This window comes from Cetorhinus maximus, chromosome 22, assembly GCF_964194155.1.
Source record: "Cetorhinus maximus chromosome 22, sCetMax3.hap1.1, whole genome shotgun sequence".
NCBI lineage: Eukaryota > Metazoa > Chordata > Chondrichthyes > Lamniformes > Cetorhinidae > Cetorhinus > Cetorhinus maximus.
In genome coordinates, this window is record NC_135900.1 from 63,132,752 (window position 1) to 63,192,797 (window position 60,046).

At 46.2% G+C, this 60,046-nt stretch overlaps 2 protein-coding genes across 2 annotated transcripts; both read right to left on the bottom strand.

Annotated features, from left to right (window-relative positions):
• Positions 1-4,451: 4,451 nt before the first annotated feature.
• Positions 4,452-47,056, bottom strand: LOC144696751 (aldo-keto reductase family 1 member D1-like). Its single transcript, XM_078568434.1, has 9 exons — positions 46,622-47,056; positions 41,142-41,309; positions 38,712-38,828; positions 35,980-36,057; positions 26,663-26,785; positions 20,015-20,124; positions 14,908-15,073; positions 5,054-5,136; positions 4,452-4,611 (listed from the first exon to the last, which is right to left on the bottom strand). The coding sequence occupies exons 1-9, from the start codon at positions 46,712-46,714 to the stop codon at positions 4,569-4,571; spliced, it is 981 nt and encodes a 326-aa protein (XP_078424560.1). The 5' UTR covers positions 46,715-47,056; the 3' UTR covers positions 4,452-4,568.
• On the bottom strand, positions 9,882-12,705 carry LOC144696753 (uncharacterized). The gene is made up of 3 exons (XM_078568436.1): positions 11,680-12,705; positions 11,228-11,405; positions 9,882-11,036 (listed from the first exon to the last, which is right to left on the bottom strand). Exons 1-3 carry the CDS (start codon positions 12,079-12,081, stop codon positions 11,002-11,004), a joined length of 615 nt encoding a protein of 204 aa, XP_078424562.1. The 5' UTR covers positions 12,082-12,705; the 3' UTR covers positions 9,882-11,001.
• Positions 47,057-60,046: the final 12,990 nt, after the last annotated feature.

The window sequence follows — 60,046 nt, forward strand, 5'->3', positions numbered from 1 at the left end:
TCTCTCTCTCCCAAATCTACCCCGGCAGTGACTCTCTCTCTCTCCCATATGGACCCCGGCAGTGACTCTCTCTCTCCCCCCCATGGACACCGGCAGTGACTCTCTCTCTCTCCCCCATGGACCCCGGCAGTGACTCTCTCTCTCCCCCCCATGGACACCGGCAGTGACTCTCTCTCTCTCCCCATTGAACCCCGGCAGTGACTCTCTCTCTCTCCCCGTGAACCCCGACAGTGACTCTCTCTCTCTCCCCCATGGACCCCGACAGTGACTCTCTCTCTCTCTTGTCCACAGACCAGGGCAGTGACTCTCTCTCTCTCCCCCATGGACCCCGGCAGTGACGCTCTCTCTCACCCATATGGACCCCGGCAGTGACTCTCTCTCTCTCTCCCCCATTGTCCCCGGCAGTGACTCTCTCTCTGCACCAATGACCCCGGTAGTTTCTCTCTCTCTCCCCCAAAGACACCGGCAATGACTCTCTCTCCCATATGGACTCGGGTAGTGACTCTCTCTCTTTCCCCCATGCACCCCGCCAGTGACTCTCTCTCTCTCCCCGTGAACCCCGGCAGTGACTCTCTCTCTCTCCCCGTGAACCCCGACAGTGACTCTCTCTCTCCCCCACATGGACCCCGGCAGTGACTCTCTCACCCTCTCCCCCACAGACCCCGGCAGTGACTCTCTCTCTCTCCCCCATGGACTCCGGCAGTCACTCTCTCTCTCTCTCCCACATCTACCCCGGCAGTGACTCTCTCTCTCTCTCCCCCATGGACCCCGACAGTGACCCTCTCTCTCTCCCCGTGAACCCCGGCAGTGACTCTCTCTCTCTCTCTCCCACAGACCCCGGCAGTGACTCTCTCTCTCCCCCATGGACCCCGGCAGTGACTCTCTCTCTCTCCCCCTTGGACCCCGGCTGTGACTCTCTCTCTCTCTCTCCCCCCACGGACCCCGCCAGTGACTCTCTCTCTCTCTCTGCCTCATGGACCCCGACAGTGACTTTCTCTCTCTCCCCCATTGTCCCCGGCAGTGACTCTCTCTCTGCACCAATGACCCCGGTAGTTTCTCTCTCTCTCCCCCATGGACACCGGTTGTTTCTCTCTCTCTCCCCCATGGACACCGGTTGTTTCTCTCTCTCCCCCAAGACACCGGCAGTGACTCTCTCTCACCCCCACATGGACCCCGGCATTGACTCTCTCTACCTCTCCCACATGGACCCCGGCAGTGACTCTCTCTCTCTCCCCCATGGACCCCGACAGTGACTCTCTCTCTCTTTCACCCACAGACACCGGCAGTGACTCTCTCTCTCTCCCATATGGACCCCGTCAGTGACTCTCTCTCTCTCCCATATGGACCCCGGCAGTGACTCTCTCTCTCCCCCCCATGGACACCGGCAGTGACTCTCTCTCTCTCCCCCATGGACCCCAGGAGTGTCTCTCTCTCTCTCTCTCCCCCCACAGACCCCGACAGTGACTCTCTCTCTCTCCCCCCCATGGACCCCGCCAGTGAATCTCTCTCTATCTCCCCACACAGATCCCGGCAGTTTCTCTCTCTCTCTCCCCCATGGACCCCGGCAGTGACTCTCTCTCTCTCCCCCATGGACCCGGGCAGCAACTCTCTCTCACCCTACACCCCAGCACTCTCTTTCTTTCTCCAACCCTCCCTCCTGAAATGTTCTCCTTTTCCCTCCACATACTCACAGGTGCCAGTGTTTGCTGCTCATCCAATCCCCGACTGTTTCTCTCCCACCCTTGCTGCTGATTGGCTCAAACCCGGCATTTTGAACATTGACTCCGAGGGCCACAACTGACCCATGGCCCTCTGGCTGGACGAGTCTGATCTAGATCTCGGTGTACAGGGTACAATTTCAAAGTTTGTGGATGATGTGAAACTTGGAAGCATGGTGAGCAGTGGCGGGGACAGTGTAGAACATCAATGGGACATTGGCAAGTTGGTGGATTGGGCTAATAGGTGGCAGGTGAAGTGGTTGTGAGGTGATTCATTTTAGTAGGAAAAACATGGAGACACAGTATAAAATAATGGGTACAACTCTAAAGGGTATGCATGAGCAGAGGGTCCTGGGTGTATAAGTACATAATTGAAGGTGTCAGGACAGGTTGAGGGAGCGGTTAATAAAGCATTAATATTAATAGGGGCATAGAGTATAGAGCAAGGAGATTATGTTGCACTTGCATAAGTCACTAGATCAGCTCAGCTGGAGTACTGCACTTAGTGCAGAATGTGAAAGCATTAGAGAGAGAGTGCAAAAAAGATTCATGGGAATGGTTCCAGGGATGAGGAACTTTAGTTATGAAGATAGATTGGAAAAGTTGGGACTGTTATCATGGAGAAAAGAAGGCTGAGAAAGGCAGAGTATTATTTAAATAGTGATACATTGGGAAATGTTGATGTACAAAGGGACCTGGGTGTCCTTGTACACCAATCACTGAAAGCAAGCACGCAGGTGCAGCAAGCAGTTAAGAAGGCAAATGGTATGTTCGACTTCATTGCGAGAGGACTTAGTACAAGAGCAAGGATGTCTTACTGCAGCTTTACAGGGCCTTGGTGAGACCACAGCTGGAGTATTGTGTGCAGTTTTGGTCTCCTTACCAAAGAAAGAATATACTTGCCATAGAGGGAGTGCAGCAAAGATTCACCAGGCTGATTCCTGGCATGGCAGAATTGTCATATGAGGAGGGAATTAGCCAGCTAGGTCTGTATTCACTGGAGTTTAGAAGAATGAGAGGGGATCTCATTGAAACATATAAAATTCTGACAGGGAGGGACAGACTGGATGCAAAGATGATGTTGCCTCTGGCTGGGGGGTCTAGAACAAGGGGTCACAGTCTCAGTATATGGGGTAGACCATTTAGGACTGAGATGAGGAGAAGTTTCTTCACTCAGAGAGTGGTGAACCTGTGGAATTCTCTACCACAGGAGGCTGTGGAGACAAAGTCACTGACTATAGTTAAGGAGGAAATAGATAAATTTCTAGACTCTAAAAGGCATCAAGGGATATAGGGAGAGTGCGGGAGTATGGTTGAGTTGAAATAGAGGATCAGCCATGATCATCTTGAATGACAGAGGGCTTGAAGGGCTGAATGACCTACTCCTGCTCTTATTTTCTATGTTTCTATTTGATAAAGATATTCAAAGTCATGACGGGTCTGGTCAGAGTACATAGGGGAAACTGTTCCTACTCATGAAAGGATTGAGAATGAAAGGATGCAGATTTAAAGAGATTGTCAAAAGAAGAAAAATTGATAGGAGAAACGTTTTTACACTGCAATTAGTTAGGGTCAGAAATGCCAGAGTGTGTGGTGGGCAGGTTCAATCAAAGCATTCAAAAGGGAATTAGACTGTTATCTGAAAAGGAAGAGCAGGGTTACAGGGAGAAGGTGGGAGAATGGACACAGTGACCAAATGGCTTCTTCTGCACCATAACAATTCTGTGTGAATTTGTGACTCAGGTGTCTTTCACTGGAGTGCTGGTCTTCGGGAAAAAAACAAGTCAAACTAGTTGGCTTCAACTGGTCTCAACTAAAACAATTCACATGTCAACTGGTTCCAGTTCAAATGACATTCATGCCAACTGGTTCCAGTTACTTCCAAACTGGTGCCAACTGGACAACTAGAAATCCCAACTGGATTGCTGATGGTCCCAATTAGAATTCCAGATAATAAAAAAAATGCTGGAAAAATCTCAGCAGCATCTTTGTAAAGAAACAGGATTAACATTTCATGTTGATGACCAGTGTCAGAAATCAGTTTGTTTGATTCCCATTGAAACCAGCTGACAACAGTTGAAATTTCCAACTGATTTTCATTGATTTTTCACCCTTCAGAGAGTACAACCGACAATGACTTTCAGATTGTTACAGACTGGAACATTGACCTGTTAGACTCATGATGCTTGATTTTTCTGGGCCCAAGCATTATCTGTCCTGTGACGTGTGTGCAGTTATAAGGAAAAGGTTACAGCCAGTGGCGCCAGTGTCTCATTGTAGGGTGTTGCAGTTGCTAACCCATGATTTGTGCCTCAGTACCTTTTTGGCCGATGTGAAAAGCTTCAGCCCCTATTTCAATAGCAGCTGCCTCCCCTCTAAGGTACAGTAGTGCTCATGTCACAACATCTTTGACAGTTCAAAACTGTGCCACTTGGTGATGCTCAACAGGACGAAGAAGTAATGCACACTTTCTCAAGCTTTGCAACTCAGAAGCGGCCAATAATCAGGAACTAAACTAAACCCAGAAATAACTCCCCCCGTGGGTGACAGAAATGTGCTTTCCCTCCAAAACCAATTTGCAACAAGTATAGAAAAATAGTCTATCCAATCAGAAAAGGGCTTTTGCAATGAATTCTCCAAAGAGTTATTGCACTCTATCTGTCAAATGCTCTCGGTTCCAGATGCGATCAAGCAGGACAAAAATAATGCAATAGATTTTCTTTATTATTTCCAATCATTTGTCCCTGTTGAGAGTTTGCACGCTGTCTGTAGTACCAGCCCCAATTTAGTTCCATCCTGCTTCAGTCAGGGATCTTCCATCCTTACACCTCTCACCGCAGACAGCGCGATTCAGTATTCTTCATTGAAAGGATATTCTGGATGATCCTTCCACCTACAGCAATGGAACAGGAAGTGATGGGTTAGGCTAAGGCAATAATATACACCCATGGCCAGACCAGGCTCTGCCAAGTGTGGCTGAGCCACACAGTCCCATAATGCCCTGATTTGCTGAGTTTGTCAGTCTCAGCTGAATGGCAAGGAAACTGGACTCTGTGCCAATGGAGAAGGTTGATGGCACCTTAATTTACGGCTAGTGGTTTCCAGTGACTGCTAATGGAAAGTGTTGTTAGGGGAGAGAGTTTAGGACTGGGATTGGATGAAATCCGCCTGGTCTGTATCGACCAGCATCACAGCCAATGGAGCATCTCTTCCCTGAGCCATCAGCAATGGGTGGGGTTGAACAGTAACAATTATTTTGTTTTTTGAACAGTTGGAGGCTGTATTCAATATGACAGTAAGGTTCTTGACAGTGGTTTCACAGATGGGAAACTTACATTAAAAGTTCCACATATCGCTGATTCTTGTTGAGAGCATTGATCTGTTTCATTTCTTCACTCGTCAAAGAAAAGTCAAAAATCTAAGAAATGACAGAAAAAAGGAAGAAATTCAAATTTATATTGGTTAAAAGTTACCGAATCTGTGACCTCTCAAATTATTAATTACCTTGAGTTTTCAACCTGAGCTCACTGTGGATCTCACTCCCTAACCAACTGAAACTGATGGGTGACCTGATAGAGGTGTTTAAGATAAAAGAGTGTATCATGTCCAAAAGACATGAAAGAGATCATAAACTGTTTAAATCAAACCTCACTTTCTGCTTATTTAAAAATGGACTTTGCTGGACCAAAAATTAGCTGCTACAGGTCACATGATTCACAAGCTGCTACAGTTCTGGAAACTCCCAACAGTAAATACAGGCAAAGCTCAACCCTCATCCTCATGGAATCTCACGCCTATTATTATGTGGATCCATTATGATAAATGAAACATAGGAGCAGAAAAGGTCTGTCACCCCAGCCTGGGCTTACAACAAAAAGAGAGCCATCAAAACTTGTTATATCTGTGGAGGCTCTGATAGCCACCATCTATCTCCTCTGTGTCCTCCTCTCTATCTCTATGAGCAGAGGCATAGAAACTGATTGTTACCCTGAAACTGACACATCAATGGGCAACACCACATGACCTAAGCTCCTTTCACCTTTGGAAAGTTTTATTATATTCCTGGTCTCCCAGGGCAGTCTGCTGTTAAACATCCAGCCTGTCAACGCCAAAGCCAGGCTCCAGGCTGACAACAAAGCCTGGCTTAAGTCTAAATCTCCTCAAAGCCTGGTTCCCTGGAAGATTCCTGCCATTGCCTGTAGCATGGACCACGTCTCTGTGTACCAACGTCATGTCGCTGCTTCATCACCAACTTTGAAGCAATTTGGCAACTCCTGCTTTCAGCTAGCTGAACCTGCCTAAACTTTAACTCCCATGTGAAAGAACCCTCACTGAATTCTGACATTCCCATGAATTTATATCCAGGGCCAGGATTTTACAGCCCCGCTGTGGCATGAATCCACCCCGGGATGCGGCGAGCCATTTAAATCTCCATTCAGTTCAGCAGGATACATAATAGCCCACTTGGCGGGAGGGGCCGTAAAATCCCGGCCCATATCTTCCATTCTTTTTTAAATTTATTCCTAGATGTAAAACTTTTTCTATCCTATTTCCTTCGTGTGTACTTGCACATATGTAGTTACGACGACCATCCCCCAGGTTTGAATGTGTGAATAAATAATACTTCCGATTTAACCCTAAAGAGAGTTTGCTGCGAGTCACTTTAAAATTGGCTTCACAGACAGAGGGTTTGGGGAAACATGCCACAGCCTGCTTCAAAAATTAAAACACCTCTGCTCATGGACAGACGGTGAGAAAAAATAAAGGAGTTCAGTTTTCCTCTCTCCCCTGTCTGTCACAAGTGATAGCACAGAGTGGGGGTGGGGGGCAGAGGAAGAGTGCAACATTAACAGAGTGAGAAAGTCAGTGAGAATTTGGTGAAAGTGGGGATGTGGTGCAGAGGGGGGAAAGAAGGTGTTGCTTTTTTACCTCCAATACTTGTAGTAGACATGCATGGAGCCAAAGAGATAACAAGCAACATAAAAATAAAAGAAAAGGCATAACAAATGCAAAACAAAACAAAAATCCTCCAGATAATAAGAGCTACAGAAATGGGGCAGGAGAAGAAATTTGAAAGAGATATCAGAACATTTTTATTATTGCAGTCAGGAAAAAAATTGTAGTCAGGAGCAAGGCGGGTCTCCTGAGAACTGATAACCAGGATGTTGTCCGTGCAAATTAGGCAGATGTTAAATAATTGCTTTGCATCGGTATGTACAGTGGAGGAAGTGTCAGCATGTCAGACATCCCAAGGAAACTATCATTGAATCAGGGACAGGCACTCACCAAAATTAATATAAGCAAAATAACAGTGATAAAGAAAAACAATGATATTGAAGAGGTACAAACCCCCAAGACCAGGTGGTTTCCATCCCAGGGTTTTAATGTAAATAGGCAAGAACATTGCAGATGCTCAAATATAATCTCCCAAAGTTCTCTCAGTTCAGAACTGTCCTGTTCAATTAGAAAACTGTGCCTGTCAGTCAAGAGAAAGGAGAGAGGGAAACCAGGGACTTATAGGCCAATAGCCTAACATTTGTTATTGGGAAATTCCTGGAATTTATAAGGAAGGCTTGAGTGGCTCGACACCTCGGAAAAGTTTCAGCATAACAGAGGGAGACAAGTTGGATTTATAAAGGGTAGGTGATGCCTGGTGAACCTGATAAAATGTTTTGAAGGGGTGACTAAAGTAGTGAACAGGGGAGTGTCCACACCATATAAGAAGGTATTTGATAAAGTTCCTCATAAAAGACTGTTAGCTAAAATTGAAGCTCATGAAATTTGACGGCAAATTATTGATCTGGTTAGAAAATTGGCTGGATGGCAGGAGATAGAGCAGGGACAATGGGCAGGTACTTAAATTGGCAGATGTGACTAGTGACTAGAAATTTGCAACAATTCACTATATTAATAACTTAGATGGTGGGATGGAAAGCCATATATCCAAATTTATTGATAGATTAAGTGAATGGGTAAAATGGTGGCAAATGGATCTTAATGTAGGCAAGTGTGATGTCATTCACTTTGGAGCTGAAAAAGGATAAAGCAGAGTATTCTTAAAATGCTGAAAATCTAAAAACAGAGGAGGTCCAAAGTGACTTGAGAGCCCAGGAACAGAGAGCATTAAAATATCATGAACAGGCAGAGAAAATAATCAAAAAGGCGACTGGAATGCTGGTCTCTGTATCTAGCGGACAATACAAGGGGGTAGGAGTCATGCCTCTGCCATACAAACCCTTGGTCCAACCACACTTGCAATACTGTGAGCAGTTCTGGGTGTGGTGCCTGAGGAAGGATATACTGGCCTCGGAGGGAATACCGCATAGATTTACCAGAAACCTGGGGCTGAATTTTCCGCTCAATGGATGGGCGCCCGACCCGACCTGAATGAGTATAAAATGACGCGCGATGACATCGGGTGAGCATCCTAACGTCATCGCGTACTCACGCTATATTTCGTCGGCGGGCACGTGTGGGAATCGAAGCCGCACCCACCAATAAGGGGACAGTTAAAGCCCTTGACAACTCAACTGACGGCGATTTAACGCTTGCCCGTACAATTTTTCGCTTGTCACACGGGCAAAACAGGCAGGCGAGCAGCCTACAATTTGCAAAAACCTCATTCACGGGCAGGATAAAAAGGGTCAGCAGCTTTGCCAGTGTCAGTAGTGAGGAGTTTGGAGATAGTCTGTTGCTGGTAGCTTATTGTACTTGGCAGCTTCATCTCTGTTCAGGGCTTCATTCTTTCCATGCATCATTTCAGGACTCATTGGTGTCCCCAAGGCCCCCTGAGGATTCAGACTGTGTGGACCCTTCCAGGTATCAGACAGCGTTCCCTTACCCTGGGAATGGGGATTGTGGTCTCTGCTGGAAGCACCTCCTCTGGAGGAGGAAGAGAGGGGCAGAAGGGAGAGGAGGCCACGTGTCGCAATGCAGCTTCCAGGGGACGGACCTGTGGCAGGAGAGGCGCAGGCACAAGGGGCACAGGGCCAGCAGGTAGTCCAAGGCAGAAGGGGCCGCAGAAGACACCACTATCCCGCTGCCAGGGTTTACAGGTGGCAATGCAGCTACTGCAATATGTCCGAGGTGCAATGCCGGAGGAGGCTCCACCTCTCCAGGGAGAGCGTCACCTCCATCTGTCAGATGATTGGGCCTGAGATCAGCTCTGACTGTGTGGGTGGACACCCCATGCCAATGGCTCTGAAGGTCACAGTGGCCCTCAACCTCTCCGTATCCAGCTCTTTCCAGGGATCAGTGGGGGATCTGAGTGGAGTCTCCCAATCAGCTGTTCACAGTTGGGTCAAGCTGGTGACTGATGCTCTGTTCAAGCGGGTATTAACTTTCCTTCATTTCTGTATGGACAAGGCCAGTCAGGCACAGCGAGCCAGAGGCTTCGCGGCCATTGCTGGCTTCCCCCGCGTCCAGGGTGCTATAGACTGTACACATGTGGCCATCAAGGCGCCAGCAGGTGAGCCCGGTGCCTTCGTCAACAGGAATGGCTTCCACTCCATGAACGTGCAGATAGTGTGTGACCACAGGATGCTGATTCTACAAGTCTGTGCAAGGTACCCAGGCAGCTCCCACGACGCCTACATCCTCAGACACTCCCAGGTGCCGGGGCTCTTCAGTGCTCCAGCCTGGCTGGATGGTTGGCTGCTGGGTGACAAGGGCTATCCCCTCAGAAGGCGGCTCATGACACCTCTCCGCCATCCAAGAACAGAGGCAGAGCAGTGTTATAATAAGAGTCATGCCTCCACAAGGGCGGTGATGGAGAGAACCATAGGTCTTCTGAAGATGCGCTTCCGATACCTGGACCATTCAGGGGGAGCACTACAATACCCCCCAGAGCAGGTGTCACTGATAGTGGTCACATGCTGCGCCCTGCACAATCTGGCACTGGCAACAGGGGACCCACTGGAGGAAGAGGATCTTGACACAGCTCCACAGGCCCCAGAGGATGAATCCAGTAGTGAGTCAGAAGAGGAACACGGTGAGAGGAACGCTGAGGGCATGGAGGCAGGCCTCAGTAACCTCCAGAGAGGCCGGGACACCAGGGATGCCTTGATCCAACGCTCCTTCAGCTAGGCTGCCAATTAAGAATGACCACCTCATGCCAGGGCTGCCACTTCCACCCTGGATCTCAGAAATGACTCTTACCTTTGCCCCCAAGATACACTCAGTGCCTGCGCAATAAAGTTTCAAGCCACCCACATCCAGCATTACATACTGGCATACCCTGCACCTAAAGAACAAATGAAGCATACTCAGGCCAATAACATAAAAGCAAATGTAATATAACATTGGCACTCACAGATTATGAGCAGAACAATATCAGAAGTTGATGATCACACTTTTTAAAAAAAGGGAGAACAAAAGATCACCCATGACCAGTCCCTCTTGTGATTAATGTGCTTTAAGCTTAGGTTTAAAGGTGCTACATCTAGGTGCTCTCCTCTTGCTGGCACCGGCATTGGAGACAGCCTGCTCACTCTGCTGTCCTGTTGGCCTTGATGACCTTGGCAGTCATCCTCTGGCCGGTGGGGCCTGTGCTGGCCCCGCCTGGGTCGGAGCAGCCAGTGCCTCAGCTGGCATCTCCCCAGTCACCACAGCCTCATCGGAACCCACGGTCACTGGCAGAGGGATGGAGGAGCTGCTGCCGTCATCCTGAGCGCCTTGAGAGGATCCCACAGAGACAACAGGCTCGTGCGCCAACGTGAGGTCGCTCTGGGCCTCCCTGCTCACCATTGATGGACCGCCTGAGGTCAGTGCCTGTGTGAGGGTTTGCAGGTCCAAGCACAACTCCAGGAAGCCTTGATTCTGTCCCTGGAGCTGCCTCTCCATGAGAGTCGCCACTCTCTCAATGGAGGAGGCAGTGCACTCGGCCATGAGGGTCAACACAGTGCTTACGCTCCACAGGGACTTCTTTACAATGGGGACCATGGCACGCTTACCCTCCTGGATCTCCGCCAGATCCTCTCGCACACCCCACTGGACATCCAGCATCTGCTGCCTAATAGACGACTCCAGAGGCTCATCATCAGCCTTTGACCGAGCATGTTTCTGCTCCCCAGCAGTCCTCCGACTGCCGGCGCTCTGGACGCTCTCTGCCTCCACCTGCACCTCAAGCCAGTGTGAAGTGCCCTCACCAATGTGCTCCGAGATACTAACCGCTGAAGTAATGCCCCACCGAGGTGCTGGTATCTACACTGGTGCCTGCTTCAGAGTGTGGGTGTGACACAGGTGCTTCTGGAGCCTGGTGGTCCTCCAGTGTCAGAGGTGGCTTCTAGAGGTCCTGACATTGGCTGCTTGGTGGCAGATCTAAGGGAGAAGAATAACATGTCATTAGTTAAAGTCATCGCACTCACTGTGCATGCCAGTCACCCTGGTGAGACAATGGAGATCTGTATCATGGTGCCCTCGTCTTTCAATGATCAATGGGGAATCCAGTTTTGAGGCTCCCATCAATAATGAGACTGTACAAGAGTGTTTGCATCATCCAAAACTCTCACCTCTGTGCACCGCACTCATCTTCACCTGACACCCCAGCCCCTCCACGGTCAGTTGACTGAGGTACATGGCGCCTCTCGAGCTCCAAGATCTCCTGCTTGTACCTGGAGAGGATGAGGAGGTTTGGGGGGGTCCTCTGCCATTTCGCGACCTCTCAATATTGTCACAGGATGTCTTCTCCTGAAAGGACAGAGGAGCATTGATTAGTCCACTCTGTACCTGCAGCGCCACTGCAGCCTGACCAGCCCCAGCTGAGGGAGCACCTTGCAGGGCACATCCGGATTGTGGCCCTCCAGCCACAAGGCACTCAGTCCAAGCAGCCAAGACTCACCCCCTTGGCCAGCTTCGGCATCATTGCCAGTTGGCACTCAGACTCTAACACCCCTGAGCTCCAATGGGGGATGGTCAGCCCAAAACACGTCATCACACTGATCTATGCCAACACGATACTCACCCTGCCTGAGGGCAGCAGGTCATTAAACCACTTCCGGCACTGCACCCAGGCGCACCGCTCCACGTCGTGGCTGCTCACACGGGCTGCCACCTCCTTCCATACCCTCTCTGTAAGGCGCATTGGCCGCCTCTTCCCAACTTTGGAGACAAGGGCATCTCTTCTGGCAGCCACCTCCTCCAGGAGGGCAGCGAGACACTCGTCCGATAAACGGGGGGCCGAGTGCCCACCCGACCTGCCCTCCCGCCTGGCGTCTACATCCTCATTTGCAGCCATGTCGTTGCAGCAACTCCGATGCGGGCAGCCTCCCTGGCACTGCCCGCGCCATTTTTGAACCAGCCGCTGGGTCGTCATTATACCCGGCAGCCAACAGGCCCCCGCCCACGGCCGCCCCTTCTCGAACATTCTGCAGCCAACGTTCACACCGGGTGGGCCTTATTTGTCCCGCCAGCGCAAAATCACGGTCGTGGCCCAATCGCGAGTGACAGTCTGTTTTGTGGCCACTCCAGCTCACCCCCGCCAAGCCCACCCAACGATGGTAAAATTCTGCCCCGGACTCCAAGGATTAAGTTATATGGGAAGATTAAATGAATTAGGGTTATATTTGATCAAAGTTTTCATGTTACTGTGGGCAATTTATAAATTAGATAGGGAGAAACTATTTTCATTGGCTGGGGAGTCTAGGACTAGAGTAGGAAGTGAAAAACGTAGCATTAAAACCTTTGAGAGTGAACTTAGGAAACGCTATTCACACAAAGGGTGGAAGAGGTTTGGAACTCTCTTTTGTAAATGGTAACCGATGCTAGGCCAATTGTTCAAATTAAAACTGACATTGATAACTTTTTTGAACAGAAGATTAAGGAATATGGGGAAAAGTTATGAAGTTAGGTTGCAAATCAGCTATGATCTCATTCAATAAAGTAACAGGCTTGAGGGGCAAAATGGCCTACACTTTTTCCTATGCTCCTGTAATGAAAGATTTTGATAGGGTGGATGTAGAGAAGATACCTTGTAGACAAGATTTCAAACCTAGGGGCCATAAAAATAAGATAGTTACTAATAGTCATTTGCTAGTACAAAACTTCAGTATTGCTGAAAAAAAACTTTTCGTCTTGCACACATTCGCAAGAATACCAAATGTAAAGGGAACAGCAATTTATACTTCATGACAAGAGAGTGCTGATTGGTTGGCACTGAGGATGATTTTCCAATCTTCACTAGATACAGGGGAGGTACCGGAGGACTGGAGAAATGCAAACGTAGTTTCATTGTTTAAAAAGGGATCAAAGGAAATGCCAAACAATTATAGGCCAGTTAGTCTTACATCGGTGGTGAGCAAATTAGTAGAATCAATCCTGAGAGATAGGATTAACTGTCATGTGGAAAGGCATGGACTAGTCAGGGATGGCCAGCATGGATTTGTTAAAGGAAGGTCTTGCCTCACAAATTTGAATGAATTATTTGAGGAAGTGATAGGAAGGGTTGATGAAGGTAGTGCAGTGGATGTTGTGTACATGGATTTTAGGAAGGCGTTTGACAAGGTCCCACATGGCAGATTGGTCAGGAAAGTAAAAGCCCATGGGATTCAGGGTAATGTGGCAAACTGGATGAAAGGTTAGCTTTGTAATAGGAAACAAAGGATAATGATTGATGGATGCCCTTGCGAATGGAAAGTTGTCTCAAGTGGTGTTCCACAGGGCTCAGTGTTTGGACCCTTGCTGTTTGTGTTATATATTAACGATTTGGACGTGAACGTGGGGGGCACGATTGGGAAATTTGCAGATGACACAAAGATTGGCCGAGTAGTGGATAGTGTAGAGTTTAGCCATAATCTCCAAAACGATATAGATGGATTGGTGGAGTGGGCGGTAAAGTGGCAGATGGATTTTAACATAGAGAAGTGTGAGGTTAAACATTTAGGGAGGTCAAACAGTTACAGGGATTACGAAATAAATGGGAATATACTAAGAGGGGTAGATGAAGTGAGAGATCTTGGCGTACAAGTACACAGGTCCCTGAAGCCAGCTGTTCAAGTAGACAAGGTTGTAAAGAAGGCATATGAATCCTTCATTGGCAGAGGTATAGAATATAAAAGTAAGGATATAATGTTGGAATTGTATAAAACACTGGTGAGGCCACAACTGGAGTATTGTGTGCAGTTCTAGTCACCACATTACAGGAGGGACGCAGTAGCTCTGGAGAGAGTGCAAAGGAGGTTTACAAGAATGTTGCCAGGGTTAGGAAAGTGTAGCTACGAGGAGAGATTGGATAGGTTGGGGTTATTTTCCTTAGAACAAAGGCGGCTGAAAGGTGACTTGATTGAGATGTACAAAATTATGAGGGGAGTAGATAGAGTGGACAGGATAAAATTGTTTCCCTTGATGGAGAATTCTAGAACCAGGGGACATAGATTCAAGATAAGTGGCAGAAGGTGTAGGGGGGACACGAGGGAGAACTTTTTTACGCAGAGGGTAGTGGGTGTTTGGAATTCGCTGCCCAAGTTGGTGGTAGAGGCAGAAACTCTAAACTGTTTTAAAAACTACCTGGATCTGCACCTAAAGTTCTGTAAACTGCAGGGCTATGGGCCGGGTGCAGGAAGGTGGGATTAGAAAGGGCACCTGGGTATCCTCAGGCTGGCATGGACAAGATGAGCCAAATGGCCTCTTTCTGTGCTGTAACTTTTCTATGGTTCTATGGCAAGGGGACCCTGATTGGTAGAGGCATTGCCATGGAGAATGCACCAGGTAACTGATAACTGACAGTTAACTGCCAAGCTTTGTTTAAATTGAAACCAGGCAGGCTGACTCTGGTCAAGGCATTGCACAAGGGAATGAACAAGGGGATGACTGCCACCTGTTTTGTTCAGTTGAAAAAGACGCAATGAGTGTAATGCTTTGGCAACAAGTGTCTTTTTTCTGTAGTATTTACTAATAATAATGTTTTATAATAAACAATGCAGAAAAGTCTTCTTGCCAGTTTAGTTATAAATGGGGAACCTGGAAGAAATAGTTGAGGTGATTAGCACAGACACACTTTAAGAGAAAGTTGGACAAGCAGATGAGGAAGAAAGGGATAAAGGTACTTTGAAAGGTTTAGATGAGGAAGGCTGGGAGAAGGCTCAATCTGAAGCAGAAATAGCAATATGGACCAGTGTGCTGTAGCTACATCTCAATGTAAAATACGCTGAAATAAATCTATAGCTCAATATAAAAGAATTAAGCAAAACCATACCTCAAAGTTCTGTTTAATGCGCTGTGGGTTAAAACTTTTTGGAATGGCGACTACGTTCCGCTGAGCCAGGAAACGCAGGGCAACCTGGGCGCTGGTCTTCTTGTGCCTGGCTGCCACAGAGTTTAGGACAGGATCATCCAACAAAGAGGGAATCTTGATATTCACCCTGCAGGCACAGACAATGCTGGTGGTAAAAAAAAATCCCCCTCCGATTCCCCGATATCCCCGAGAGTGCCACTTTGTTGGGTACAGTTCCCTAGCTAGCGGCCGCCCCTCTGCTACCTCACCCCATTATCATTCTTCAGTCTGTGAGCCAAGACAGTGACTGTGGCCAGTTAACCCAGGACAAAGTGTGTTTTCCTGGGCGTGTACAGCTCAGCAGTGTACTAGAAAGTGACACCTATTTATTCAAGGCACTGTGTTTGGAGCCCAAATACAAATATGACTGTGAGTGTGATAAAAAGAAAGACGTTTATATATTTGACAATCTGAGAATGTTAATGCTTCACAGCCAATTAAATATCTTTGAAGCGTTGTGATGTCATAGTTGTGATGTGAGAAACACAGCAGACAATTCGTACACAGTAAGATCCCCCAAACGCCAATTAGATAAACAAACAGGTTTTTTCATTCATTCACGGGATATGGGCTTCACTGGCTGGGCCAGCATTTATTGCCCATCCCTAATTGCCCTCGAGAAGGTGGTGGTGAGCTGCCTTCTTGTTCTAGGGGAGATAAATGTAGGGCCAGGCCCAGGGGAGAAATCCCATTTTCAACTTCATATTCCTGCTATGGGATCTTTAGTGCTTGCTTGAGGGGGCAGTGGGGCCTCAGCTTAACATCTCACCTGAAACATGATGTCTCTGACAGTGCAGCACTCCCTCAGTACTGCACTGGAGTGTCAGCCTAGATGATGTGCTAAAGTCTCTGGAGTGGCATTTGAAGCCACAGCCTTCTGTCACAAAGGAATGAGTGCTATTCATTGAGCACTAGCTGACACCTGACGACCTTGAAGACAGGGGGATCTGTGCTCTTACAAGTCGACTCAGTGTTGCTGGTTACTGAAGGAGAATGATCAGTCAGGATTCTGGCCCCAGGTTATCTTGTGTTTGCTGTTGCAAACTGTACATGTGTGGAATCATGTAGGGCAGGTTTATGGAGGTAAGGTGCTATCAGGGAGAGAGAGATATTGCCCAGTCCCAAAGCTGTAGCCATTTTCATCGGGTGGGATCTTGTGCTCTCCCCTATGGGAAGTTTGCTGGCAGGGAGGGCATTTAATCAGCTGGGAGGGTGGCTGCTGGGAACCTGACCACCTTCCCACCTCCACCCCAATTCTGTCTGGGCGGAAAGGCTTGTGGGCAGTCTTCCCGCCCCACTGCCATTTGTGGTCCTTCAATGGGCAATTAATATCCATTTAAGGGCCTCATCCCACCACCGGCATTATTAACCCAATGATGATCCTAGGCCTCAGGTGAATGTCATATCAGCAGCAGCCACCAGATTCCTGATGGCGCTGCTGAGTAAAGAAGGCTGGTCAGCCTCTTATTGGCTGACAGTTCTCAGTGAGCAGGATTTGTGCTCCCAGGGTCCTTGATCTCAGTGAAAGGCCCACCACTGGCCTGTTAAGTGCCTGAGTGGCACAAGATGTGCCAGGCCTTCCCCAAAGAGCGAACGGAGGGCTCTCAAATGGCTCTCCTGCCGACGGCTGAGACCCCATCACCTCCACCAGAATCCACCATAGTGCCCTTAGGAGCAAGGTTTGAACTTGGCTGAAATGTGACCCTGTGAGTAGTGCAAAGGTTGGGAGATAGAATGTTAACCTCGCTAATGAGGGTTTAGAGTACCTGAAATGGGGATGGACTTGTGGTTATCTAACTGATTATTTTTTATTTATTTGTTCACGGGATGTGGGCATCACTGGCTCAGCCAGCATTTATTGCCCATCCCTAGTTGCCCTTGAGAAGGTGGTGGTGAGCTGCCTTCTTGAACCGCTGCAGTCCACATGGTGTAGGTACACCCACAGTGCTGTTAGGGAGGGAGTTCCAGGATTTTGACCCAGCGACAGTGAAGGAACAGCGATATATTTCCAAGTCAGGATGGTGTATGGCTTGGAGGGGAACTTCCAGGTGGTGGTGTTCCCATGTATCTGCTGCCCTTCTCCTTCTAGATGGTAGTGGTCATGGGTTTGGAAGGTGCTGTCTAAGGAGCCTTGGTGAATTCCTGCAGTGTACCTTGTAGATGGTACACACTGAGGTCACATTTGGCCAAATGCGGCTTTGATGTTAAGGATAGTCCCTCTCACCTCACCTCTGGAGTTCAGCTCTTATGTCCATGTTTAAACCAAGGCTGTAATGAGGTCAGGAGCTGAGTGACCCTGGCGGAACCCAAATTAAGCATCAGTGTGTAGGTTATTGTTAAGTAAGTGAGGGACCGCTTTGCAAAACACCTGCGGTCTGTCCGCAAGAAAGACCCAAACCTCCCTGTCACTTGCCATTTTAACACTCCACCCTGTTCTCTTGCCCACATGTCTGTCCTTGGCTTGCTGCATTGTTCCAGTGAAGCCCAACGCAAACTGGAGGAACAGCACCTCATCTTCCGACTAGGCACTTTACAGCCTTCCGGGCTGAATATTGACAACAACTTTAGATCTTAAACTCCCCCTCCCCTCATCCCCACCCCGTTTCTCCCCCCTCCCTTTTTTTTCAATAATTTATATAGATTCTTCTTTTCCCACCTATTTCCATTATTTTTAAATCTAAAACTAAAACTTTGTTAGTCTTTCCACCCCACCCCCACTAGAGCTGTACCTTGAGTATCCTGCCTTCCATTCTTAATTAACTTTTCTTAGACAATATCACCACCTTCAACACCTCTTTGATCCTTTTGTCTGTGCCATCTTTTGATTATCTGCTCCTATCACTGCTTGCTTATCTCCACAATCATCCCACCCTCAACTTCTCTCTCCCCCCGCCCCTCCACCTTAGACCAGCTTATATTTCACCTTTCTCCTAACTATACTCAGTTCTGCCGAAGGGTCATGAAGACTCGAAACGTTAACTGATTTCTTCTCCACCGATGCTGCCAGACCTGCTGAGTTTTTCCAGGTAATTCTGTTTTTGCTATCTATATCCCTTGCAGATTCCTTATGTCCTCATTACAACATGCCCTCCCACCTATTTTTGTATCATCAGCAAATTTGGATACATTACACTCTGCCCCCTCCTCCGAGTCATCAATATAGATAGTAAATAATTGAGGGCCTAGGACTGATCCTTGTGGGATTCCACTAGTTATGTCTTTCCAACCTGAAAAAGACCCATTTAATCCCAACTCTGTCTTGTGTGTGTTAACCAATCCTCAATTTATGCTAATACATTACCCCCAATACCATGAGCTCCTATCTTGTGCAATAACCTTTTTTGTGGTACCTTAACGAATGCCTTCTGGAAATCCAAATACATTACATCTATCGGTTCCCCTTTATCAACTCTGCTTGTTATATCCTCAAAATAGCTCTAGCAAATTTGTCAAACATGATTTCCCTTTCACAAAGCCATGTTGACTTTGTTTGATTACGTTAAGCTTTTATAAATGTCCTGCTATTTCTTCCTTAATAATGGACTCTAGCATTTTCCCAATGACAGATGTTAGGCTGACTGGACTATAGTTTCCTGCTTTTTGCCTCCCTCCCTTCTTGAACAGGGGCTTCACATTAGCAATTTTCCAATCCGCTGGGACCTTCCCGGAATCCAGAGAGTTCTGGAATATTTCGACCAACGTGTCCACTATCTCTGCAGCCACTTCCTTTAAAATCCTTGGATGCAGACCATCAGACCTTGGTGACTTGTCTGCCTTTCGTCCTATTAGTTTGTCAAATACTTTGTTCCTCATGATAGAGACTGTTACAAGATCTTTCCTCCCATTAGCTCCTTGCTTATCTGATTTGGGATGTTTATAGTGTCCTCCACCATGAAGACCGAAGCAAAATATTGGTTTAAATTATCTGCCATTTCCCTGTTCCCCGTTATCAATTCTCCAGTTGCATCCTCCAAGAGTCCCACACTCACTTTAGCCAATCTCTTTCTTTTTATATACCCATAGAAGCTCTTACTGTTTGTTTTTATATTTCTTGCTAATTTACTTTCATAATCAATTTTCTCCCTCTTTATTAGCTTTTTAGTCATCCACTGCTCACTCCAAAAAAATTCCTAGTCCTCTGGTCTACCGCTAGTTTTTGCCGCTTTGTATGCCTTAGTTTTTGATTGGATACTCTCTTTGACCGTCTCTATTAACCACGGGTGGTTCATCCTTCTCATCGAGTCCTTCTTTTTGACCGGGATAAATTTTTGCTGAGCGTTATGACTGCTACTGACTTTCCCCTTAGTCTATTTCTCCAGCCCGCCTTGGACAACTCTTTCTTCATATCTCTGTAATTGCCCTTACTTAAGTTGAGGACATTGGTTTGAGACCCGAGTTGCTCGCCCTCAAACTGAATTTGAAATTCTACCATGTTGTGCTCACTACCCCTTAGAGGATCCTTAACTACGAGATCTCTTATTAATCCCATGCCAGAATGCCCCAGTTGACAGACAGCCCACCTGCTGCTGGTAAAATGTCATCAGCAGTGGGAGGAGGTCTTTAATTGATCATTTAAACGGCAAAATTGACATCTGGGCAGAATGGCTATCACCACCTTCCTGTTGCTGGCAAAAAGCCATGGCAGCAGGAAGGCAATGGGCACGACACCACCGTCTTCCTGATTTGTTGGCAACCACCACCCCCCGCAATCTCCCTCCACTACCTCCCAGCACGCCTCCCAACCCCTCCAATCTCCCTCCACTACCTCCCAGCGCGCCTCCCAACCCCTCCAATCTCCCTCCACTACCTCCAAGCACGCCTCCCAACCCCTTCAATCTCCCTCCATTACCTCCCAGCGCGCCTCCCAACCCCTCCAATCTCCCTCCATTACCTCCCAGCGCGCCTCCCAACACCCCCCCCCTCAACTGTCTCACGTCACACACACAGAATGGTCAACTGGCTGGATCCGCAACCCAGCAGGGAGTTGGTATCTCAGAGTTGGGGGAGGGAAAACAAGGAGGCTGCTTACCAGAGAGAGTCCCGACAAGTTCCCAGGGGGCTGTAGCCCACGATGACAATTCCATGGGAGTCGCAAAACTCCTTCAACTGGGGCTGAGGAAAGTATGGGTGACATTCGACCTGAGTAGAAAGACAAAAAAGGGAAGTCCACTGTAATTTTGACCAGTAGTTTTGCATTCTTCAGTGTAAATCCCAGTAAATAGGGTGTCTCAGTCTGGCCACAGTGGATAGCACTCTCTCCCTAGAATCATCAGGTTACGAATTCAGTCCTAGACTAATCAGAATTGGGGGATGGGGGCATTTGAGACTTGGGATGCTGGCACTGGAGGGAGTCAGGGAATCAGGAATTCCTGCCAGGAGAGTTTGGATAGGGTGGAAATTTGCAAGGACAGAGAGATGAAGAGTGCGAGATGTGATGCCAGCTGATTTTAAGGGGAAGTGGTCAGAACCTTAGGAGAGGAAACCATTAACCATACACCAGCTATGGGGGCCAGGATGGGAAATTGCGTGGTTTGGTTTGGTTAAAATAGGGGGGCAAGGGAGCAGAAGGTGAACCTCATAGGCAAGGTGAGCTGGGTTTGATCTAATATCCATTACAGAGACATGATTATATGGTAAGAACTGAATATTCCAGGGTACTTGACATCTTGAAAAGACAGACAGAATTGAAAAGGAGGAGTAGCCCTGATAATAAAGGACGGAGTAAGGACAGTAGTGAGAAAGGGTCTTGGATCACAAGATCAAGAAGTGGAATTAGTATAGATGGAGTTAAGAAATAACAATGGGCAGTAAGCACTGCTGCTTTTAGGTCCCCAAACATTGGCTATACTTCTGGACTAAGTATTAATAAAGAAGTAATTGGAGCTGGTAACAGAGGTAATACAATAATCATGGAGACTTTAATCATTATACCAAATGAACAAATCAAATTGGCAAAAGTAGTTTGCATAACAAGTTTGCAAACTGCATTCAAGACACTAGAACATTACATTATTGAATCAACCAGGGATGAGACCATTTTAGATTTAGTTTTATGTAATGGGACAGAGGTAATCTCACAGTAAGGGATCCTCTGGGAAAGAGTGATTATAATAAAATAGAACTTTATATAGAGTTTGAGGAGGAAGCACGCAAGTACAAAACTAATGTATTTAACTTCAATAAAGCCAATTACACAGGCATGAGGGACAAATTGGCTAAAATCATTTAGGAAATTAGTTTAAAAGGGTATGACAGTAGAGGAGCAATGGCAAACATTTAAAGAACTATTTCATAATTCTCAACAAACCTACATTTCATTGAAGAAAAACTCTACTGGAAAAGTGATGCATTCATGGCTAACTAGGGAAAATAACAATAGTATTAGATTAAAGGTTGAGGCTTATGTTATTGCCCAATAAAGCAGTAAATCTGAGGTTGGTAAAGTTTTAGATCCCAATAAAGGATGACTATAAGACTGATAAAGAGAGAAAATTAGAATATGAGAATGAACTAGTCAGAAGTAGAACAACATATTGTAAGAGCTACAAGTATGCAGAAAGGAAGAGAGTAATGAAAGTAAATGTGGGTGCACTAGAGGCTGAGACTGGTGAAATTATAATGGGGAATAAGGAAATGGCAAAGATATTAAACAAATACCTTGGCTGGAATTTTCCAGCTCTCCCGCCCCCACTTTGGTGTCGGGCATTATGGCTGGTGCGGTGGGTGACAATATAGTGAGAAGGCCAAAAATTGGTTTCACGCCGTTGTCAAACCAGTTTGTGATCTTCCGCTCCACTCGTCAATGGCGGGCTGCGTTTCCTGCTACCACATATCGAGAACCTAATTTCAATACTTTAGCATCTCGGCGCAGACTGGAAATTAACATGCGGTTTATGGGGCAGCAGAACAATTGCCCAACTAGGCAAATTGTAGAATCCCCTTGTGAAAGGTGGTCGTGGCGCAGTCACTGGTGGAGGTGCTCAGAGCCCCTTGCAGTGTCTTTATTAAGGTTTGGGCCAGTATCCCTCATGGTGCAAGCTAACAGTGCAGCCTTGCAGTGCAGACTAGGAGAATTCCTGTACCTGAGCTGAGAGCACAGCCTGCAGTCCAGTGGGCAAAACTGCTGCCAATTGGTCAGGTGGAGTGAGGCGGTGCTGGGTGGGGTTTTGGACAGCCAACGAGCTCACTCCACACTGGCTGTCCAAGTGGTGGCCAGAACACTCTGGCATGCATGAAGGAGCCTTCAGGACCAAGAGACGTCCTTAGGACACACAAGCTAACCCACATGTCTCTCTCCTGGATCCTGCAGGAGGAGAACATCAGGATCATGATTTAGCAGTATGCCTCATGGCTTCCAGAGACCAGAGAAGAAGAAGAGAGTGGCAGAGGTGCCTGGCTCGGCAAAAGGAGGAGCAGCTCCCTCAAGATGAAGGGGTGGTAGGGCCTCCTGCGCATGCAGCTGAAGATCCACAGAGAGCCGTCGCTCGTAGGCACCTCGCTAGACCCAGGGTCTATAGGCAGCACTGGTCATTCCTGCAGATGACCGAGAACTTGTGTCGCTGAAGACTGCGAATGTCTAGGGAACTGATTGGTCACATATGCCGCCTGCTGCAGGATTTTGTGCCACGGGGACATAGAGGGCATCCACTGCCAGTGGCCGTGAAAGTGACTTTGACACTCAATGTTTATGCCAGTGGCTTATTCCAGGGCCCCATAGGATCTCCCAAGCCTCCATCCAAAAGTGCATCTAGGAGGTCATGGACGCCATCTTCACAGAACTTTGTGCATTTCGCACGAGATCAGGAAAGCCAGGATGCAAGAGCGCTGGGATTTGCCCAGATCTCGGGTTTCCCACAGGTGCAGGGTGCCATCAACTGCACTCACATGATGCTCAGATCTCCGTCATAACAAGGGCTCAACTATGTCCACCGTAAAGGCTTCCACTCGTTGAATGTTCAGCTGGTGTGCGACCGTCACAAACGCATCCTACAGGTCTGTGCACGGTTCCCAGGGAGTGTCCCTGAATCCTACATCTTAGCAGGTCTCAGATCTCTGACGTTTTCCAGGGCCCAGAGAGGCTGCAGGGTTGGCTCCTTGGGGATTAGGGCTACCCACAGACTGACACCCACTCGGCAGCCTCAGACTGCAGCAGAGCGTAGGTACAATGAGGCTCATACCGCAAACCAGACTTTGGTGGAGCAAATGATAGGCATTTTGGAAATGAGGTTCCGATGCCATGACAGGTCTGGTCAGGCGCTGCAATACAGTCCCCAGAGGGTGTCACGCATCATCGTCGCTTGCTGCGCACTACACAACCTGGTGCTGCAGCACGGGGAGGACCTGGCTGAGGAGGAGATGGAAGAGCTGCACCTGTCCAATAAGGGGGATGTTGAAGGGGATGATGGTGATGAGGTCCTCAAAGGCGAAGATGCCGGCGATGAGGCCATCGCACTAGCCAGGTGATGCAGGCACACTCAGGAGGCCCTCATAGCCGCAAGATTCATGGAGGATGACGAGATGCAGTGAGGACAGTCCTGACATCCTCACCTTGCATCTGTGAACATCTGACTCCTGTCTTGGCTAAGGGCAGCGCACATACCCTCAGTGCTCAGGCTCATGTCATAGAGATGCAGTGGAGGCCCCAATAGTCACCTGATTACAGGAGGATGATGACAACATGCGGTAAGGACACTCCATAGAGCTTCACATAGCCTCTGTAGGCATCTGACTCCAGTATGGCTGAGGGCAGCTCGATATGACCCTGATCACAGAGCACAAGCATAGAGATGCAGCTGTGAAACTTTAAAAGCACCTGATCCTTTGTCTGCCTTCAGTATCTGAGCCCTTTCAGGGGCACAGAATCACTGGTCACAGATGCTGAAGAGATGGGGGGGGGGCAGCCCCACCTTAAAGGTGCTGAGAATGATGGAACTCTGTGACTCCTGCCCACTACATTCTGGCAGCAGTGACCAGCACCACCGAGGTGCAGGCATCAGTAATGTTCCCAGGGAGTGTGAGGCTGGACCATCACTTTGGTCTGAAGGTTACACACTGCACAAGGAAGAGGCCCTGGACTGAGACACCTGCCTTTATCTTGTGCAGAAAGGTTTCACATCTGAGTGACATGAACACTGCTCATCAGGACAAGGAGCCACAGGCAGGAAGACATTGTTGGGAGTTTATTGCCAATAGTATGCAACAGTATGTATGAGTGATTAACACCTGTGCCCTGTCCAACCACGTCTTCTTAACCCCTCCGTGTCCTTTAGCCCAGTGTGGAGGGGTTTCCTGTATGGGCTGCTGCTGCACACCCTCCACTTCCTTGCCCTCGCCCGGTCACGCCTTGTTGCCGTTCAGCAGCGAAGGTCCCGGGGTGTCCTCCCACTTTCCATGGAGGACCTGGGGAGGAGGGCGTTGCATGCAGCAGTCCCATACAGCCACAGGATGTGTCGGTTCACAGACTCCCAAGATGCCTGTGTTTTTTGTGGCCTTGTGGAGTCCGTGGACCACGTCTATTTCGGGTGTTGTCGGCTGCACTCCCTTTTCAGGTTTCTTGGAAAAACCTTTTACTGTTGTTTAGTTTGAATTTTGTCCAACGCTCCTGATCTATGGGCACCCGGTACTGGCCTCCTCATGAACCTGCTCCTGGGCCTGGCCAAGTTGGCCATTAACAGGTCCAGGCAGCGGGCAATCAAGGGAGGGATGCACTGGAAATGGAATGATATGGCGCGGAAACCAGCCATTGTGGCTGGTGGGTTTTATGACTTTTTTCCTGCACGCTATTGTACTTAGTGCAAATCTGGGACGATTCCACGCACTGTGTTTGTCTTCAGAGTGGAAGAGAGAAAGAACACAAATAGTGGGGAAACAAGGTCTAAGTAGAGTGGGTCAGTAATATTAGAAAAGAAGAAGTACTTCAGAAATTAATGGGCCCAAAGTTGACAAATCCCCTAGACCTAATGGCCTACATCCTAAACTTCTAAACCAGCTGGCCACAGGGATGGTTGTGATCTTCTAAGATTCCCTAGATTCTAGTACAGTACCAGTGATTGGAAGTCAACAAATGCAACATGAGCACTCAAGAGAGAAAACAAAGAATTACAGGCCAGCTAGCCTGACATCAGTCATCAGAAAAATCCATTGTAAGGCAGTAGCAGCAGGACGCTTAGAAAATCATCGTATGTTCAGGCAGGGTCAACATGCTTTTATAAAAGGGAAATTGTCTTGAACAAATCTATTACATTTTTTTGAGGATGTAAACAGCAAGTGGAACCAGTGGATGTAGTATATTTTGATTTTCAAAAGGTATTTGACATGGTGATACATGAAAGGCTATTTCATAAGATAAAGATTCATGGAGTTGCAGGCAATATGTTTGGCACAAAACGGAGGGTAATTTTTCAACTGGCTGTTTGTTTCTGGTGGATCAGTGCTGGGCCTTAGCTATTTACTATCTATGTTAGTGAGAGTAATGTATCCAAAGATCGATGGAAATCTAAGAATCTGCAAAGATATATACATGGGTTAAGTGAGTGGGCAAATAGATGGTAGATGGAGTATAATGTGGACAAGTGTGGCGTTTTGCTAGGAAGAATAGAAACATTAAATTTTTAAAAAATTATGAGAACCTATTAAATATTGCTTTCAGAGGGACTTGGTGTCCTTCTGCAAGAAACACAAAGTTGGCATGAAGGTATGGGAAGCACTCAGGAAGACAAATGGTCTTTATTGTAAGGGGTTTGGAGCACAAGAGTAATGAAGTCTTGCTGGCACTGCCCAGGATTTTGGTGCCACATCTGGAGTACTATGTACAGTTTTGGTCTCCAAGCTATGGGAGGAATATACTTACCTTCGAGGCAGTGAAACAAAGATTTAGAAGATTGATTCTGGAATGAGAGGGTTGTCTATGATAAGACAGTGAGTAAACGGGGATTCAGAAGAATGAGAGGTGATCTCATTAAAACATAAAAGAACCTGACAGGGCTTCACAGGGTGGATACTGAGGGACTGCTTCCCCTGATTAGGGAGTCCAGAACGAGGAGGCGCTGGCTCAGGATAAGGACAGGGCCATTTCAGATTGTGCTAAAGAGAAACTGGGAATCTCTGGAATTCCCTATCCCAGAGGGCTGCAGATGCTCAGTCATTGAGTATGTTCAAGGATGAGATGGAAATTGTTGGACTCTAAGATAATCAAAAGATGTGGGGATAGGGCGAGAAAATGAAGCTGAGGGTCAGCCATATCTTTATTAAATTGCAAAGCAGGTTTGAGGGGCCACATGGCCTACTCCTGCTCTTATATTTGTGTTAATCAGAGATAACCCTATCTGTGATTGATACGGTGTGAGTAGCAAGGTCACATGAGGTGGCAAGGTCATGGGGTGGACATTAATATGGGTTGGGGAGTTTATTTGGAGGGAGAAAATGAGTGCAACGAATTCAGAGGACAGGGAGCATCATGATTAGAGATGGAGGTTGAAATCACAGGATGAGAAATCAGTCAGTGTAGAGGCTGAGAACAGTGAAGGTATCTGGGCGAGCAATTGAGAATAAGGATGTTAAATGAGACATTAAGGAACAAGGGGAGTCACTCAAGGGAGAAGAAGGTAATGTGGGGTGGGGGTTACAAACAATGTGTGATTACAACTCCACACCACTACATGTTGTAAATAGACAGTACCTGGTTTACTGCTGGCTTGTACTTCAGGCCTGGTTTGTTCAGGATCAGCTCCAGCTGTCTGCGATTGAAATTTGACACACCAATTGACTTGACCAAACCAGCATCTTTCAACTCTTCCAGGCCCTAGCAAGTAAAAATCCTCATAAAATAATTTAGCATTGTGGATGCTGGAAATCTATATTAATTATTAATATTACTATATTAATTCAAAATTCTTTTCACTTTCATTTTAACATCAGCTGTATCATTTCATTCTGGGTCTGAATCTTGTGAATATGTTTTTAGTTGGCTACATACCCAGTCATTCATTGTGTGAAGCTCCATGTAATCACATCATTTCCACATGCTGGAGTTTTTGACCTTAGTACCTCAAGGTAATGGCTTCACAGAGAGATATAATCAGGTATAGAACAGGTCCCCCACACAGCGGGAGTCTCATGTGGGAGTCTACAGTTTCCCATCCGAAGATCACTTCTTGTGTAAAAGGATCCACTGGGAATTCCTGACTCTGGTCTTGCCTGCAAATAGAAACACTTCTACCTCTGCCCTATCAATCCCGTTCATAATCTTAAACACCTCTATCAAATCACTCCCTCAGCCTTCTCTTTTCTTGAGGAAAGAGCCCCAGCCTGTTCAATCTTTCCTGTAAGGTATCATTCTGGAAAATATTTTTTTGCACCCTCTCTGCGCCTTTAAATCCTTTTTAATACACAGAGACTAGAACTGTTCAGAATACTCTAAAGTAGTCTAACTTAGGATCTGTACAAGCTTAACATGATTTCCTTACTTTTTAATCCTACCTTTTAAAAATGAATCTTAGTGTAGTGTTTGCTCTTTTTATAGTCTTATTAACCTGCATCAGTACCTTGAATGATCTATGTATGTATACCTCCAGATCCCTCCGTTACTCTACCTTATTAAAACATATTTTTCTAAGGAATATGAGGTCTCATTTTGCTTCCCACCAAAATACATATCCTCACACTTACCTATCTTGAAGTTCCTTTGCCATTTAGATGTCACAAGATCATAAGAATATTAGAAATGCAAACAGGAAACAGCCATTCAGCCCATCAAGCCTGCTCCACCATTCAATAAGATCACCGCTGATTTGATTGTGGCCTTAACTCCACTCTCCTGCCCTCCACCCACCCTCATAACCCTTGACTCCCTGTGGATCAAAAATCTGTCTAACTCAGCCTTGAATATATTCAATGACCCTCTGGGGTAGAGAATTCCAAAGATTAATGACCTGCTGAGGGAAGAAATTCCTCTTCATTTCTATCTTCAATAGGCATAATCCTTATCTTTAAACTGTGCCCTTTACTTCAAGATTCCCCCAGGAAAGGAAACAACCTCTCAACATCTACCCTGTCAAGTCCCCTCAGAATATTCTATGCTTCAATAAGATCACCTCTCATTCTTCTAAACTCCAATAAATATCGGTCCAACCTGCTTAGCCTTTCCTGATAAGACAATCCCAGGTTTATGTCCATTCTGCAAGTTTATTAACATCTGCCTGCATGAACTATTCAGCAATTGGGATGAGGAATGCAGACATAAAATAGAACCATTTCACTCAGAGCAGTGTTATAATCACAAAAGCCAGATAGTGAAGGATAGAACTGAAGCCAATCTTTACACACTTTAAGCATTTATTTACAAAGATACGCATTATGAACATGTATTTCCTAACCGAACAACACTGCACAATCTGTTTCAGTCTGTTCCTATTTATAGAAGCACAAGCGAATTCCCAGTTAACGCCCACCACCTACATACTGTTATGATCCCAGCTGAGGTTTCCCCTAGACAAGCCTGACCCCAGAGTGGAACCCAATAGATCCTAACTTTTAATTTGTTTAATTAGATACATGGAGAGTGGCTACTGAACAGAGTCACCACAGTCAGCTAATGAACTTTTAACAAAAGCATAAAACATTTATTATACAAGATGAATTATATTACAATACTGCTTCCCCTACAACTATACCTTTACAGATATATACAGATTTGTAGGGATAACACAAGTTACAAAAGCTATCTTATACTCAACTGTCCACAGGAAGTACACAGCTCATGTAAACCAATAGGCAACCTGTGGTCAGACACACCACACTCTGAAACCAAGTGACAAATGCCACTCCAACAACTTCTGAATCAAACTAATGTTTCTAGTTTCTTGTGTGTGTGTCTTTGAAATGCCAGCACCTTTTAAAGTGAAACTAAAACTCAATTTGACCTTTTCTTAACACAGATACACAAATACAAATCAAACTTAAACATTAAAGCTAAAATTCATTCCTAACACCTACAAATACAAATGTAACTTATTTAAACCATCTTTATTTCCTTACAGTACAATTAATCTAAAAATAGCAGATTCCCTGATCTCTTTTTAAGTAAAGATTAGACTGTATAATGACAACCAAAATTTCAAAACAAATTAAACCAAAGACTTTCATATGTACAAGGCATTTCATTGTGAGAGATTCTTCCTCTAGGACCCCTAAAAATGTCTTCACATATTGCTTTTGTAAAACAATCCACCAATTGATGACTTGCATCCACCCATTTCATTTTAAAGATATCCTTTCTTACCGGCATTCGGTTCCAGCCAGAAAGGCCAATTCACAACAGAATCTCAGAATTGCCACAACACAGCCCATTGTACCTGCACTCTCACTTTTCCGAGAGTGTATATTACCCCACAATTAATGATTACCAAATAACATTCGATGGGTATATCAAATTCATAATGCCTATTGTATAGAATCTTACTTAAAAGTTTTGACAAATAGAATTCCATATCCATTGCTGCCAAAAGACCCAGAGTTCCTGCAGCTAAAGTACCTTTAATAATCCTTCTTATTTTCTTTGTTTCCCAAGCATTTCTCAATCTCCCCCTTTTCCACTATTGAGGGTTTTTTCTCAGGTACACGATCGTTTTCTGATGTAAGAGTTCTTTCTGGACTCACAATCAGTACTTGCACTGCGGTTTGTTACTCTCCACTCTTTCACCACATCTTGAGAGTCCATTAACCTCACTTCTTGGCCATCATCCTGAACAGCCAACCAATATTTAAACTTGCCAGTAGCTTTTCCAGCATGTCCTACAATTGTCACATCCCTTCATTCATTAGACCCCTCTGGAACATATGTCATCTGACTGACAATTTGCCTGTGGATGTGACAGCCCTGTTATGTGTGTCATGGACATTCACATTCCCACTATCCAATCCCTGACCTAATGAATTCTGTTCCTCAGGACCCTCATCACAAAAACACATGAGTACTTGAGGTGCAAGGTAGCTTATTTACATAGAAACATAGAAATAGAAGCAGGATCAGGGCCTCTTTGAGTCTGTTCTGCCATTCAATAAGACCATGGCTGATCCTTTATCTCAACACCATATGCCCACTCTCTTCCTATACCCCCTGATGCCTTTAGAGTCCAGAAATCTATCTATTTCCTTCTTAAATATATTTAGTGACTTGGCCTCCACTGCCTTCTGTGGTAAAGAATTCCACAGGTTCACCACCCTCTGAGTGAAGAAGTTTCTCTTCATCTCAGTCCTAAATGGTCTACTCCGTATCCTGAGATTGTGACCCCTTGTTCTAGACCCCGCAGCCAGAGGAAACTTCATCCCTGCATCCAGTCTGTCCAGCCCTGTCAGAATTTTATACGTTTCAATGAGATCCCCTCTCATTCTTCTAAATTCTAGTGAATACAGGCCTAGTCGGCCCAATCTCTCCCCATACATCAATCCTGCCATCCCAGGAATCAGTCTGATGAACCTTCACTGCACTTCCTCTATGGCAAGTATGTCCTTTTTTTGGTAAGGAGACCAAAACAAAGCTGCTCAGAGTCTGAGATTTTGAAATTAATTCCAATTAATCATGAGGAATGAACCTAAACAGTTTGATTACTATTTTGCATAAGCACTGTCTTACCGTCACATCTATTCCTTATCAGGGAATTTCCATTCCCTGTGACCCTTTCTTTCCAAATACACCAAATCTCCTAAATTGAAGTCCTCAGATTTCTTATTTGCTCTCCAAACTTTCTCTGAGACGTCAACCTTTATGAGTTCTTCCTGCATGCAAAGCAGTCAAATGTGCAGAGAAAATGAAACTAACTGTAGTACCTTCCAGAGCAGGAGAACTATCACACAGCCCAGAAGGCAATTTGTAAATTCACCCATAGACTAATTGAAAGGAACTATATCCTCCAACTATCTGAAGTGAATTCTTTGCATGAACCACCCATGCCAGGGCAGTTGCCAATTCACAATCTGATTGATCAGCTAAAATTTTGTGAAGTGTTTCATCAATCACTGCATGATCCCCCTTCTCAAAGTCCATTGCTGAAAGGATTTTCAGCTGTGGTTCATGACCATGTTGTTCATCTTTTCACACATCTCTGAACTCATCAACGACAAATTCCATTCCGTTATCAGCAACGTTGCTGGTGGTGTTCTTGTCTATTTCCCCATGACTTTGTTTAGAATAACCTTTTAGTCCTTACTGTGTATTATTCAACAAATATGAAACTAGTAGCCAGGTCAATACAATCTAGGATGAATATATTTCTGTCTTTGTCCCATATCTGTAGATTCATGGCCACCACTTCATTAAAGTCATATGTCAATGGAAGGTTTACAACAGGATGTGGGATTGCCTTCCGATACTTATTTTACAGGTTTCACAATTCCATTAAATCTATTAGCCCTGTATGCTCTTCATCAACTACACTTTTTTAACCTTTGACAAGAAGGGTGAGAAAATTGTCTACATCACTAAGACAATTTGCTTTTTTCACTCTGATTCTTAACACCTGATGCCATTAATACTTCTTTGACACTCTGATAAGAAACAACAGTTTTGTTAATTGGACACAATAATGTTCTGATCCACTGACTTTATTTACCTCATCATGCTTCATGTCACATTTCATTTGTGTCTTTTTCATAGAATGTTTACTCAATAGTGAAGGTATCGCATTAGAGGTCACATCAGTATAGATAAAATCGCTTCCTTTTACTTGAATTACAACTCTTTAATGATCTCAATGTGTTGGCATCACCAAGCCTAGCAAGTAGTACTTTTATAATCATTAACCTTGCAGTGATCCTCAGTACTCAGTGAATAAAAGGAATAGTTTAACCAATCTGCTCCATTTGTTGTTGAAGAACAAGTACTATATAGTACTGCACAAATAAAGGAGTTCATGACCCACACAATCATTACCTTTATCCTTTTCCTCAGAATTATCTTCATCATGTGCCATTATGATGACCCTCCCCCTTCACCTTGGCAGTTCATCACATACTTTGAGTCACACCTGAAATATCTGTTAACTGTTCCTTGGACATTCCTGGGGTTCATTCGCCCATTATTGCAGCTCCAATCCTGTCTTTTGCTGTAACATCTGCTAAAGGTGCTTTCATACTTGTTTTGCCTGTCTATTATCCTTCCATTACAGGTTTTTATTTACAGAGGTAAACAATGTAACATATAGAGCAATAACCTCTGAGCTTCAGGGCATTGTAATTGGGGGCTACCCCAAGGATGCGCTGGGGATCACCACCCCGCAGAAGGATCGCACAGGCGATTGCCGAGGAAGTTCAAATTTCCATTGGGGAATTGCCCTGCACTGGGAACCATCCAAAACTACTAGATAGATCAAAAACTATGGATGGTTCTGACTGTCTTATAGTAATAGTTACTTTGAAAAGGTTAAAAGAATTAAAACCATTTCTAACTTTTGGGTAACTATAGTACTGACACATCCTGACCCCCACAGGACTCCCCACAACCGCCTGATATCCTGACTATCCCCCAGCCCTCCACTAACTGCCACATCCCCGGCCCCCAACGTTCCCCCCAACTACACATTCCCCCAACTACACACACCCAACTACCCTCTCTACTCCCCATTGACCTCTCCCCACTGACCACATGTGGCCACCTGACCTTCCCACTGGCCACCCTCCCAATGACTAACACTCCACTGACCACACCCCTGACCACCTGAACCCATGCACGGATCACCCGACACCCCCACCCCCACTCCTGACCATCCCCCCAACCCCCCACATCCTACCATTTGCCTTACCTTCTACATTTACCTTTTCCTGGGCTTCTCAAAGCGGCTGGACCTTTAGGCCTCTCTGCTGTATAGCAGCCGGGGCTGTCAAAAAGGGGCGTGTCTTTCCTACCCCTGGCTTAGCTGCCCTTAACACCAGGCCTCAGGAACCCACCCCACCAGATTGTTCTCACCTGGCCCGAGCCAGAAGATCGGCCAAGAAACTGGATTTCTGGTTGGGTAGTGTGGTTTGAGTCACCTCTTCAAAAGAGTAAATCAGGTTGGTGAGGTACAATGTAACTTTTACAAATCGATGCTGGCTTTCACTGATCAACTGGAAATTTTCAAGGTGTTCACAAAGGAGTGAGGAATGGACAGATCAATTAGAACTATTTCACCAGGATGCAGATTGATCAGACAAAATAGAACACTATTTCACATAGAGGAGTGAGGAATGAACAGATCAAATAGAACTTTCACACTGAAGAACTGAATTGTAATAAAAGCCCATCTAGTCCTGCAGAGAAGGAAATCTGCTGTCCTTAGCTGGTAGAGCCATTGAAAGGTTACGGTGCAGAAGGAGGTCATTCAGCCCATCATGTCTGCGCTGGCCCAAAAGAGGAAAAAGAAACTAGCTGCTCATTTTTATCCCGCTTTCCAGCCCTGGTCTGTAGCCTTGCAGGTTACAGCGCTTCAGATACAGATCCAGGTACAGTTTAAGTGAGTTGAGCATTTCGGCCTCAACTACCAACTTAGGCAGTGAGTTCCAGACACCCACCACCCTCTGGGTGAGAACATTTTTCCTCATGTCCCCTCTAATCCTTCTACCAATCACCTTAAATCTATATCCCCTAGTAATTGACCCCTCAGCTCAGGGAAACAGGTCTTTCCTGTCTACCCTTTCTAGGCCCCTCATAATTTTGTACATATCAATTAGGTCACCTCTCAGCCTCCTCTGTTCTAAGGGAAACAGCCCCAGCCTATCCAATCTCTCCTCAGCTGCAATTTTCAAGCCCTGGCAACATTCTAGTAAATCTCCTCTGCACTCTCTCCAGAGCAATTATGTCCTTCCTGTAATGAGGTAACCAAAACTGTACACAAAATTCCAGCTGTGGCCTAACCAGCATTTTATACAGTTTCAGCATTACATCCCTGCTTTTGTATTCAATACCTCAACCAATAAAGGAAAGCATTCCATATGCTTTCTGTACCATCTTACCCACCTGTCCTGCCACTTTTAGGGACCTGTGGACATGCACTCAAGGTCTCTCACTTCCTCAACCCCTCTCAATATCCTCCTGTTTATTGAGTATACCCTTGCTTTGTTTGCCCTCCCCAAATGGATTATCTCACACTTTTCCAGACTGAATTCCATTTGCCACTTCTCCGCCCACTCAGCCAAACTATTGATATAATTCTGGGGTCGACAGCTATCCTCTTCACTATCAACTACGCGGCCAATTTTTGTGTCATCTGCAAATTTTCCAATCATGCCTCCTACATTTAAGTCTTAATCATTAATATATACAATAAACAGCAAGGGCCCCAACACTGAGTCCTGTGGAATGCCACTGGAAACCGTTTTCCATTCGTAAAAAACATCCATCGTCCATTACCCTTTGTTCCCTGTCGCTGAGCCAATTTTGGATCTAACCTGCCACCTTCCCCTGTATCCCATGGGATCTCTCACTTTCCTGACCAGTCTGCCATGTGGGACCTTGTCAAATGCTTTACTCAAATCCATGTAGACAACATCCACTACACTACCCTCATCAATCCTCCTTATTACTTCCTCAGAAAATCCTATTAAGTTAGTAAGACACGATCTTCCCCCAACAAAACTATGCTGACTGTCCCTGATCAGTCCGTGCCTTTCTAAGTGACAGTTTATCCTGTCTCTCAGAATTGTTTCCAATAATTTGTCCACCATAGAAGTCAGACTGACCAGCCTATAATTTTCTGGTCTATCCCTCGCATCCTTTTTAAATAATGTGCAATAAAGGTAAGTTAAACCATTTCTTGCTGTTATGGGGATCACATGACTGTATAGACCAATCAGCCCTAAGAGTGGGGAATCTTAGGGGTGGACCTTTCTAGCCTTGGTCTATGGAGCAAGCATGTAGCCTCATCCAGAGTCTGTAAATAAAGTTTACTGTTTCTTACAAGAAACCCACCCTGCACTTCAAGTTTATTACGTAATGGTATAACATTCGCAGACCTGCAGCCCTCTGGGACCTTGTCTGTATCTAGTGAGGATTGGAAAATGATCCTCAGAGCATCCATTTTTTCCTCCCTGGCTTCCTTCAACAACCTGGGATACAATCCATCTGGCCCTGGTGATTTATCCGCCTTCAAGGATGTCAGTCCCTCCAGTTATTCCTCTCTCATTATGTTTATTGTATCTAATGTTTCACACTCTTCCTCTAACTAGAATGTCTGCATCATCCCTCTCCTTAGTGAAGACAGAGACAAAGTACTCATTGAGAACCCTGCCCACATCTTCTGCTTCATCTCACAAGTCACCATGTACATCTCTGATAGGCCCGACCCTTTCGTTAGTTACTCTCTTGCTTTTAATGCACTGGCAAAACATCTTAGGATTTTCTTTGATTTTGCCAGCCAATATCCTTTCATATCTTCTCTGGCCTAAATTTGATCCCAGGCCCACAATGGTGCAGCTGACGCTTAGTTGTCTCTGAAGTGGCTGGAAAAGCCTCTCAGGTTTATCAAAACTATGCCGGAAACTAGAATAAAAATAAAACCGGACATCCAAACATAATTGAGCACACACCACATGCAACAGTTCGAGAAGGGTGTTCACCACAACCTTGTAATGGGGCACGGATGCTGGCCTTGCCAGCAATGCCAACATCCCATGAATAATTTAAAAAAAGCTCAGAGGCAAAGAATGAACATAAATGTTAAAAACTACTGCACACAGATTATTGAGGAATGGAGTTTATCAGAGAAGGTGTGGTTAAAAGTGGAAGAATGAGAAGTTTATGATAGGATCATGTTGTGAAACATACAGGGTGCTTCAACTTAAATAATACCTGACATGTGTACAACCAGCTCCCCTTTGTTGCACTGAACTCATAAGCATGTGTAACAGTTTGTCTGAAATTTGGACTACATCAACTGGACTCTGACTCCCTTGTCTGCTGCTGACCAGTTCCTGAATCAGCAACATAATGCAGAAAGGGGAGTATATGGACCTGGTCCTCCTTACCTCCCAGGTGGCACACAGGTCAGTCGGAGCATACAAAAAGTTCCCACTTTCATCTTTTGGATAAATCACATCTCCCGGCTGCAACAGATAAATACAGAGTTACAAGGCATGAATAACAAGAACTATTTGTTGGTAACCATTACGGAGACTAGTTCCAATTCCAGATTTATTAATTGAATTTAAATTCCGCCAGCTGCTGTGGTGGGATTTGAACCTGTGTCCCCAGAGCATTAGGCTGGGCCCCTGGATTAGTAGCCCAGTGACATTAGCACTGTGACACCATCTCCCTAAGAAAGGCTTACATTTATATAGCATCTTGCATGACCTTTGGCCATCCTGCAGCCCATTACAGCCAATGACATCCAGTCACTATTGTAATATAGGTAACATAGCAACAAAAAGTACATGCAGCAAGCTCCCGCAAACAGCAATGTGATGTTCTTTTCACAATGCTCAGTGAGGGATGAATATTGGCCATCTTCAAAATATTTCCATGGGATCTTTCACAATCACCTGAGAAGCTAAACAGCACCTTGGATTTCACACTTACTCTGAAAGGCAGCAAGTAGCTCAAACATTGTAGCACTCCATTAGTACTGCACTGTTTTTGTGCTCTAGTCTTGGGATGGGACTTAAATCCACAAAGTCCAGACACAGAGCCATGGTTCCTACTAACTGACCCACAGCTGACACAACTGAAGACAAGTTAAATATCACTCCAATTGCTCAACTAACCAATTGAAGGTCTCCTTGAGGCATTGACCCCTGACTGGGGTACAGTTCCACAGGGGCTTTAAACCTCTTCTACTTTTTCTGACTGAGCAACTTTATTAATGTGACTATGGAGTGAAACGGGGAGCTCAGGGTGAATGATTACCCCAGATTTAGCAGCAAACTAAGGAGGATTCAAGGAATTGACAACTTCCATGACCTACATGTGTCAATCTAAACAATGTGGTCATCTGTGTGTGTTAAAAGCTCATAATGTACAACAGATTAGATCACTGGACAATGTTACAGAATGAGGGGTATCTGCAGAGATCTGTGTCATCTCCTACAAGATAGAGGCTGAGACCCACTCAATAGAACCTGATAGCCAGGGCAAAATGATCAGGGCACTCAGTTTGTGGCCTTAGGAAAGAGACTTGAGGACTTTCCTCAATGGGATTAATCACAAGAGCTGCTGGCACTCATTGGGCCATGCTGGGCCAGGCACTCCAACTCTCAGCCTGCTCCCAGACAAATCCAGAGAGGGAGGTTAACAGGAGGTGAGTGAGGACAGGCCAGCAATATTAATGTGGAGGCAGGAGCAGCACTCCTTGTTACATTAAGGCAACTAGATTATTTCTCCATTTTACATCTCTGCTTTGGAGGCAGACCCTGAGAAGACAAATCCCTATTGTTATTGGTAGATCAGCGTGCACCAGTCCAACAGTATTCTAGGCTCCATTAATAGGGGCATAGAGTACAAGAGCAGGGAGGTTATGATGAACTTATATAAGACACTGGTTAGACCTCAGCCAGAGTATTGTGTACAGTTCTGGGCACCACACTATAGGATGGATGTGAACACATTTGAGAGATTGCAGAAGAGGTTTACGAGAATGGTTCCAGGGATGAGACACTTCAGCTATGAGGAAAGATTGTAGAATTTGGGACTGTTTTCCTAGGAGAGGAGAAGGCTGAGAGGAGGCTTGATAGAAGTTTTCAAAATCATGAGAAGTCTGGACAGAGTAGATAGGGAGAAACTTTTCCTGCTCGTAAATGGATTGAGAACCAGAGGGCACAGTTTTAAAGTGTTTTGCAAAAGAAGCAAATGCGAAGTGAGAAAAAACGAGTAGTTAGGGTTTGGAATGCTCTGCCTGGAAGTGTGGTGAGGCAGCTTCAATTGAGGCATTCAAGAGGGCATTGGATAATTATTTAAATAAAGAACAATGTGCAGGGTTACCAGGAAAAGGCAGGAGATTGGCATTAAGTTAAAATGCTCAGAGAGCCGGTGCAGACACGATGGGCTGAATGGCCTCCTTCTACACCGTAACAATTCTGTGATTCTGTGAATGGTTAGTGCCTTCTTGGTGGATGCAGCCAATCAGGAGCAGTGAGTGTGGCCCACTCTGGTGTACATGCTTGTCAGGACGTTCTGAGTGGGGAGGAACGGTTTTGAATAGATAAAGTACCCTGTACTCTATTTGTTACTATAGAAAGTCTTTGCCCTCAATACCTCAGAACTAAAAACAGGGAAATTAGTCTAGATTCCTGTTCCTGATCACAATTCCAAACCCACAACCACTACAACCTAGAAGGACAAAAGCAGCAGATAGATGGGAACACCACCACCTGAAAGTTCCCCTCCAATCCACTCACCATCCTGACTTGGAAATATATCGCCGTTCCTTCACTGTCACTGGGTCAAAATCCTGGAACTCCCTCCCTAAAAGCACTGTGGGTGTACCTACACCACATGGACTGCAGCGGTTCAAGAAGGCAGCTGATCACCACCTTCTCAAGGGCAACTGGGAATGGGCAATAAATGCTGGCCTAGCCAGTGAAGCTCATATCCCGTGAATGAATTTAAAAAATTTTGGATTAGGTGGTGGAGGACAGACAGCGCCTGCTAAAATGTGCAGCAACAAGAGGCAACACCATCGAGGGGCAGGCAGGAAATCGGGGGGGGATCAATGAGGAATAATGAAAGAGCAATCTGTTAAACGCCGTGTAATATAGTGACTCACCTTAAAGGCCAATGGAAGCTCAATGATGTACAGGTCAATGTAATCAAACTTTAAAAGCTTTAGGGACTTCTCCAGGATGCCTCGTACCATCTCCGGTGGGTGATAAGTGTTCCACAGCTAAACATGTGAAGGTCATCCATCAAACTGAAGCAGCACTATTATTTTCTACATTACAGCACACTGTGACAATCCCTTATTGAAGACATTGCTATATAACGGCAGTTACATTCTCAGTTCATTCGCAATTGTGCTTGCAATATGCATGAGGCACCAGTGCCATAGGAGAGAGACTATGGCCGGGATCTTCCAGTCGGTGAGCAGGGGGCGGAGCCCACTCGCCGACGCATAAAATGACGCGGGCTGACGTCAGATGGAACTCCTGACGTCATCCCGCGTGATTTCCATTTTCAGGTCAGCAGGGTCACAGCCGAGTCAGCTGTGCACCCGCCAACCTGTCAACGGCCAATTAAGTCAATTTAAAAAGTAATTAAGGTCATTAATGGACCTGCCCGTCCAACCTTAAGGTTGTCGAGCAGGCCGGGAGCCCTGGCAGGCTTCAGAAAAAGCATGAAACGTCATCCACAGGCGGGGTGAGGTTTCATGAGGATATTTAAATTTTTAATAAAGGTTTCAGTTAAAGTTATGGACATGTCCCAACTCATGTGACAGTGTCACATGAGGGGACCTGTCAGGGAAATTTTCCATCATTATTATTGCAAATTTTAATTCGGAGCTGATCTCCCTGAGGCAGCTCTTAGCCTCAGGGAGATGAGTGTGCTCTTCCATGTGCATGTGCGAAAGAGCGCACTCTCGACTCAGGGAATTCCCCCCAGCCCCCTGCCCGCACAGGGAGCGCATAGCGATTCCTGGCGGACGTCATGCTGGGCGGGCCTTAATTGGCCCGCTCACATAAAATGGCGGCGAGGCACACCCGCCAGCACCTGCTCCCACACTCCCACCACCCCCCCCAACCCGGGGGAACATTTTTCCCTATGGATCCCCAGATGGCAACTCACAATCTTGTAACCTGCAAAATGGCAGGTTTCATACCTCCACTTCGGCTCAGTTGTTGGAGTTGTGACAGCGAGAGGAAAATCAGACAGTTCCAGACCCAATCATGATCCATTGTCCCCAAGTAAAAGTGCATAGGGGCCTGAGTTGATTGTAACGCCTTCCGCAGTTGAACAGCCTTTGAATCAGTGCTCATGTGGGTGAGACGCTGGAGAGCTGCTCACTCTCATACAATTAAAATCAACACTCAAAGGGAGCGAATCAGAAGCAAAAAACGATTTGTAGAAAGATTAAAGGTGTTATATAAATGCAGACTGTTGTTGATTAATGGTTCTTTATTCTGAGGTAGTTAATTTCCAACTGGATAGCTTTATGGCGTGAACTGAGAATTTCAACCTGGGTTTCTGCTTCTGATTACATCCTGAAGAGTGTGAGTGTGTGTGAACATGTGTGTGGTTGTGTGTGTTTACATGTGTGTGAATGCTTGTACATTGTGTGTTTGTGTGTTTGAGTGAATGAGTCTGTACAGGTACATGTGTGTCTGCACACATGCATGTGTGAACATGTGTGTGTCTGTACACCGGTGTGTGCCCGTGTGTAGGGCCAGAATCTTTAGGTCGGCGTGTGGGGGTGGGCCTCGCTCGCCGGCACGTAAAATGATGCTCAGTGACATCGGGCGTGCATCCCAACGTCACTGTGCTTCATTCAGATCATCCATTCGGCACCCGCACACCGGAGTAGGCTGCGCGCCTGCCGAACTGTCAAAGACCTGTTAAGGCCATTGAAATTCCAGTTAAAATAATTAACGGTGCTGTCCGTCCGACCTTAAGGTTGGCGGGGTGGCAGGCGAAGAGCCCAGGCGGCCTTCACATTTATCATGGAACCTCATCCACGGGCGGGATGAGGTTTCATGATGGTTTTTAAACTTTAATAAAAATTTTTAATGCAATTCATAGACATGTCCCAGCTCATGTGACACTGTCATATGAGGGGACATGTCTGAAATTTCTTTTCCTTTATTTAAATTTTAAAAAATCAAACTTATCTCCCTGAGGCAGCTCTGAGGCAGGCCCCGATTCAGCCTACTTCCCCCAACCGCACAGGGAGCGCTCAGCGTTTCCGGGTGCATATCACGCTGGGGGGGCCTTTATTAGCCGACCTACGTAAAATGCATGTGTGTTTGTGTGTACATGCGCATTTATATTTATGTATCTGTGCATGCGGGCGTGTGTGGCCAATGGGTGAGAATAAGATCAAGCTCACTGTGATGGCCCCACAGTTGAATAGCAGGCTCTCATTCATTATCTGGGGACACATGTGAAGACGCAAAATGCAGATGTGTGTGAAACAGAGGCAAATCGAGAATCAGCAACTTCAGGAGAGAGAAAGAGAGAGAGAGATCCTTGAAATGTTTGTCACCTTGCCACAGTAAAAGATGTCATCACGCCTCACTGTACCATCATCGATCTTCTCTCGAACGGCCCTTCCAACTTCATCTTCATTACCATAAACCAAGGCTCCATCAAAATGGCGGTAACCCACATCGATCGCTACTTTCACCGAATGGTAACATGCATCTTTGGCAGTCTGTTTAAAAGGGAATGCATCAGCACTCAGACCACAATTTATAAACTGATTCAAACATACAGAGCTCAATGTGTTATTGCACTTTACAAAACATTATACACCTTCCCCCAAGAGTGCAGTGGATGATGGCACACACTGCAGATTTGAAATCCAGTACCTTGTTTGTATTATTTGTCGCCTTATTATCTTGTGCTGCTACTTTTAGTGACTTATGTACCTGTACCCCATTTTTTTTCTAATCTTCCAAGGAATAAGCAGCCTTCTTATTCCTCCTACCAAAATCAATCATCTCACTCTTCATTTGACTTTCATTTGCCAATTATTCCATTCACTCTGTATGCATCTTTATCTCTTCCTATATTTTGGTACTGTCCTCCACATTATGAGTTATACATTCCCAATTTAGAATTGTGTTTTGATTGTGAGACCCTGTATGTTTACTTTGTCTCGTCTTTAATTCAAGGTAAAATGGAAAACTGAAGAGATTCATGTAATCTGCTATGATTTCTGCCTGACAATGTAGCTGGCTTACCATGGGGATAGGGAAGCCCAGGTTGAGACTTACTGGAAGCAAGGTGCAAAATATTCACACCTGAAAAAGGCAGGAGCAGCTGGGCTGACTGTGGACAGGCTTTCAGTCTCCAAGTTTTTGGATTGAAAGAGAGAGATTGTGGCCTCACAGAGACAAAAGACTGCAGTTGGTTGATCAGCAGATTGGAGAAAGCGGTGATTCTTCTGTGAGCTGCCAGGCAGAATGCGGGAGGGAGAATGGTGTCTGGCCAGAGCGACACACCTTGTGGCAATCTAAAGACTCTGGAAGAATTTGCCCTGATGAGGCCAGGAAGAGAAACCGCCAGAGTCAGCCTTACTGCTGAAAGTCAGTTTGGAAATGCTCTGAAAACTGAGCAAAGTTCCTGTCAACAGTCACTCGATGTTACGATCAGTGAAACAGGGAGACTTGAATCTATTGGAAGCTGGGAGTGACTGTGGACTGTTTCCTATAAAGACTGTAATCCTGTGGAGAGTGTGTTGTAAAGTATGTGTTTGCAGCATGAGGTTATCAATCCAGTTAACATTAGTAAGAGTTATCTTTTCTGTAGTTCAGAGTATTAGTTGCATATTAAGTGATGTCTAATCAATGCTACTTTTAATTTGTTACTGTAAAAATCTTAAAACTTAAAGGAATTGCACGACAAGATTTCAGGTGTCATTGGGAATTCAATATCTTTTTGAAAGTCATCAGCCTGTAAGGGGAGTGTAACAATTGTCTGTAAATGCTATCCAAGCTAATATATTACCCCTAACTCCGTGTGATCTTATCTTGTGTATTAATCTTTTGTGCGGCACCTTATCAAAGGCCTTCTGGAAGTCCAGATCTACTACATCTGCAGGATCCCCATTATCCACTTTGCTTGTCACATCTTCAAAGAACTCTAGCAAATTAGTCAAACACGATTTACTCTCCATGAAACCATGCTGACTCTGATGGATTGCATTTTGACTTTCCAAATGCCCCATTACTACTTCCTTAATAATGGATTCCAACAATTTCCTAACGACAGACGTTAAAACTAACTGGTCTATAGTTTCCCACTTTCTGCCTCCCTCCCTTTAGCATTTTTCCAATCCACTGGAACCTTTCCAGTATCCAAGGAATTTTGGAATATTATAGCCAATGCAGCCACTATCTCCATTGCCACTTCCTTTAAGACCCTGGGATGTAGGCCATCAGGTCCTGGGGACTTGACACCCTTTAATCCCAATAGTTTGCTCAGTACTTTTTCTCTAGTGATGGTGATTGTTCTAAGTTCTTCCTTCTCTATACCCTCTGCACTACCTGTTACTATTGGGGTGGTACTAGTGTCCTCCACCATGAAAACTGAGGCAAAATATTGATTAAGCGTCTCTGCCACTTTGCATTCCCCACTATTAACTCCCCAATCTCATCCTCCAAGGGACCAACATTCACTTTAGCTACTCTCTTTCCTTTTATATACTTGCAGAAGCTTTTGCTATCAGTTTTTACATTTTGCGCTAGTTTTCTTTCATAATTTACCTTTGGTCTTTTTATTATTTTTTTAGTAACCATTTGTTGACTGTTAAAAGTTTCCCAATCTTCCAGTCTGCCACTAACCTTTGCAATTTGATATGCCTTAGTTTTTGCCTTTATGTTATCTTTAACTTCCTTGCTTAGTCATGGGTGCTTTCCCCCCCCTCTTTCCATTTTTCTTCCTCTTTGGAATATATTTTACTTGGGAGGAATTGAATATCTCCTTAAATATCTGCCACTGTTCATCAACTGTCCTACCTTGTAGTCTTCCTGCCTAGGGCCAAATCTGCCCTCATGCCTATGTAGGTACCTTTTTTTAACTCCAGAACACTAGAGTGGGACTCAAGTTTCTCGCTCTCAAACTTAACTTGAAATTCTATCATTCTATAATCACTCTTCCCTAGAGGATCCTTTACTATGAGATCATTAATTAATCCCATCTCATTACACAAAACCAAATCCAGAATAGCCTGCTCCCTGGTTGGTTCCACAACATATTGCTCCAAGAAACAATCTCTAATACACTCTATGAACTCTCCCTCAAAACTACCCTTGCCAATTTGATTAGTCCAGTCTATATGCTTGTTAAAATCACCCATGATTATTGCTGTGCCTTTCTTACATGCTCCCAGTATTTCCTGGTTCATACTGTGCCCTACTGGAGACCTACAGATTACTCCCACCAGGGACTTCTTTCCCTTGCTATTTCTTATTTCTACCCAGACTGACTCTACATCTTGCTCTCCAGTGCCTATATCATTCCTCACTATAGCACTGATCTCTTCCTTTACTAACAAAGCTACACCCCTGCTTTTCGTTCCTGCCCATCCTTCCAAAACACTGAGTGCCCTTGGATATTCAACTCCCAAACCTGTTCTCCCTGTAACCATGTCTCAGTAATCGCCACCAAATCATATCTATTTATCTCTATTTGCGCTGTTAACTCATTAGTTTTATTCCGAATCCTACACGCATTCAGATACAAAGCCTTTCAGTTTGCCCTATTGTCAATTTTCCCTACTCTTATATGATTCTTTGGTGTAATATGGCGTTCAAACATTTCCACAATGCCCGTGCACCTTTTAGAGCTTTCTCAGCCTTAACTTTGGGGGTGGCGGGGTGGTGTTCCCACATTGCAGGGTGAATATTGAGCCGTCAGCTCCACATTTTAGTATGGGCCAGTTCCACATTTTAGTATGGGCTAGTTCCACATTTTAGTATGGGCCAGTTCCACATTTTAGTATGGGCTAGTTCCACATTTTAGTATGGGCCAGTTCCACATTTTAGTATGGGCTAGTTCCACATTTTAGTATGGGCCACCTCCCCACCCCGTGCCAGCAAGCAGTCGGACAACACAAAACAAATACAGAATTACCTGGAAAAACTCAGCAGGTTTGACAGCATCGGTGGAGAAGATAAGAGTTGACGTTTCGAGTCCTCATGACCCTGAACTGCTGAAAGGTCGTGAGAACTCGAAACGTCAACTCTTCTCTGCCAATGCTGCCAGACCTGCTGAGTTTTTCCAGGTAATTCTGTTTTTGGTTTGGATTTCCAGCATCCGCAGTTTTTTTGTTTTTATAGTCGGACAATGCAGTTAGCGCTCACCTGAGGACAGAGAGAGAGGTCTCCGCTCCAGCGAAACCTTTTCCATCAACTCCCTGGGCCACAGCAGGAGCACCAGATGCTGAGCTCGCCATTAGCACCTTGTTCCAAAGCACCTTCGGGGGAGGGGGGTCAACTTCATCACCCTCACCCCAACCGACCCACCCTCATCCCCTGCAGCGAAAAGCCAGGCGTCCGGGGTCGTTTTTCCCAAGGCGGGTTGAGCGGGTGTGAACATTTCCTGACTGCGCACCCGCCCCGGGACACTCCCCCACCCCCCGGGACACTCTCCCACCCCCCGGGACACTCTCCCACCCCCCGGGACACTCCCCGGGACACTCTCCCACCCCCCGGGACACTCTCCCACCCCCCGGGACACTCTCCCACCCCCCGGGACACTCTCCCACCCCCCGGGACACTCCCCGGGACACTCTCCCACCCCCCGGGACACTCTCCCACCCCCCGGGACACTCCCCGGGACACTCCCCCACCCCCCGGGACACTCTCCCACCCCCCGGGACACTCTCCCACCCCCCGGGACACTCTCCAACCCCCCGGGACACTCTCCCACCCCCCGGGACACTCTCCCACCCCCCGGGACACTCCCCGGGACACTCTCCCACCCCCCGGGACACTCTCCCACCCCCCGGGACACTCTCCCACCCCCCGGGACACTCTCCAACCCCCCGGGACACTCTCCCACCCCCCGGGACACTCTCCCACCCCCCGGGACACTCTCCCACCCCCCGGGACACTCTCCAACCCCCCGGGACACTCTCCCACCCCCCGGGACACTCTCCAACCCCCCGGGACACTCTCCCACCCCCCGGGACACTCTCCCACCCCCCGGGACACTCTCCCACCCCCCGGGACACTCTCCCACCCCCCGGGACACTCTCCCACCCCCCGGGACACTCTCCCACCCCCCGGGACACTCTCCCACCCCCCGGGACACTCTCCAACCCCCCGGGACACTCTCCCACCCCCCGGGACACTCTCCCACCCCCCGGGACACTCTCCCACCCCCCGGGACACTCTCCCACCCCCCGGGACACTCTCCAACCCCCCGGGACACTCCCCGGGACACTCTCCAACCCCCCGGGACACTCTCCCACCCCCCGGGACACTCTCCCACCCCCCGGGACACTCTCCCACCCCCCGGGACACTCCCCGGGACACTCTCCAACCCCCCGGGACACTCTCCCACCCCCCGGGACACTCTCCAACCCCCCGGGACACTCTCCCACCCCCCGGGACACTCTCCCACCCCCCGGGACACTCTCCAACCCCCCGGGACACTCTCCAACCCCCCGGGACACTCTCCAACCCCCCGGGACACTCCCCGGGACACTCTCCAACCCCCCGGGACACTCTCCCACCCCCCGGGACACTCTCCCACCCCCCGGGACACTCTCCCACCCCCCGGGACACTCCCCGGGACACTCTCCAACCCCCCGGGACACTCTCCCACCCCCCGGGACACTCTCCAACCCCCCGGGACACTCTCCCACCCCCCGGGACACTCTCCCACCCCCCGGGACACTCTCCAACCCCCCGGGACACTCTCCCACCCCCCGGGACACTCTCCAGCCCCGGGAGAGACAGACATTGGGGAGCAACAGGTAGAAGAGGCAGATTGAAAATAAATAGGCACACTTACGATTCTGGGTGTAGAGTATGTTCCCAAACCAATAATGGGAATATTATTCCCATCGTTTAAAAGGATTCGATGATTCTGGGCTGTCAGACTCATTCCTGTTCACCACCTAGTTCAAATTTCCGAACATGTGCCTGCAGATTGCGAAGAGGAGGAGCCAATCTCCAATTATTATTAACCCTCTCATTTCTGTACTCCTCATACAATTTTTAAACTTTTAATCAAACATCTTTGCCAAAATAAAATGAACAATGTTAGCTGAGATCAGATATACCAGGTCCCACCATTGCTTCCTCACATGATAACAACGGAAGGAAGAAACCCCTTAGATTTCTCACCCTGCCGAAAGCGGAGGCGACACTGCCGCAGATGCCCACAGGGCATTCAACAGAGCTGAGGAAATTAGCTTAGCCAGTCTCTCCTCGACCAACACACAGCAGGGCTCACTGCATGACCTTTAGATAGGCTGATTCACCATCTCAGGAACAAGTGGCAGGCAGGGAAATAACCAGTCAGCTCATTTCCAGATAGGCCTCACATGGCATGGAGTGCACCCTCTGTCTACAGAGACACAGCTACTATGGCAGGGTAGAGACAGGGAGCGAGTGGGTTACTGCAGGGGCAGGGAAGGGCAGAGAGAGGGGTAGAGGAGAGAGAGAGAGGGATGGCGGGGAGAGGGGGATAGTAGAGAGAGGAAGATGGAGAGAGAAGGAAAGTGGAGATAGAGGGATGGTGGCGAGAGAGGGGGATGGTGCAGAGAGAGGGATAGTGGATGGAGAGGGATGGTGGAGAGAGATGGATGGTGGAGAGAGAGGGATGGCAGAGAGAGGGATGGTGGAGAGAGAGGGATGGTGCAGGGAGAGGAATAGTGGAGGGAGAGGGATGGTGGAGAGAGAGGGATGGTGGAGAGAGAGAGATGGTGGAGGGAGAGGGATGGTGGAGAGAGATGGATGGTGGAGAGAGAGGGATGGTGGAGAGAGAGGGATGGTGGAGAGAGTGGGATGGTGGAAAGAGAGAGGGATGGAGAGAGAGGGATGGTTGAGAGAGAAGAATGGCAGAGAGGGATGGCGGAGAGAGAGGGATGGTGGAGAGAGAGGGATGGTGGAAAGAGAAGGATAGTGGAGGAAGAAGGATGGTGGAGAGAGAGGCATGGTGGAGAGAGAGAGGGATGGTGGAGGGAGAGAGGGATGGTGGAGGGAGAGGGATAGTGGAGAGAGAGGGATAGTGGAGAGAGAGGGATGGTGGAGAGAGAGGGATGGTGGAGAGAGAGGGAAGATGGAGGGAGAGGGATGGTGGAGAGAGAGGAATGGTGGAGAGAGAGAGGGATGGTGGAGAGAGAGGGATAGTAGAAAGACAAGAATAGTGGAGAGAGAGGGATGGTGGAGAGAGAAGGATAGTGGAGAGCGAGGGATGATAGAGAGAGGGAAGGTGGAGAGAGATGGATGGTGGAGAGAGAGGGATAGTGGTGAGAGAGAGATGGTGGAGAGAGACGGATGGTGGAGAGAGATGGATGGCGGAGAGAGAGGGATGGCGGAGAGAGAGGGATGGTGGAGAGAGAGGCATGGTGGAGAGAGAGAGATGGAGGAGAGAAAGGGATGGCAGAAAGAGAAAGATAGGGGAGGGAGAGGGATAGTGGAGAGAGAGGGATGGTAGAGAGAGAGAGGGATGGTGGAGAGAGAGAGGGATGGTGGAGAGAGAGAGGGATGGTGGAGAGAGAGGGATGGCGAAGAGAGAGGGATGGTGGAAAGAGAAGGATAGTGGAGGGAGAGGGATAGTGGAGAGAGAGAGGGAAGGTGGAGAGAGAGGGATGGTGGAGAGAGAGGGATGGTGGAGAGAGTGGGATAGTGTAGAGAGAGGGATGGTGGAGAGAGAGGGATAGAGGAGAGTGAGGGATAGTGGAGAGAGATGGATGGTGGAGAGAGAGGGATGGTGGAGAGAGAGGGATGGTGGAGAAAAAGCGATAGTGGAGAGAGAGGAATAGTGGAGAGAGATGGACGGTGGAAAGAGAGGGATAGTGGAGAGAGAGGGATGGTGGAGAGAGATGGATGGTGGAGAGAGAGGGATAGTAGAGCGAGGAGGATAGAGAGAAGGATAGTGAAAAGAGAGAGAAAGAATTAATGTCGAAAGAAGGATAGTGGAGGGAGAGCCATAGTGGGGAAAGAGGAGTAATGGAGAGAGAGGGATGGTGGAGAGAGAGGGATAGTAGAGGGACAAGGATAGTAGAGAGAGATAGTGGAGCTTCCAGAGAGTGTGATTTTGCCAAGAACATTTTTGTTGAGAGTAATTTTGCAGAAGTAAGGATTTTCCAGAGATAGGGATTTTGTAGAGAGGAGAATCTTACAGAGTTGAGATTTTCCAGCGATAGGAATTTTGCCAAGAGAGATTTTGCAAAACCAATTATTTACCAGTGCCAGGCTGCTTCCTCTTTTTTTTTTAAATCTGCAAGTTGACTTTTGCAATTCAACAGCTTACAACTATGTACATTGCCCGGTTACTTACAATCTTTACAATTCACAACCTTGAGAATGATTAGACTGTTGGTTTAAAAATAAAAGATTAATGTTCTACAAATAAAGATGGTTTAGTGCTTAAACAAAAACAGAAACAGAAATACCTGGAATAACTCAGCAGGTCTGGCAGCATCGGCGGAGAAGAGCACAGTTGACGTTTCGAGTCCTCATGACCCTTCAACAGAACTAAGTAAAATTAGGAAAGGGGTGAAATATAAGCTGGTTTAAGGTGGGGGGGGGGCGGTTTGTTGGGACAAGAAGCCAGTGATAGTTGGAGATAACCAAAAGATGTCACAGACAAAAGGACAAAGAGGTGTTCAAGGTGGTGATAATATCTAAGGAATGTGATAATTAAGGGTAGACAGCAGGACAAGCAAGGTACAGATAGCTCTAGTGGGGGTGGGGTGGGGTGAAGGAATCGAAATAGGCTAAAAGGTAGAGATAAAACAATGGATGGAAATATATTTAAAAATAATGGAAATAGGTGGGAAAAGAAAAATCTATATAAATTATTGGAAAAAACAAAAAGGAGGGGGAAGAAACAGAAAGGGGGTGGGGATGGAGGAGAGAGTTCATGGTCTAAAATTGTTGAACTCAGTATTCAGTCCGGAAGGCTGTAAAGTGCCTAGTCGGAAGATGAGGTGCTGTTTATATTTAGATAATACCACCACCTTCAACACCTCTTTGTCCTTTTGTCTGTGACATCTTTTGGTTATCTCCACCTATTACTGGCTTCTTGTCCCAACAAACCCCCCCCCACCCCTTAAACCAGCTTATATTTCATCCCTTTCCTATTTTTACTTAGTTCTGTTGAAGGGTCATGAGGACTCGAAACGTCAACTGTGCTCTCCTCCACCGATGCTGCCAGACCTGCTGAGTTTTTCCAGGTATTTCTGTTTCTGTTTTTGTTTTGGATTTCCTGCATCCGCAGTTCTTTGCTTTTATCTCATGGTTTAGTGCCTGATGTTTAAGGATCAGTCAATATCAGACTGATATTGAATATCAGTCAATATGATAATGTCAGAGGGAGTTAACCTCAACCTATCCAGTGCTCTGGCAATAGTGGGCTTGATGTAAAGGATGAATATGAGATATTTAACTACAAATATTAATGAGGAGAACTGGAGGAACGTCTCCTCTGCTCACGAAAAGATCATAAAAAAGCAGAAGTAGGCCATTTGTCCATTGAGCCTGTTCCACCATGCAATGACATCATGGCTGGTCTGATTGTGGCCTTAATTCCACTTTCCTGCCTGCCCCCCATAACCCTCATCTCCCTTGTTGATCAAAAATTTGTCTAGCTCAGCCTTGAATATATTCAATGACACAGCCTCCACAGCTCACTGGGGAAGAGAATTCCTAAGGCTAACAACTTGAGAGAAGAAATTTCTCCTCATCACTGTCTTAAATGGGAGACCCCTTATTTTTAAACAGTGACCCCAGTTCTAGATTCCCCCACAAGGGGAAATGTCCTCTCAGTATCTACCCTGTCAAGCCCCCTCAGAATCTTATTTGTTTCAACAAGACACCCCTCATTCTTCTAAACTTCAATGAATACAGCTCTAACCAGCTCAGCCTTTTCTCATTAGACAAACCCCTTCATCCCAGGAATCAGCCGAATGAACCTTCTCTGAACTGCTTTCAATGCCAGTATATCCCTCCTTATGAAACAAGACCAAAACTGTACACAGTCCTCCAGGTGTGGTCTCACCAATGCCCTGTACAGTTTTAACAGGACTTCCCTATGTTTATACTCCATCCCCCTTGCAATAAAGGCTAACATTCCATCTGCTTTCCTAATTACTTGCTGCACCTGCATATTGTTTGTGATTTACATTCATATTCCAAATGAAATTAAAAATTCCTGAAACTCTTATGAAGAACAAAACAGACCAATCCTCGTGACAGCTAGTTGGTTAATTGCCAATATGCGCAGGGGTAATGCTGATCCCCCAGCTGGGATAATGGATTACCAAGTCTATCACAGGATGCCAACCTTCTGCTTCCACTTGTGTCATCTGGGAGTGACTTCAACTGGGAGAGATCTCTCTTACCTTCATCTGAGGCAGAATGGTCACCAGATGGCCATCATTCAACAGACAGATGTGGATTTGAGAAGGTTTCAAGCAACCTGTTGAGCAGCAACAATCTGTATAATATGACTGACTGTAATGGTACCATCCTGATGGTCACACCAAGAACAAGGTGAATAGATAGGCGTTTCTGTGGCCGCAAACGAGACTCCAGGATGGTATGTTGCCTCCCTGGTGCTAGGGTCAAAGATGTCTCAGAGTGTTCTAAAGGGGGAGGGTGAACAGCCAGTGGTCGTGGTACACATTGGTACAAACGACATAGGTAAAAAAAGGGGTGAGGTCCCAAAAGCAGAATATAGGGAGTTAGGAAGTAAGTTGAAAAGTAGGAGCTCAAAGGTAGGGACCTCAGGATTACTACCAGTGCCACATGCTAGTCAGAGTAGAAATAGCAGGATATATCGGATGAATACATGGCTGAAGAGATGGTGTGAAGGGGAGGGTTTCAGATTCCTGGGGCATTGGGACCGGTTCTGGGGGAGGTGGGACCACCTTCATCGGGTTACACCTGGGCAGGACCGGGACTGATATTCTAGGGGGAACATTTGCTAGAGTGGTTGGGGAGGGTTTAAACTAAAATGACAGGGGGATGGGAACCTATGCAAGGAGTCAGAGGAAGGGGAATCAAAGACAAGAACAAAATACAGAAAGTGGAATAAGAAAAGTGATAGTCAGAGAAATCAAGGGCAAGAATCAAACAGGGCCTCAGTGAAAATGAGTAGGAACGGGACAAGTAATGTTAAAAAGACAAGCCTTAAGGCTTTGTGCCTTAACGCGAGGAGCATTCGCAATAAAGTGGATGAATTAACCGCGCAAATAGATGTAAACAGGTATGATATAGTTGGGATTACGGAGACATGGTGCAGGGTGACCAGGGATGGGAACTGAACATCCAGGGCTATTCCGTATTTAGGAAGGACAGACAAAAAGGAAAAGGCGGTGGAGTCGTATTGCTGGTTAAAGAGGAAATTAACGCAATAGTGAGGAAAGATATTAGCTCCGACAATATGGAATCTGTATGGGTAGAGCTGAAAAACACTAAGGGGCAAAAAACGTTAGTGGGGGTTGTATATAGGCCCCCCATCCGTAGTGGTGATGTTGGGAATGGCATTAAACACGAACTTAGAGACACATGTAATAAAGGAACATCTGTAATTATGGGTGACTTCAATATGCATATAGATTGGGCAAATCAAATTAGTAACAATACCATAGAGGAGGGATTCCTGGAATGTATACGGGATGTTTTTCTGAATCAATACATTGAGGAACCAATGAGAGAACAGGCCATCCTCGACTGGGTATTGTGTAATGAGAAAGGAATAATTGGCAATCTAGTTGCGTGAGGCCCCTTGGGGATGAGCGACCATAATGTGATAGAATTCTTCATCAAGATGGAGAGTGACGTAGTTGATTCTGAGACTAGGGTCCTGAATCTTAATAAAGGAAACTACGATGGTATGAGGCGTGAGTTGGCTATGATGGATTGGGAAACGTTACTTAAAGGGATGACGGTGGATAGGCAATGGCAAACATTCAAAGAGCGCATGGGTGAACTGCAACAATTGTTTATTCCTGTCTGGCGCAAAAGTAAAACAGGAAAGGTGGCCAAACCATGGCTTACAAGGGAAATTAGAGATAGTATTAGATGCAAGGAAGAGGCATACAAATTGGCCAGAAAAAACAACAGACCTGAGGATTGGGAGCAGTTTAGAATTCAACAAAGGAGGACCAAGGGATTGATTAAGAAGGGGAAAATAGAGTACGAGAGTAAGCTTGCAGGGAACATAAAAACTGACTGTAAAAGTTTCTATAGGTCTGTGAAGAGAAAAAGATTGGTGAAGACAAATGTAGGTCCCTTACAGTCAGAAACAGGGGAATTTATAATGGGGAACAAAGGAATGGCTGACCAACTAAATACATACTTTGGTTCTGTCTTCACAAAGGAGGACACAAATAACATACCAGAAATGTTGGGGAACACAGGGTTTAGTGAGAGGGAGGAACTGAAAGAAATCAGTATTAGTAGGGAAATGGTGTTGGGGAAATTGATGGGATTGAAGACCAATAAATCCGTGGGGTCTGATAATCAACATCCCAGAGTATTTAAGGAAGTGGCCCTAGAAATAATGGATGCATTGGTGGTTATCTTCCGAGATTCTATAGACTCTGGAACAGTTCCTACAGATTGGAGGGTAGCTAATGTAACCTCACTATTTAAAAAGGGAGACAGAGAGAAAACAGGGAATTATAGACCAGTCAGCCTGACGTCGGTAGTGGGGAAAATTCTAGAGTCCATTATAAAAGATTTAATAGCTGAGCACATGGAAAACAGTGGCAGAATCGGACAGAGTCCACATGGATTTATGATAGGGAAATCATGCTTGACAAATCTACTGGAATCTTTCGAGGATATAACTAGTAGAGTTCATGAGGGGGAGCCAGTGGACATGGTTTATTTGGACTTTCAGAAGGCTTTCGACAAAGTCCCACATAAGAGCTTGGCATGTAAAATTAAAGCACATGGGATTGGGGTTAGTGTATTGAGATGGATAGAAAACTGGTTGGCAGACAGGAAACAAAGAGTAGGAATAAAAGTATCTTTTTCTGAATGGCAGGCAGTGACCAGTGGGGTACCTCAGGGATCGGTGCTGGGACCCCAGTTATTCACAATATATATTAATGATTTAGATGAGGGAACTAAATGTAATATCTCCAGATTTGCAGATGACACAAAGCTGGGTGGGAGGGTGAGCTGTGAGGAGGATGCAGAGATGCTTCAGTGTGATTTGGACAAGCTGAGTGAGTGGGCAAATGCATGGCAGATGCAGTATAATGTGGATAAATGTGAGGTTATCCATTTTGGTAGCAAAAACAGGAAGGCAGATTATTATCTGAATGGCTATAAATTGAGAGAGGGGAATGTGCAACGAGACCTGGGTGTCCTTGTACACCAGTCGCTGAAGATAAGCATGCAGGTGCAGCAGGCGGTAAAGAAGGCAAATGGTATGTTGGCCTTCATAGCCAGAGGATTCGAGTACAGGAACAGGGATGTCTTGCTGCAATTGTACAGGGCCTTGGTGAGACCACATCTGGAATATTGTGTGCAGTTTTGGCTCCCTTATCTGAGGAAGGATGCTCTTGCTATAGAGGGAGTGCAGCGAAGGTTTACCTGACTGATTCCTGGGATGGCGGGACTGACATATGAGGAGAGATTCAGTCGATTAGGATTATATTTGCTGGAGTTCAGAAGAATGAGGGGGGAATCTCATAGAAACCTATAAAATTCTAACAGGACTAGACAGGGTAGATGCAGGAAGGATGTTCCTGATGGTGGGGGAGTTCAGAACCAGGGGTCACAGTCTAAGGATATGGGGAGACCATTTAGGACTGAGATGAGGAGAAATTTCTTCACCCAGAGAATGGTGAGCCTGTGGAATTCATTACCACAGAAAATGATTGAGACCAAAACATTGTATGTTTTGAAGAAGGAGTTAGATATAGTTCTTGGGGCGAAAGGGATCAAAGGGTATGGGGAGAAAGCGGGAGCAGGCTATTGAGTTGGATGATCAGCCATGATCATAATGAATGGCGGAGCAGGCTCGAAGGGCCAATTGGCCTACTCCTGCTCCTAGTTTTTATGTTTCTATGTTTCTATTAACACACATCATGCTCCATCTAACAGTGACTGCACCAACTGGAGATGCAGAGCTACAGAACCAACAGTAAAAGTCGTATATACCACTGTATGATTCTCCACCACTACTCCAGCTCTTGTCTCAAGTCCCATCAACTAGACAACAGTAATCGGCCCTTCAGTGGGATGTGGAAAGCCAACATAATGCAATCACCAACTTGATATTCTCTGTGTCCATGTCTGACTTGTTTCTGTTGTGGGAGAGACTAGAAGTAGAGGACACAGTTTAAAAATAAGGACTCTCCCATTGAAGACAGAGATGAGGAGAATTTTTTTTCTCTCAGTCTTTGAACTCTCTTCCCCAGAGAATGGTGGAGGCAGTGTCAATTAATATTTTTAAGGCAAAGGTAGATAGATTCTTGACTAACAAGGGAGGCAAAGGTTATTGGGGTAGGAAATGTGGAGTTGAGACCAAAATCCAATCAGCAAAGATCTTATTGAATAGTGGAACAAGCTCAAGGGGCCAAATGGCCTACTTCTACTCCTTATTTGTATGTTGACAACTCATGCAACTTCAGTCGGAGTTTGGAAGATGCCATTGACAGGAAAGTTGAGAGCTGGATTGACTTTGACATTAATAGGGTTTCTAACCCTCCATGATTGTCCTACAGTCTCCAGCAATTATTAATCAATCTTTTGCACCATACCGGAGAAATGCAGGGGAAAAGTGAGGGGGCCAATAAAAACACTTTTGTGTAATAGTTATAAAAATGGTGCAGATGGGACCAAAGGCTGGTTGGTGGTAAGAAGTCATGTGATGAAATTGCCAGCAATACAGGCAACCTGTGCTACCAGGCTAACACTGATAGTGACTGACTTTTAACCCAAACATAAACCCTAGGTTTAGAGCAATCTATAGTGAACTCAATTGTTCTGTGTTTTTGCTGCCACCCATATCTGACCTCACACCAAGTCAAGCCAGCATGCTGACCACTGACCTACATTGACTCCTGGTGCAGAAAACCTACAATTTAAATATTCTTATTACCCTTGTGATAAAATTTCTCTATAGCCTCTGTATCTCTGTAACCTCCTCCAGCCCTACAACTTAGTGAGCAGCTTAGATTGGCTAGTCTATCATATGATTCTTGTTGCCTAGTGCATTCCCTTTGTCAAATTCTTACCCGTTGTTGTGCCAAAGGTTTAACAGAAATCCCAGACTGAGAAATTGAGGCCTGATTTATCTTCAGCAGATGCGCCCAACCCAGCCCAGTTGCTCCACCACTCCCATTACTACAGTACCTGTGTGCGACTCTCAGTCGTGGCTCCAGAGACAGCTCATCGATCATAGTGCAGGAAGCATTAAACACCAACATAGCTATTCCCAGGATGGAGGAAGGAATCGGGATGATGTGAAAGGTGGATGAGAGAGGTCTACAGTTTTAACATGGAGCCCAGAGAAACATTCCTGCTACCAGCTTGAAGCAAGTGCCTTTTCTTAAAAGGTGTGCCACATTGCAGCATTATTTAAACCGTCCAAGATATCCGTGCTACTGAAATTCTTGCCTCCTGGCATATCCCTGACTTTAATTGTTTCACCACGTTCAACTTGCTAAGCCCTAAACTTGGGAATTTCCTTTCTAAACCTCTCTGTGTTTCTATCTTACCAGGGACACTCAGCTCCCAACCTCATTACAGCCTTGGTTCAAACATGGACAGAAGAGCTGAACTCCAGACGTGAGGTGAGAGTGACTGCCCTTGACATCAAGGCAACATTTGACTGAGTGTGGCATCAAGGTGTCCCAGCAAAACTGAATCGATAAGAATCAGGGGGAAAACTATCCACTGGTTGCAGTCATGCCTAGCAAAGGAAGATGGTCCTCTCAGTCCCTGGACATCACTGCGGGAGTACCTCAGGACTGTGTCCTCAGCTCAACCATCTTCAGCTGCTTCATCAATTACCTTCCTTCCATCAAAGGACAGAAGTGGGGATGTTCACTGATGATTGCACAATGTTCAGCACCATTCACGACTCCTCAGATACTGAAGCAATCCATGTTCAGGTGCAGCAAGACCTGGACAACATTCAGGCTCAGGCTGACAAGTGGCTAGTAATATTCATGCCACACAAGTGCCACACAATGTCCAGCTACAACAAGAAAGAATCTAACCATCTCCCCTTGACATTCAATGGCATTACCATCCCCAAATCCCCCACTATCGACATCCTTGGGGAGTTACCATTAACCGGAAACTGAACTGGACTAGCCATATAAATACAGTGGCTGCAAGAGCAGGTCAGAGGCTAGGAATCCTGTGGTGAGTAACTCACCTCCTGACTTCCCAAAGCCTATCCACCATCTACAAGGCACAAGTCGGGAATGTGATGGAATACTCCCCACTTGTCTGGATGAGTGCAACTCCCACAACACTCAAGAAGCTTGACACCATCTAGGACAAAGCAGCCCGCTTGATTGTCACCCCATCCACCGCCTTAAACATTCACTCCCTCCACCACCGATGTACCATCCACAAGATACATTGTGGAAACTCACCAAGGCTCCTTCAACAGCACCTTCCAAACCCACGACCACTACCATCTAGAAGGACAAGGGCAGCAGACACATGGGAACACCACCACCTGGAAGATCCCCTCCAAGTCACTCCCCATCCTGACTTGGAAATATATCGCCGTTCCTTCACTGTCGCTGGGTCAAAATCCTGGAACTCCCTCCCTAACAGCACTGTGGGTGCACCTACACCACATGGGCTGCAGCGGTTCAAGAAGGCAGCTCACCACCACCTTCTCAAAGGCATTTAGGGATGGGAAATAAATGCTGGACTAGCCAGTGATGGCCACACCCTGTGAATAAATAAAAATAAATCTTGCCTTGAAATGGACACAATACTCCAGCTGGTGTCTAACCTGTGATTTATGAAAGTTTACCATAGCTTCTTTACTTTTGTACACTTTGCTCTTATTTAAAGCTTTTTAAAACAGACTTCACAATCTGCCCTGCCACCTTCAACAATTTCGGCACGTACACCCCCAGGTGTCTCAAATTATATTACTTACACTGCCTCACATCTTTCCTTCCAAAATGCATCATTCACAAGTTGATGTTATGTTCTCTGGATTATTGGTCCAGGCTCCTGGTCCACTAGTTCAGTAACATAACCACCACATCACTGCATTCCTCATCTCCCAGAGTCAAGACTTTCATAATTAATCTGGTGCCTTGCATTACACTTGTCCCTCAGGAGTCAGGGATCCAGTATGCAATTCCTTCTTTTTCACTGCATATCCTTCATCTGGTAAGAGTCTGACTTGCAGTGCACACCCCTTCCCTGACATCACACATCCCTTATCACTCAGGAAAAGGATTCAACTCTGTGCCCCTCACATTCAATGGCATATCTCCCAGGAGCTAGGCTGCCATTATTTTTTCTTTATTCTTTTCCATGGGATGTGGGCATTTGTTACCCATTCCTAGTTGCCCTTGAGTCACTTCCTCGGCCATTTCAGAGGGCAGCTAAGAGTCAACTACAGTGCTGAGGTTCTGGAGTCACATGTAGGCCAGACCAGGTAAGGACAGCAGATTTCCTTCCCTAAAAAGGGCATTAGTGAACCAGATTGGTTTTTACAACAATTAGTGATGTTTTCATGGCGACCATTACTGAGACTAGCTTTACTTTTTTTTATTCATTTATGGGATGTGGGCTTCGCTGGCTGGGCCAGCATTTATTGCCCAGCCCTAGTTGCCCTTGAGAAGGTGGTGGTGAGCTGCCTTCTTGAACCGCTGCACTCAATGTGGTGTAGTACACCCACAGTGCTGTTAGGGAGTTCCAGGATTTTGACCCAGCGACAGTGAAGGAATGGTGATATATTTCCAAATCAAGGTGGTGAGTGACTTGGAGGGGAACTTCCAGGCGGTGGTGTTCCCATCTATCTGCTGCCCTTGTCCTTCTAGAGGGTTGTTACTGAGACAATATCTTAAAGCTTCACATACCTCTGGCATTTTGAGAAGGTGGATGAGTCATGTTCCAAACACCACTTTCCCAGTTGATCACCCGTGGATGACTGCTTATTTAAGATCTGTGACTTCCAGATAGTTTTTATGACAAAGGGACTTTTCCATGTTCACACAGTGTTTGCAAGTGTTTGCATAAGGATCATCACATTGCACGCAGTGTTAGCTGTGTTTGCATAAGGATCTTACTAATCTGTTCACATTTAGAAATATGTCTTAGTTCAGGAGGTCAGTTCAGAAGTAAACCCCAGAATGCCCTGGGAATGTGTTCTTATTGGTCTATTTCAGAATCTGTTCTTTGTTATGAAGCATGAATTGGGCTCTTCTGCAGAGCATAGTAAGAAATTAATGGTAACCATTTGCTACACAATGACAAGTGATTTACAAATGACCTCAGACTACTTAAACTGCACAGGGTTTTTTTCATTTTGTTGAAGAATTAGAAGACTTTCTCCTGCCTGGGTACATGATATTATTCAGTATAATTATTTCATACAAGAGGTGTAATTGGATTCTATTTTATCAGTCATCCCATAGCGTGGAGAGATCAAATGATTCCTGAGCAACAAATTGGAACAATTGAACAACATAGGTTGTGACTGTCAGTGAGAAGCTTTGAAACCCTCAGGTGTCTCTGTGCAACATAGCTTTTAAGAGACCAGAGGGCAAAGACTGAATGGTTCACCATTATACTGTATTTCCTTGATCAGCAAGTCTGAAGACTCTACTGATTGCTGCTTCTTACTACAATATATTTTCAATATCTACTATGCAACACAATTTTATCATATTTCAATACCTCAAAAAACTCATAGGCCTGAACTTTACGCATGTTGTGCGAGCACAAATGACAGGCCCAGAAGCAGTGGCGATATCTGTTTACGGCTGCGATCACAATTGACACGCTTATGTGCTGTTGTGAAACACGCCAGCGTGTTTTCCCGCCGACATGGGCGGATGATCCAGTGGGGAGGGATGAATCCAGCGGGCAGGCCTAATAATGATATGCAGATATATTACAATGAGGTTCCCAATGGTTGATGGTGGGAAACTTGGCCTGCCATCGGCAAGCTGAATGGACGATCGCAAAGTGGTTTCACGCCGTCGTGAAACCGATCACGCCATATTGCCTACTCATGCCACTGAAAATGCCTGACACC

Coding starts and splice junctions, on each gene's coding strand:
- LOC144696753 (XM_078568436.1), bottom strand. CDS start 12,081: ATGTTCGAGAAGGGGCGGCCGTGGGCGGGGGCCTGTTGGCTGCCGGGT. Junction 11,406..11,679: donor ACCTGCTGCCCTCAGGCAGG/GTGAGTATCGTG, acceptor CTGTCCTTTCAG/GAGAAGACATCCTGTGACAA. Junction 11,037..11,227: donor GATGAGTGCGGTGCACAGAG/GTGAGAGTTTTG, acceptor CTTCTCCCTTAG/ATCTGCCACCAAGCAGCCAA.
- LOC144696751 (XM_078568434.1), bottom strand. CDS start 46,714: ATGAGTCTGACAGCCCAGAATCATCGAATCCTTTTAAACGATGGGAAT. Junction 36,058..38,711: donor AGCTTCCATTGGCCTTTAAG/GTGAGTCACTAT, acceptor TATCTGTTGCAG/CCGGGAGATGTGATTTATCC. Junction 4,612..5,053: donor CGATATGTGGAACTTTTAAT/GTAAGTTTCCCA, acceptor CCATTGCTGTAG/GTGGAAGGATCATCCAGAAT.